Source organism: Scyliorhinus canicula, chromosome 15 (genome assembly GCF_902713615.1).
Source record: "Scyliorhinus canicula chromosome 15, sScyCan1.1, whole genome shotgun sequence".
NCBI classification, from domain to species: domain Eukaryota; kingdom Metazoa; phylum Chordata; class Chondrichthyes; order Carcharhiniformes; family Scyliorhinidae; genus Scyliorhinus; species Scyliorhinus canicula.
The window spans coordinates 85,835,479-85,907,095 of record NC_052160.1 but is presented as its reverse complement, the minus strand read 5'-3'; the positions used below and the strand labels follow the sequence as shown (position 1 = coordinate 85,907,095).

Sequence of the window (71,617 nt, the reverse complement as noted above, 5' to 3'; positions counted from 1 at the left end):
TATGTAACACTGTTGTGATCGGAAATTTAAACTCGATGAAGCCTATAAAAAACAGTGATCATTGCAGAATCCAATGGAAGGGATGTAGGAATGCACTGTAGGATAGGAATGAACAAAGGTTTCTGACGGTATATGCAAAATCACAAAGCTACAACTCCTTTCCCCAAAGAGCCACTCTCCCTAACCTCCACCCATATCAGGGTTTTTATACTGAGCGGTTCCTCCTTGTGGGGAAACACCGCCCCCAATTACCACAGGAGTTCCAATGAAGTGAAAGTGGGGAATTAGAGCACAGTCCTTGGCCTTCCTGGGGGTCGCAACACCCATCATTGAGAAGTTCAGGCTCCCTCCCACTTCTTTCTGAGTAAGCAACCATGTATTTAGTGAACGTAATATACTATCTCAAAGCTCGGGGCTAAATTAAGAGTTTAATACCAAGCCAGGTTTGGCACTGCATCACATAAAGAAACATTGGGCAGGTTGGATTTAAGGACCATTTGAAAAGAAGCCAGAGGGTTTTGCAGAGAGAGTTCCCAGAGCGTAGGTAGCTAAAGGTACAGCCACCAGTGTTGGAGCAATTAAAATTGGGGCTGTCCAAAAGGCCAGAATTGGAGAAACACAGAGATGTCAGAGGTCATGCCAACTTAAGACCCCTCTTACCTGCCACCCTTTTCTCTTAAAACTTCCATGCCAACTGACCCAGGTACCATGATACAGGACATCAGACTTGTTGGGGAGGGGTGGTGTTAATAGGAAAGGGGTGTTAACAGGCAGTCAGTGACAGTATAGTCAGGGGGATAGGCACAGTATGCTTCAGCCAAGGAATATGGTCCAGAAGGCTGTGTTACCTGCCTGGTGCCAGGGTTTGGGATATTTGCTCTGGGCTGGAGAGGAGCTTGCAATGGGAGCGGTATATCATGTTCTTATGCTGCACAGAGGTATGAACGACACAGTTACAATGAGGAAATAGCTTCTGCTTGCAGAGTATAAGCAGCAGGGGCTAAATTAAGAAGTAGAACTCCATGGGTAATAACCTTTGTGTATTACCTGAGCCAGAAGCAAATTTGTGTCGACTAAGTATGATTAGAGCGTTCAATGCTTGGCTCGGAGGATGGGATAGGAGAGATAGGTTTGCAGTAGCATAGTCGGGGTGCGGAAATTGAATAGTCGGGGTGGGGAAATTGAATAGTCGGGGTGGGGAAATTGAATAGTCGGGGTGGGGAAATTGAATCATCGGGGTGGGGAAATTGAATAGTCGGGGTGGGGAAATTGAATAGTCGGGGTGGGGAAATTGAATAGTCGGGGTGGGGAAATTGAATAGTCGGGGTGGGGGAACGTCTGAGGTAAAATGTGATTAATTGAAGAGAGTAGAGAGAGCAAAGCAGCAAATTAGCAATGAGGGAAATGATAATCAGAGTGCGGTGGGGCAGCAAAGTGGCGCAGTGGTTCGCACTGCTGCCTCACAGCGCCGAAGACCCAGGTACAATCACGGCCACGAGTCACTGTCCATGTGGAGTTTGCACATTCTCCCCGTATCCGCGTGGGTCTCACCCTCACAACCCAAAGGTGTGCAGGGTAGGTGGATTGGCCACGCTAAATTTCCCCTTAATTAGGAAAAAATGAGTTTGGTACTCTAAATTTACCAGGAACCACCAGGAACATCCTGCAGTTGTGGTCCAACAGAGTATACAAACCTAAGGGACAGAGTACACAAACCTAAGGGACAGAGTATACAGACCTAAGGGACAGAGTATACAGACCTATGGGACAGAGTATACAGATCTAAGGGACAGAGAATACAAACCTAAGGGACAGAGTATACAGACCTAAGGGACAGAGTATACAAACCTCAGGGACAGAGTATACAGACCTAAGGGACAGAGTATACAAACCTCAGGGACAGAGTATACAGACCTAAGGGACAGAGTACACAAACCTCAGGGACAGAGTATACAGACCTAAGGGGCAGAGTACACAAACCTAAGGGACAGAGTATACAGACCTAAGGGACAGAGTATGCAAATCTAAGGGACAGAGTATACAAGCCTCAGGGACAGAGTATACAGACCTAAGGGACAGAGTATACAGACCAAAGGGACAGAGTATACAAACCTAAGGGACAGAGTATACAGACCTAAGGGACAGAGTATACAGAACTAAGGGACAGAGTACACAAACCTAAGGGACAGAGTGTACAGACCTAAGGGACAGAGTATACAATCCTCAGGGACAGAGTATACAAACCTCAGGGACAGAGTATACAAACCTCAGGGACAGAGTATACAGACCTAAGGGACAGAGTACACAAATCTCAGGGACAGAGTATACAAACCTAAGGGACAGAGTATACAGACCTAAGGGACAGAGTATACAGACCTAAGGGACAGAGTACACAAACCTAAGGGACAGAGTGTACAGTCCTAAGGGACAGAGTATACAGACCTATGGGACAGAGTATACAATCCTCAGGGACAGAGTATACAAACCTCAGGGACAGAGTATACAGACCTCAGGGACAGAGTACACAGACCTCAGGGACAGAGTACACAAACCTAAGGGACAGAGTGTACAGACCTAAGGGACAGAGTATACAATCCTCAGGGACAGAGTATACAAACCTCAGGGACAGAGTATACAGACCTCAGGGACAGAGCATACAGACCTCAGGGACAGAGTACACAGACCTCAGGGACAGAGTATACAGACCTCAGGGACAGAGTACACAGACCTCAGGGACAGAGTACACAAACCTAAGGGACAGAGTATACAGACCTCAGGGACAGAGTATACAGACCTCAGGGACAGAGTACACAGACCTCAGGAACAGAGTATACAGACCTCAGGGACAGAGTACACAGACCTCAGGGACAGAGTACACAAACCTAAGAGTACACCGACTGATAAGGCGAGAGATTTTGAAATCAATAAACAAGTAAAAGCGAAAGAGAAAATGTCAAAGAGTCATCGGCCTCGAAACGTTAGCTCTATTTAACAATTTACTTTTAAACAAGTAAAAGCACTCGATCTGAGTGCATGTAACATTTACAATGAGGAAGATGAATTGATGGCCCTTATGGAAGTCAACAAAGCTGCTCTAATTGCTGTTACGGAGACTTGGCTGCAGGGTGACAAAGGCTGGGGACTGAATATTTTAGCTTGTTCAACATTTAGAAATCATAGGCAAACCAAAAGTAGGTGGGGTAGCGCTGTTAATGAAGGATGGATCAGTCCATTACCGAGCTTCGATCGGGTGATGAAGATGTAGAATCATTTAGGTGGAACACAAGGTGCAGCATACACTGGCAATATAGGATATGGAAACAGCAGGAAATTAGAGGTACATGCAACACGGGTAATATAATAGTTGGGGGAGACTTCCAGTGACGGGGATGTGCTGAGTCGTCGCATATCAGATGGCTCTCCTCCTACAAACCCGAAAATTGCTCCTTTACTTGAAATTGCCCATCAAACATGAAAAAGTATCCCTGCACCTCAACCAACACCAATGAGAAACGAGATGCCGAGTAGCAGCCACTCCAGAGGCCATGTGGAGAAAAGAAGTGAAAAAACCCAGAAGAAGCAAAAGGTTGACCCAGCAGACGCACAAAGCGATGAAGCTCGGGTCTCGCCAGAGTGAGGAGGACCAATCCGCCACACAAGGAGCACCCACCCCGCTTCCTCACCAGGGTGTGATTGGAGGATGTTCCTCTCAAGGAAACTGAGAGACCATAGAGAATAGACGAAGACCGATATCCAGGCTGTGATCAGGGTGGTGGTCGCAGAAGCTCTGGCGACCATGTAGGTGGCCCTTGACAACGCAGAGAGGCGATTGGAAGCCCAGGAAAGCACCATAAAGGAGCTAGAAAAGGCCAAATGACCAAAGCAACCGAACCGCCGCCCTGGAAAAGGCAATAACAAGGCTGGTAGCGACGCTGGGGAGTTTGCCAGGAATGACAGAGGATCAGGAAAACAGATCAAGGTGCCAAAACCTACAGATTGTGGGTCTGTTGGAGAGGATTTAAGGCAGGGACCCCACAGACAATGTGAGCCAAATGCTGGGAAGTCTGGTGGGAAGAGATAGCTTCCCCAACCCACCAGAAATTGACAGAGCTCACCGGTCACTCCATCCAAAACGGAAGGCTGGGGAACAACCAAGGGTGATAATCGCTAAAATGCACCGGTACAAGATCGGGAAAGAATCCTGTGCTGGGCAAGACAATCGAAAACTGTAACTGGAAAAGTCACCAGATCTGGGTCTACCAGGACATTGGGGCTCATCTCAACAAGCGCCGGGATGAGTTCAACAGGGAGAAACCAGCCTGTACAAGGACGGCGTAAAATTTGGGATGCTGTACCGGCCAAACTCTAGGTCACATTGCAAGGCAGGGAGCAAGTCTTCACAGCCCCTGTGAACGCAAACAAACTTGTTATGGAGAACGAGCTGGAGAAATGGCAGCAGGGACAGTGGTGGAAAGACCATCCAAAGATTTACTGAATGAAACAGCCAACTTGATGAACATGTGGGCAGCACGGTAGCATGGTGGTTAGCATAAATGCTTCACAGCTCCAGGGTCCCAGTTTCGATTCCCGGCTGGGTCACTGTCTGTGCGGAGTCTGCACGTCCTCCCCGTGTGTGCGTGGGTTTCCTCCGGGTGCTCCGGTTTTCTCCCACAGCCCAAAGATGTGCGGGTTAGGTGGATTGGCCATGCTAAATTGCCCGTAGTGTCCTAAAAGGTAAGGTTAAGGGGGGGGGGGTGTTGGGTTACGGGTATAGGGTGGATAGGTGGGTTTGAGTAGGGTGATCATGGGTCGGCACAACATTGATAGCTTCTGTGCTGTACTGTTCTATGTTCTATTAAACATTTTGCGAAGGACTGCACTGCCTCGTTGTGAGGATGTAAGGTGCAACAGAGGAAGGTAAGAGCGAGGGCAGCAGAACACAGGAAAGAGTGAGGGGAGTGGTAGGTAGGGAGAACAGATAGCGAGCAACGGGTGGATATGTAACCAACCCCGGGAGGAGGAACCACCTCACTGGCGGGGAAGCTAGCAGCAGGAAGCCTGGGAGAAAGCGGGGCCGAGGGTCCTCGCCAAGGGGGAAGGTACACATCAGTAACAGGGGCAATAGTAGAGGCCATTTTGGACGGCTCCACAACAAAGGGAAACTCCGGAGTGCAGGAGCACATCCACAGGGTAAGTACGGTTGGAGGAGGGGTGGGCAAACCTCCTCCCATCAGAATTGTCACCTGGAAGGTCAGGGGACATAACGGCCCAGTGAAAAGATCTAGAGTCTTCACCCATCTGAAAAGTATGAAAGTCGGCATGGTATTCCTCCAAGAGACGTAACTGAGGGAAGAGGACTATGCGGGTAATGAAGGGCTGGGTAGGACAGACCTAGCATTTCTGCTATGGGACGAGAGCCAGGAGGGTAACCATGCTGTTAAAAAGGAGGATGATGTTTTCTGCGGACTCAGGGATGTTATGTCAAGGTCAATAGTGTCCTGGACGGGTCACCAGTGGTCCTTGTTAATGTGTACGCTCCCAACTGGGACGACACCGAATTTATAAAGACGACCATGGCGGAAATCCCCGACGTCGACACACACCAACTCATCATGGCAGGGGGGGAGTTCTATTGGTCCCACGGACAGACAGAGTTCTCCCTCTCACCAGGTACACAATGTACATACATGGATCTACTTCTTTGTGGAGAAATAAGTGCTTCCAGGGCTTGTAAGTGGATTATTCCACAATTGTAATCTCTGAACGCGTTCCACATTAGAGGGATGTGATGTTGGAAACGGGCCATGGCCAACACCGCCCCCCCCCCCCCCCCCCCCCCCGGCCACATGGAGGTTAGACATGGCCCTCCTGGCCGATAAGGCTTTCTGCAAGAAAATATCACAGGCCACAGATCAGTATTTCCTAATAACCAGAATGGGGAGATCTCAGCCTCCAAGTTCTGCAAAGCGCTGAAGGCTGTAATCAGCGGTGAAAGTATTGCCCCCAGGGCATGTAGAGAAAGGGAAGCGATGGTGGCCTTTCCATTGCCTCTTCCTTGATGGACTGAACATGCACCTTTAGGGGGAAGATAGGGTACAGAGGCTGGAAGCACTTTTTGAACTGGGAGAAGTCCTGCAGAGCATTAACTCCATGCAGGCGGGGAAGGCGCCGGGACCAGACGGATTCCCTGCAGACTTCTGCTCTTGTGGGAGATGTTCACAACTCGCTGGAGACGGGCACCCTGCTGTCTATGCTTGCACAAGCCTCAATCTCGCTGATACCCAACAGAATGTGGCTCCGAAAGACATTTCACTGCTAAATGTGGACGTGAAAATAATGGCCAAGATCCTAGCCAGGAGACTAGAGGAATGTGTCCCAGAGGTGGTAGCAGAAGACCAGACAGGCTTTGTTAAGGGCAGACAGCTGACATCAAACTTCAGGCGCCTGCTGAACATGATCATGACCCTATCTGGAGAGAGAACACCTGAGGTGATCATCTCCCTGGATGCAGAAAAGGCCTCCAACAGAGCTGAATGGCTGTACCTCACAGAGGTACTGGAACGGTTCAAGCTTGGAGCAGGATTCGCTGCCTGGGTGAAACTCCTGTATAGCGCTCCCACAGGGAGCATACGGACAAATACCACCAGCTCTCAGCACTTACACCTGCACAGAGGCACCAGGCAGGGATGACCGTTGTCCCCGCTGCATTAGCCTGAGCGATCAAACCACAAGTAATTGTGCTCAGGGCGGCAAAGAGTTGGAAGGGGTTCTGGAGAGGAGACAGGGTGCACAGTCTCACTCCATGACCCACCTCTCTAAGTCTCGGACCCGCAAAACAGCATTGAAGGAATCGTGGCGCTCCTGAAAGAGTTTGGAGCCTTCTTGGGTTACAAACTCAACCTGGGCAAAAGTGAGATCTTCCGGTAAACCTACAAGGGGGGGGGACAGTCATTTACACAGGCCCGGCTCAAATTCCAGTACCCGAGTGCAGAAGGGACTTTAGTTGGCGGATTAATTGCCTTAATACCCTATCTTCATTTTTTTTGTTTTTTTTAAATAAATTTAGAGAAAATTATTTTTTCCAATTAAGGGGCAATTTAGCGTGGCCAATCCACCTAACCTGCACATCTTTGGGTTGTGGGGGTGAAACCCACTCAAATACTGGGAGAACGTGCAAACTCCACACAGACAGCGACCCAGGGCCGGGATTCAAACCCTGGTCCTCAGCGCCGTAGGCAGTAATGCTAACCATGCTGCCCTACCCTGTCTTCATTTTAACCAGCTACTTGACTATATTTCATGGAAATAAGCACTTGGCAAAGCATGATGGATATTTCGCCTTATTTCAGTCAAGAAGTTCTGTATGAAATAGTCGGAAGGTCATACAATGTAAACAAGTGTACATCTGCACATTGTTTTACTGACAGCATGAAATTATTATTTTTCTTATGCAAGGAAGTTAAGGCCTGTTATTAAAATCTAACTCCGGCCTGCTCATTTTTCTGTTGCTTGCTAATCTAAAGAATGCTTTCTGTCCTAGATAATGCTTACTATATCATATAAATTGCCTGCCTTTACCTATGTAAAACAGTGACATTTGGAATGACTGTGGTCTCTCCAACCCCGCCCCCCCCCCCCCCCCCCCCACCCCGCCCCCCCACGAACTTTGTGTTTAATAAAAGAACCTTTGGCGAAAACTAAAAATGCTGACTTATAATTTCTTCGGCCCCGGAGATACAAATCACCCATGGCTGGACATAGATCCACAAATGGAACCTGACCAGTCTGGTGGAGGATGTAAAAAAGGACCTGCAGAGGTAATAAACACTTCCACTCTCCCTGGTAAGGAGTGCAGACGATCAAAATGAACGTACTGCCCATGTTCCTCTTCTGGTTCAGATCCATCCCGATCTGCATCCCAAAGCCTTTTTCAACTCATTAGAAAAAGTGAACATGGCGTTTATGTGTGTGGGGATGGGGGGAGCGGAACCCTAGAATCTCCAAAAAGATGCTGGAATGAACGAGGGCCATCCAAACCTGCAATATTACTATTATTACCACTGGGCTGCAACTGTGGAGAGTGTAATGGGATGGATAAAAGAGGTAGAAGCCGAATGGGTGCGAATGGTGGATGTCTCCTGCATGGGGACCTCCCTCTGGGCCCTAACCATGGCTGCACTCCCATCCCCACCGAACAAATATCGACAAGCCCAATGGTGATAGCAACACTCTGGGCGTGGAACCAACTGCGACAATACTTCAGGTGAAAGAAAATGTCCGTTAAGGCCCCCATCTGCAACAACCACAGGTTTGTGCCAGGCAGAATGGATGCCACCTTCAAAAGGTGGAGACAGGACAGGGGGACGCTGACAGTTAGGGATTTCTACACACAAATAGACTGACAACACTTGAGGAACTAACAGAGAAGATTTGGCTGACAGGGAGAAACAAGCTATCACGGAGGGGGTTGCAGGCAGGGGTTGGTCGGTGTTGGGGGGCGGTTGGAATGGGGGTGGGATGTGTCATAATATCCACTCATGTATATAATGAGGTGCAGACAGGCAGTGATTGACACACAGGATGACCAGTAAGCACACAACACAGTACAGCCAATCACCAGACAGGACACTACCACGATAAAGCCAGAGGGCACTAGGTTTCCCGCTCTCTCTGGACCCAGCCACTGAGGCAGTCAGAGTCCACGAGCTAGCCAGTGCAAACACCATACGGTAGCCAGTAAGTCTGGTCAGGCTGGTACTAGGTCTCCAGTCAGTTCAGTATAGTGGCACCCACAGCTGAATATGTTTATCAGTTCTTTTATTGAATAAACCAGTGTTGGATCTTCTCAGTGTTAGACGTCTGTTTCTAGCTTCCCTGCATCGATTGCATTCCACATCGAACCAACTTGCCTAACACATCAGGATGCATTGTTCGTACCCCTGGCCAGTTCCCCCATCAACCACTGCCCCACTAGTTGGTGAACCAGGAGGCAATCAGAACATCCCGTACGTCTTGGCCCTGGCACGCACGTCATTCAGCGTCCCTGCCTGGGCCCCATATCCTGCCCATACTTGCTCTTCTCTGCATCCTCCTCATGGGACGATGCCTGGCATTCCTCCTCCTGCTCCAGCACATCTGAAGAACAAAGGGCCAAAGTGGGTGGACAGTTATTGCGCGGCAAGGTGGCCGTGGTAATGGCAGTCCATGCCTGGGCACCGCCCCAGTCCCGTGGGGGGGTCACCCTGGTTGTTCGGTCTGTTCCCCCTGTCATCAACTCCCCCCCCCCTCCGCCATCGGCCCTGGCAGAGACCCCCACGCAACCAGAGTCCAGCCTGGCAACCCGCAGTCCCTTCTCTTTGTGTCCTACCTCCTCTCTCTCTCCTTCATCAGACATGGTGCCGGTTTCATGATTAAAAAATGCACAAATCAACCGCGCCATTGGGATCTCTGTCCATCGGAAGAGAGGAATCCTGGAGGACCCAGAGAATACTGGGTCAGATCCGCTAATGATATGCAAACGGTGCTTGCTGTATGTGCCTTCCAGTCAGCACGAATGTCGGAGGTGATGAAGAATCACGATTTGGCATCAAATCAGTGCCCGTTGCGATTTTGGCAGCGGAACCTGTTCTCCAACCAAACGTGTTTCGCGTTTTCGGAATCAGCAAACGGAGAATTCTGCCCATGATTTGGATAACTGTCCAACAAAATAATTTGGAATGTCAGTCCTTTGATAATAGTATGGCTGAGGGTGGGTTGCGAGGGTGGTGGGATGGAGGGTGGGGGCTGTTGTGCAAGGGTTATGGGTTGGGGGCATCCATACGGCCGGTGGTACTCTGCAGAACCGGGGGCCAAGGAGGGTGGTCAGCACAGGGCACGCAGCTAGGTGGCTGCCTTGCAGGCCATGGCAATGTCTGCCCATGCCATGTGTGGGGGGTCACCCCACCACCATGCCCACCCCCCCCGGTGACCCGTCCCAACCGACCCTTGTCAGGTGCCTCCGCACCCCAGCCAGCCCGGCCAGTGTCAGGACCGGCAGCCCAAGGTCGGGCCTCTGCTTTCACATCTCTTCTGTCTCCATCATCAGCCACGGCGCCTCTTTCGCAGTTTTTAGAAACACAAGTGAAACTCGCTGCCAGGAATATGCCCCAGTGGAGGCGGAGAATTGCGGAGACCTGAAGAATACCAGGTCAGGCTTCTAATGATATGCCGACATCGTTTAGTGTATGTGTAGAATGGAACGCATTGAGAATGTGATTTAGCGTGAACCCGGTGCCCGCCACGTTTTGGCATCAAAACTGTTTCTCCGCCCAATCGCCTTTCCCGATGTTGCTGCGGCCGACAGAATCCCGCCCCATTTCTAGCAGAATGGGTTTTACTCCCCATGCCCTGCTAATGGGACGGCCCATTAGAGGAATAGAACCCTTGTTGGGATCAGAATTGTCAGAGGCAGAATTGATAGCTGTCAGCCACGAAAAGGTGGACAACAAATGATGGATAATATCCAAGCCGCCCATGGCCGATACAGTTAAAATGGGACAGAAAAAGAAGGGGAGTGAAGCAAATTTTGTTGAGAAGATCAAACCTGTAAAAATATTAGAAGGACATGCAAAAACAATTAACCAGATACTAAAAGAGAAGACTATTGATTCCGACCAGAATCAGAATCAAATTCTTTGCAGTATTCATGGAAATTCAATGTTGGAGCTGAAAATTTGGAAGAAGTGAATAAAGAATTAGTTAGAAGGGGAATGAAAATGTGTTTAATTTGAACTGCTGTGAGTCTCTGTTTAAATGAAATTTGAGCCGAACTAGAATTCAAACCGTCTGTCTATTCTAAAACAAAGTTAAGACGAGTTTGGCAGCAATCCAATTTGAGACTTTCAAAACACTTGAGTTGGAAACAACAATTCTTACTCTGCTCACACCAGTCCAACGCCGGTATCTCCACATCATAACAATTTGAGAGTCAGGTAACAACCCATTTCACCAAATATCTCTTAACTTTAATTAATTACCAAAAATTGGAAATTGAAATAGGTTAGAAAAAGGATAAAGTGATGAAATTTGAGCAACATTGAAGGATCAGAGTGAAATAAGTTTTTTAATTACATAAAGGACTCGATGGCACACCAAGTTTCTCCACCCACTCTCCGCCCCTTTAGGTTCTGTAGGAAAATTAGTCATTTCAGCAGACAGCTGATTTGTTCTAAATTGCACTCTATCGACTGGCTACATCTACGATTATGTGTTGTTCTATGTTAATTTATATGAGGTTTAACTGTGAATTTGTGGGAATTCAATAGGACCATTAATTATGAAATTTGTAAGCATATTTTAGAGGAATTTTGAATATGTGAGAATTACATTGGGCTGGATTCTCCGTTTCAGCGGTTAATTGCCAGCTCGGACAATTCACGGGTGTTTTACGACCAAAACATTAGCAGCGGCCCCTCATCGATTCTGGGACCAGTGAGGGGTTTGCAGTGGCGCTGGCTGAGACTCCTTGCTCCCGCGCCAAAACCAGCTGGAGAATAGCCTGGTCCCTGGCTGCACATGCGCACAGCTTCAGCGGTCGCACCATGCAATGTGGCGCCGGCCGTGCAAGGACACGACCTGCCATCTGTGACCCCACAGGCCACCTCCTTGCCACCTCCCACCAGTCCTCCCAACACCCACGGAAGCCTCCCTGGCATGGACCCCGGCCAAGTCCCGCGTCGCTGGACATTGACACTGTTCCCAATTGAGTGAGGGGGGGGGGGGGGTTCAGCGATGATACCTCTTAACACTAAATAGTTAGCATGCCACTAGATTAGTTTTACATAAGTTGCTTTATTAAGGATTGGGATGAATTATAGGAAGAGCACCGAGTAATCATTATTAACCATTAAACATGTATTTTTAGGACTTCGCAGTAATAAGTAATCAATGGTGAATCAATCCAGGGTGTTGGTTCTGTTGTTCTGTTTCTCACAGACAAACAGCACAGGATGTTGTGATTGTACATAGCTGTCAGGATGAGGATCCTGGCATCAATCATGCTTGCGATTCTATTGGGTGAAGGTTAAACATTTGTTGCAATTCTATTGAGCGAGTTTGAACATAGCAGCCTCAGGGATTGGATCTCACCCAACTGGGGAGGGATATTGATTTTTGAATGCTGTATATGTGCTGAGTTTGTGTCTTTGTTCTGGAGAAGGACCTTGGCAGCTTTCCAGGTTTTATCTCTCATGTATATAAATGCAAGCTTGTAGGATATTAAACCCTCTTCAGATTGTTAATGTTTCTGCTGCTCTTTGTACTGAGATGAGCCACAGGAGAAAAGCCCACACGTAAGCTGACTCAATACACAGGCCTTGGGCGGGATTCTCCCCTACCCGGCGTGACGGAGGGTCCCAGAGTAGGGGAGTGGCGCCAAGCACTCCGGTGTCGGGCCTCCCCAAAGGTGGGGAATTCTCCGCACCTTTGGGGGCTAGCCCCGCGCTGGAGTGGTTGGCACCAGAAGACTGGCGCAAACAACCGGCGCCCCCGGCAGCAGGGCTGGCCGAAAGGCTTTCGCCGGTCGGCGCATGCGCCAGCGGTGACGCCGCTGACCTCACCACCGGCACATGCGCGATGTGGGTTTCTCTTCCGCTTCCGCCATGGCGGAGGCTGTGGCGGCCACGGAAGGAGAAAGAGTGCACCCAGGGCACTGGCCCGGAGTCTGAGCAGGGGGCCCCGATCGCGGGCCTGGCCACTGTGAGGGCACCCCCCAGGGTCCGATCACCCCCCGGCCCCCCAGGACACCGGGGGTCCGCTCGCGCCACCGATCCCGCCGCCACCAGAGGTGATTCAAACCTCGGCGGCGGGAGAGGCCTCCCAGCGGCGGGACTTCAGCCCATCGCGGGCCGGAGAATCACCGCAGGGGCCTCGCCGATCGGAGTGCCGTGATTCCCACCGCTGCGACTTCCTGGGTGGCGGAGAATCTCTGCCACGGCGAGGGCCGGATTTTCGGCGGCCCCAGGCAATTCTCCAACCCTGCTGGGGGTCGGAGAATTTCGCCCCTTGAAACCGCTCTAACATTATTTGGCGCTGCAAGCAATATTGTCCACAGGATTCTGACCATAATGATATGCCTCCCCAGATGAGTACATTTTGATTTACCAGCCAGTAGATAGAGGTTGCATATCACATGGTCGGATCCATAAGTTGTGTGATTCGGACAAGGGGAGCAAGTTGCGAATAGGTAGGGGCAGACACAAGCAACACTGAGAACGCGCTAATATTGGGTGGACAAAGACGGACTTTTGTACCACGCCAAGGAGCAATGCAGGATAAAACGCCGCGCGTTTTTAAAAAAGAAGGCTGGAAGGGTTAGGGTCCCGCAATGATTCGATGGAGTCCAAAACAGGGAGCCCCCAGTGGGGACCTGATGACAGTATGATCCAAACCATTGTTATTGAGCATAGGAAGTTGATCAAAAAGATGGTTGAAAAAGGATATGATTCAGAAGCGCCCAAAGCTGAGCAAAAGGCTTGTTGGCTAGGGCAGACTGAAAATAAGGCAGAGATGGCAGCTGAAATACTTGCTGCTCTGATAAAAAATTGCCTCAACACTGAGGCAGAGAGAAACAAGCAGCCTCGATCAGAAAAGCGCAGGAGGAGGGACTGAACAAACCACAGGGAAGGATGGTGGCTGAGCCATTATATCCCTCCCTACCTGAGGAGGAAGGAGAACAGGGGAGAATAGACAGGGGCAGTTTAGCTGACGAAGCAGACCAGTATAATGACTATCCAACCCAGTATAATTCAAAAATCCCGTCCGCTCCCATGGCACCAATTCGAATTACATTCAAAACCGCCATGGGTAGGCGAGGGGCCATAACAGCCACTCAAGGAATGCCACTGACTGCAACGGAGAAACAAATGTTCATGGACAAACTCAGCCCATTGCGCCTAAACCGTACTAATTCAGCCTTTTGGGAAACCATGGATGAATTCAGAGAAACCCACGATCTAACCGTGGATGGTGTGAGACTGTTAACAAAGCGGAAATTACCTGGTTCAGCCTGGCAGATGTTACCCTCCAAATGTACAAAGCAGGGGCTGGATAACGGCTGCCGGCAGAACAGACCAGCAGAAATATGATAATTTTAAACGGGACCTGGGGCGAGCCTAAGGACACAGTAGTGCTAATTGGACAAAGGTGACACTCGTTAAACAAACAGCACAGGATGTTGCGATCATACATAGCTGTCAGAATAAGGATCCTGGCATCAATCATGGTTTGCTTGCGATTGTATTTCGTGAGTTTAAACATAGCAGCTTCAGGGATTGGATCACACCCAACTGGGGAGGGTTATTGATTTTTGCATGCTGTATATGTGCTGAGTTTGTTTCTTTGTTCTGTAGAAGGACCTTGGCAGCTTTTCAAGTCTTACCTCTCATGTCCATAAAAGCAAGCTTGTAGAATATTAAACCCTCTTCGGATTGTTCATGATTCGGTTACTCTTTGTAATGAGTTGAACCACAGGAGAAAAGCCCACGTGGAAGCCGACTCAATACAAAGGCCTTGGAACCTCTCCTACACTGAGACCACACGTGTCCCGCAACAATGGTAACTCAGCCGAATGGGGGTGGAGCATCGCAGAAGGGCCTGCTGATGACGCACCACTGATGTTGCAATAGCGCGTGGCACGATGATGCCTTTTCCAAGGGGCAGAGCATGGCTGATGGGCATCAAACCGGCGCAGGCCCTGATTTAGGCGTCGGAGCCAATTATCCGCCCCATCGCCAATTACAATATCGGCATCGGGCCACGGAGATTCCTGCACATTATGTTTATCACATCCCCCTCGAACGGAATAAAACTTGAGTGGGAACTATGCTGGACAAATGTCAGCCATCCAGCAAAATTATAGTCTGTCCATATCCAATATACCCCTCTTATTCAGCCAAGTATAGATATAAGACAAATGAGAATATAACTTGTCCCCAAGATGTTAGAACCCTAAAGCCTGAGATCACAAGGGTAAAGGCGAATGTGAATAAAGAAGAATATTGTGTTACCACCTGACTGGAACGATATCGGTATGGGACCAGAATATCCCCATGTTGAGAAACCTACATTGTGCATAAAAACCCAGGTTTCAGCTTGAATTGGTAAAATTTAGTTTGTTGATATTCATAAATGAAGACAAGAGCAAATTGATGTCAGGGAGGAAATTAAAGCTGAACTTGAGGATTATTGGGAGAAATATGTGACAAATATACAACTGCTCCCAGAAATGTTAAGAAATATTAAAAAGTGCCTTAAGTATGACATATCACATAATGTTACAAGAAATAAGTGTAATCAAAACCCAAGTAAATTAAATTACAGAAATTAGTTGGTGGGATGATATTGGAGCTGGAGAATAAATGTACAGCATTACCCATGGGAACAAATTATAGCCATGCTTATTGTTTAATTGTATCAAACTTATATTGTGATAATGTTAATGTGCTGGAATGTTAAGATGGAAAATGCATTAGAGATGGAGTTGTTTTTGCAAAATTGGGGAAGATTGATGGGAAAATGATGTGCCAATGAATAATTATATATATATATAATGAACGCTGTTTCTTTACGTAGTTATGATTAGTTGTAACATGGTTTGGACCTGAATATCTGCCCAATGGGAAGAACTGGCTACGTTTATTGTGATTCACTTTGCCTCGTTCAGCATTCAAAAGGGAGAATGATGGGAAAGATGGCCAACATTGTGCCTTGAGGAATGATGGTAAAAGAGGCCAACAGATTTGTTTGTGTGAAAAACTGCCTTTCTGCAGAAAGAACATCATGGGAACAGAGAGACTACTTGCAAATTGAAATTTCACTGGTAACACTTTATTTCAGACCATCGAGAACAAGGCGCTCTCAAGGTTGAATGATGCCTGGAAACTAAAGAACTGTTGAACTGAAACCTTGCAAAATAGCAGGGACTACCAGTATTCAACAGCAATAACCCCAAGGATCACCCTTCACAAGAGCAGACCTGACTTTGAAACCTCACAGCCATGCATCTTCCAGAGAAAGCCTGGCCAAGCTCTCTCTATCTGGGTAGTATGTTTTTCTTCAAGTCGTGAGTATTGAAACTTATGTAACTATTTCAATGAACACATAGCCTAAGTCTGAGTTAAATAACAAAACTGTATTAATTCAACTGGCAATAAGTATTCAATTTTGTCTGTGTCCTTGGTTGGTGCCAGAAGAGGGCAGCAAAACTACACCTCGGGTTATTCCATTTGACATTTAGTATTGTGTCCTTTGTCCCGAATTCTGTCTCTTACACTCAGTCTTTTCCTCATCAATTTCCTCATATTGTTTCACACACGCAATAGTGACCATCATATCTCGTTAATGAACCTTGGAGAATCTTTACAGTCCAACAAAATGTTTTCATAATATCTATCAATCAGAAATTAAGGGCTGGATTCTCCGATTGCCGATGATGAAATCACATTCACCAATTGGCCGGAGAACCCGTTTGGGGCCAAAGTCGGGGCTGGGAGGTTTTTCAGATGCTCTGCCCCCCCCCCCCCAAAACGGCATGATTGATGAACACGTCGGGCGCCGTTGAGACGGCCTCAGGGCATCACCTTAAGGCACTGCCCGATGCTCAATCCCCGATGGGCCGACTTCCCGACCACATGTGCTCTGAGGTTTTGTCAACCTCGTGTGGCGGCTGCGGACTGTGTCCAGTGCCGCACAGTCGGTGGCGGAGCCGTTCTGCTTGCTGGGGGGCTTTGGCGGGGGCTGGGAGGACAGGAGTGGTGAGGGGGCTTCCAGGGGGGCACTATCTGGCATGCCGCCGCAATTCTCTGCTGTGTGCATGCTCGGCCACGGAGCCAGTCATTCTCTGTCCATATCATTTGACAACATCCTGCCCACAGGCTTAAGTTCCACCGTCCACCTGGGTCAATCCTGCATGCAAGCTGGCCATTCCATCAAATGGCCCAATTGAATCGCTGGGGTAACGGTGGTGGGAATGGTCGGGGGGTTATGGTGGGGAGCCCAGGTGAGCCCACCCCTCTCATCTGACAGAGCAGGTGTTTAATGTGACAATGTATACACAGATTTAATATGACAATGTATAAGTATAACTAAACTGTGCACTGCACCCGTGCCAAGTTAAGTATGTCTAACTTACTGGTCTTACGGGCCCTAATGCTACGTCAAGGTGGATCCCCAGACGGTACAGCAGGAGTGGAAATGGATTGTTGTGACTCCCACCCTGCAACCTGTGACCAGGCATGGAAGGGCTGCTCGGGCATCCCAGGTCGTATGGTGCCACCCTGTTCTGCCTGCTGCTCACTAAATGCATCAGGGACAGGAGGGTGGGGGAGGGAGGAGCACCCAAGGTGCATCTCCCCTGCAGGAGTCACCGTTATGGGCACCATCACCTCCTTCTTCCCTCGGGGTTCCCAATGGAGCCCGGGCTATTCATGGGACGGGGATGAAAGCAGAGGCTCCCCTTACACCAAGCGCTGTCAGTCCTGGAGGCCCACTCTGGTCTCAAACATGTTCTGCACGCTCGCGGCCATAGAGCACAGGGAATGTGGGGGATGATGACATCCTCCTGGGACTATGCCATATCACCCATTGACTGTGCCACCGCCTTCTGGGCCTGTGTCACTTTTGCCAGTGACTGCGCCATCTCCCTCTGGGACTGGGCCATCTCCCTCTGTGTCTGCGTCACGTCGGCCAGTGCCTGGCAATGGCGCCAATGTTCCAAGCATGGCCTGCTGCGAGTGGACCACCCTCGGCCAGTCACTACCCAGAATGCCCCAGGCCTTGGCCATGCTGATCCATATTTGAAATAATTGGCCCCAAAGCCTCCACCGTGGAGGTGTTGGCCTGGGTGGCACGCATGGTTAGAACCACCTCCTACTCCTGCACAAGGTTGGATTCCTCCAACTGCACCCGATTTGGCAGATATGTCGCACTGTCTCTCTGCTCAGCCGGAGTCTTCGATGGCATGGGTCTTGGTGGCTGTGTGGGCAGAGGGTGGGGTGCGGGTGTGGGGTGGTTGGGTGGACGCCCATATGGCCGGTGTCACTTTGCAGAACCAGGGGCCAAGGTAGGTGGTCAGTGGGGTGCATAGCAACATGGCCACGGTAATGGCGGCCCATGCCTAGGCACCGCCCTAGTCCACTGAGGGGTCAATCTGGCCACTCGGCATGTTCTCCCCATCACCCCCTTCCCCCAGCCTGGCAGGGTCCTCCAACCAAATCAGCCAGTGTCCAGCCTGGAAGCCCACAGTCACTTCTCTCTGTGTCCTACCTCCTCTCTCTCTCCCTCATCAGCCATGACGGTGTCACGATTTTTAACAGCGCAAATGAACCGCGCCACCCAGAACTCAGCCCACCAGAGGCGGAAAACCGCGGAGGCCCTGGAGAATACCGGGTCGGGCCCCTAATGATATACACACTGTGTTTACTATACATGTGTTCCGGTACACATTGACAACACTGTCGAAGTGACAGAATTGCAATTTGGCTTCAAATCGACGCCTGTCACGATTTTGGCTGCGGAACTGATCTTCTGCCCAATCGTGTTTGGCGATTTCAGCGTTGGCCAACAGAGAATCTCACCCAAGGTCTCTTCGTACACAGACAATCTCCTGCTGTACATTTCTGATCCGGCGGCGAGTTTTGATAGGATCATGGGGTCCTGCGGGCGTTTGGCGTTTCTCAGGGTATAAATTAATTATGGGGAAAAGTGAGGTATTCCCAGTAAATTCCAGGGGGCAGGGGAGGAGACTGGGAGAGGTTCCATTCCGGGTGGTGAGAGTGAGTTTCCGCTATCACAGGATACAGGTGGTGCAGAGTCGCGGATAGCTGTACAACTTGAACCTAACGCGATAGGTGGAGGGTACGAAGGCAGATTTCAAGAGGTGGGATGTATTGCCCTTGTCTTTGGCAAGGTGTGCACAGAAGGTGAAAATGACAGTGTGTTCGCTGTGTTGCGAATACTCAGGATGGATTCTGGATGTAGTGTACACAAAGACCACAAAAAGCTAAGTCAAATAAACAAAACTATATTTATTGCACGACTCATTTTGATCACTATTCCAAAAACAAACAATATTGTAACTAAACTACACTCTCCACTATACTAACACCTGTCTAATGTACACTATCTTAAATTGTTCTCTGCTCTGCTCACTGTAAAGGCAGAGGGCACCCGGTTCCCGCTCATTCTGGGTGCTGCCTCTGAGTGTAACAAGAACTCATCCAGCCCAGCACAGACTCACAACACGTGCTGAGAGAATTAACTGGTTCAGACAAGACGTAGGTCTCAAGTTTAAGTTAGCATCATTTAGACCCACAGTCATTGTGTGTTAGCTAGTTAAAAGTTAGTTAATAAAATTGAGTTGAACCTTCATGAGTGTTGGAAGTGTCTGTTCATCTCTCAAGTCCACACTAGCCAACACTTCATGTTACCAGGAGTTGAGGGATGCTAGCACTTCTGAGACCTACCTTTCAGTGATCTGCCTGCCACCATTCTCGCGCCATCCATACAGAATGGACTCCGTTCACCCGCCGCCGCCTCTCCGCATTGCAGGGAATCTGGGCTCGAACTGGAAACTTTTCAAACAGCGCTGTACCTCGAGGCCAGGGACCTGGAAGCTGTCTCGGATGCATGGAAGATTGCTCTCTTCCTCTTCACAGCCGGTGACCATGCTCTGCACATTTACATAAATCGAAGTTCAAGACCGTCATTCTAAAGTTCGACAGCCACTGCGAGGTTGAGGTCTGCGAGAGCTTCGAGACATGTTTCAGCAGCGAATTCAGGGTAAGGACGAGCCCTTCCAGTCCTTTATCACCCACCTCCGCGCCTTGCCCAGTCCTGCAACTATGAGTCCACCTCTGACTCCATGCTCCGTGACTAGATTGTTTTTGGTGTTCAATCTGAGCCCCTGCGCCAGCAGCTACTAAAAGTAAAGCAGCTCACTCTCTCTATGGCCATTGAGACCTGTGTACTTCATGAACATGCCTCCATGTGCTTCTCCTGCATGCAAGCCGCTGAAACGGCATGGCAAGCCCCTTACGAGGCAGAATGGGTTCAAATGATGAAATCTTTTCAGGCTCTGGATTTGAACGATGTCGGCCATTTTGTGCTCTTTTCGCGGAGTCCTGCACTTACACGCAGCGAGCGTGCTGACGTCACGGACCGCTTCGTGCAGGTGCGCACCTTGCTGGATCGCCCCGCGCATGCGCGGATGTGCGACGGACGTCCCAACGCTCCGGCGTGCGGCAACTGCGGCTCTGCCCACTTATAGTGGCAATTTCCGGTGAAGTCCTGATGCTGCCTGCAGTGTGGCTAACGAGGCCACTACGCTACAATTTGCAGATCTTCCCTGCCTGCTGTTTTTGGGAGGTCCACCCAGCCCCACAGAGACATCAAGGCTATCCAGCCTGCCATCAATGAACCTAATCCAGACCTTGCATCCGACTGTGCCTGCGATGATGAACAGCTCCCATTCAAAATTGGCGTCGTTACCACCAACAGGATGTCCCCCAAGTGTGGCACCAAACCCGCCACGTCCACAGCGTCGACCAGGATGATGAGTGGTGTGCCACCTTACAGTCAACCGGTCCCCTGTCAGGTTCCGCCTGGACACTGGCGCTTCTGCCAATCTCATTGCGTCGTCTGATTTTCGCAAGCTCTGCGTACAGCCTGCTGTCCTGCCACCAGCGTGTAAATTGCTGAACTACAATGCAATGCCATCGCCGCCAGCGGCTCCTGCCACCTTGAGATGACACATCGTGCTCACAGAGCCATTCTCCCTTTTGAGATTGTTGCTGCCTCAGAAACCTCCACTGGGTCCCTTTATGTAAATTAAAACTTAATTTTGCTCTAATTTCCCTGACCCGAAAGAAAGGAATCTGGTTACAGCATAAGCTATTGCAGGCGTTATCTCAAAGCACTGCCACTGCAGTCTAAAACATTTGACTGCGGTGAATCCTTTTAGGAACTTCGGCTTTGACTGCCATTTGGCATGTAATTCTGTGGATACGTTCTTGTATCCCAATTGAAAACTTTCAGGATAAACAATTAATCGTCTGCAATTTGGAATAGGGCCGTTCCATTTACTACTTAATGTATTTTTTGGGCAACTTTATACTGTCTTCCTGCATTTTGATTATTTGCCATTTTTACTGGTTTGAAAGCGCTTTCTATTTCTTGATCACACCGTTTTCTCTAATAGTTCTAATATTAGAAAATATATATGGTTCTAATATTTTTATGAGGATAAACCTTGAGCCCCACATTGGGCACCAACTGTAAGCAGTTTAGGTATTCCAGATCCAAAGGGACTATCTTACAAACCTATATCAGGTTAAGCCACCAAAGCAGAGAAAATTGTTTCTCTGTTAAGACTCCAATAGCTCTCACGAGGGGAGGTTACTTTTCTGTGTCTCAATCAGTTAAACAGGATTTCAGATACCTTTTAATAGATGAAGTTCGAATGCGTCACTCATGACAAATTTTCAGGGGAAACAATTCATGGGATCTTGTTATTGAATTGGAACAGTTAAGGGGGAATGCATTAAGAGTTATATATAGATTACTACAGCTGTATAGAATCTTTATGTTTGTAGTTGATAATAATTCTTACTGTGTGTGATTATACAAATGTTAACAAAATTCTTATAATAAAACTTTTTAAAATATTAAATGTGCTGAACAAGTCTGTTGAATAACACCTGAAAGGCAGGCTCTTGTGGTCAGCGTAACCAAAATCAATAAACAGTGATAGGTCAGGTGAACTCCACAATATACTTCGGAGTTTTCTAAACCCTGGCCCATAACAATTTGGGGGCTCATCCAGAATAAATGTCTCTCTTTGATTGGGTTGGTTTAGTGAATTCAAAGACATTGAGGGTTGAGCATATTTGTGTTTGCTTTTCAAGTGTTGTATTCAAGTTTGAATAGGGAGTATGTTTTGGGCAATGGCTCTTTCAGAGGCTCAGACATTTTTGGGGGTGGAGAAGGTCGCTCGCAGTACCTTACAAACGGAAACTAAAATAAGGCGATTTGGATTTGACAAAAACATTGCAGTTAACATTGCCTGACAAAATACGAAAAGAGGAGGTAATTGCGGCGGTAGTTAAGTATTTAAAAATGCCTGAGGCACTGTCAGACTCATTGAAACTGTCAAGAATTTAATTACAGATCAAACAGTTTGAACATGAAAAAGAATTAAATCAGCTTCAATACGAAATGAGGGAAAAAGAAAGATAAAGGGAGATACAGATCAGGGAAAATGAAAAGGAGAGAAGAAATGGAAAAAGAATGAATAGCCCTCGCAGAACAAGACACAAGGGAAAGGAAGGTACAGATCAGGGAAAAAGAAAAAGGGAGAGAGGAAAAAGAAAAAGGGAGAGACATTGAACTTCAGAAACGGGCCATGAAACGTGAAAGCCAGTTAAAATTGGCAGAGATAAAGAAAAAAATACAGTCTGAGGACAGTAAGAAAGAGCATCATATTCAAAGACTTGGTAGGGATCTATTTAAATATGTCCAAGCATTGCCAAGGTTTTATGAGAAGGATTGGAGAAGACTTTTTCATTTCATTTGAGAAGGTAGCGAAACAAATACAATGCCACAGGACATGTGGGTATCACTGATGTGAACAAAGTTGGTAGGTGGAGCTAGTAAAGTGTTTGCATCACTATCAGAGGAGGTATCTGGGATATATGAGGAGGTTAAAAATCCATCTTAGATGTATATGAAAACGTGCCTGAAGCCTACAGGAAAAGGTTTAGAAATTTAAGGAAAGAAGCTGGTCAAACATACATAGAGTTTGAAAGGATCAGAGTAATTTTGATAGGCGGGCAAGGGCTTTGAAAATAGACCAAATGTATGAAATTCGTAGAGAAATTATAATTTTGGAGGAGTTTAAAAATTCAATTCCTGATCCAATGAGAACTCATGTGGAAGAGCAGAGGGTTGAAACTGTGAGATTAGCAGTAGAAATGGCAGATAATTATGAATTAGTTCCTAAATCAAAGCTTTCTTTTCCCAACAGCAGTTTCAGCCTGTGAGGGATAGAACCTGGGTGAAAGAGAAATACTCAGGCTGTAAAGGTAAAGAGGATCTGATGGGAGATAATAAGGATAGTGTGCCTCAGATTTAATAAAATCCAGGAGAGTGGAAGAGAAATGAAAAGTTTCAGATGGTTTTACTGTAATAAACTAGGCCATGTAAAGTCACAGTGCTGGTGGTTGAAGCAAAGCACTGGGAAGGCTGATGTGATAAAACAGGATTAGCCAGTGGGGTTTGTTAAAGCGTTAAAGGATGCCCAATTGAAGCGAATGAGGTGCATAAGAATGTACAGCCTGATCAAGAGGTGATTGATAAGGAGGTGCCATATCTCTTTAAAGAATTTAATTGTGTGGGAAAGGGAATGGGACAGTTCAGCGCCGACGTTTCAGCGCCGACGTTTCAGCGCCAGGACGTTTCAGCGCTCATTCATTCAGAAATCATTCTTGAGTATGGTCACAGGTATGACACAGGTATACCAGCTTTTACACTTAGTTATTTGGTCGTTTCATCGTTCTAACTGTCTTTAGATTTTTTGGAGTTTTATTATGATTACTGTTTAGATAATGTTAGAGTTTTGTTAACAAGTTTTTATACTTACTTAGTTATTTGGTAAATTTCTTTTGGTAAATTTGGTAAGTTCCATATATTTAAACCCATGGCTGAATCAGTGAAAAGCAAGCGAGGCAGAGAGAAGTTCTGTAATGAAGGTTATATATATCGTTTCGACAAAGAAAGCAAGAAACAAAAGCAAGTTAAGTTTTGGCGATGCCATGAGGATGGTAGGTGCAAGGCCTGCATTCACACGTTAGAAAGAGAGGTGATTGAAAAGATCAACGAACATACTCATCCCCCATCTGCAGTTGCTATCGAAGTGGAAAAGGTCATAACTGATGCGAGAGACCGGGCTGAAAAGACTTGTGAGCCTCCAAGTACGATTATCAACAAGTGCATTGAAAAAATGCCCATGGCAGGTATGGCACAGTTACCAAACAGGCAGGCAATGCGAAAAATTATTCGTAGAAAACGAGACGAAGTTAATCAGGTCCCCGTTAATCCAAGATCGATTCAAGAGCTTCAGTTACCTCATGAATACACGATGTATAAACCCACCCCAGGAACCGAGGATAATTTCTGTTTAAAGGATAGTGGTACGAACAACGAACGGATTATTATATTTGGGAGAGAGAGTTGGTTAGAACACATGGCAACTTCCACGACTTGGTATGCTGACGGAACATTTGCGGTAGCACCACACCTATTTTATCAAGTTTATATCATCATGGTTAGGAAAAATAACGGAGTTCACCCTGTATTGTACGCGCTTTTACAAAACAAACAGTATGCAACCTATATGATGTTGTTTGCGACGGTAAAAGAGATGATTACAAACGCAGGACCTGCCATTATCAATTGTGATTTTGAACGCGCTGCTTTTACCGCCATGAAAGACTCCTTCCCCAATATAGAAGTAAGAGGATGCCTTTTTGTCTGTCTCAAAATATACTTAGGCAGATAAGTGGTTTTGGTCTCATGTGTTTATAGAAGAGCAATCCCGATTTTGCATTACATTCGAAAATGATAACTGCCCTATGTTTTGTGCCAGTTGACGACCTTGACAGTCACGTGGATTCTTTAGCAGGTAATTTACCGGAGGAGTTAATTCCGGTTTTAAACTATTTCGAAGACAATTATATCGGCCGTCCTAATCGCCGAGGAGCAGGCAGACGAAGTGGATCTTTTACAATAAAAACATTTTGTTAACACTTGAGTTTTATTTCATTTTATGAACTTACAGATTTGTAAATTGCTTAGTGCCATAACTATATGACAACATTGGAGAATTTTTTTTTCTGGCGCTGAAATGTCCTGGCGCTGAAACAGCTGTGCTGAAACGGCGGCGCTGGAAGAAGTCAGAATTTTAAGCGATATGGGAGCTAGTCAATCTTTGATGGTAAGAGATGAGGAGTTATGTAGTTAGGGAGGAATATTGACAGAAAAGGTGGTAATATGTGGAATTCAGGGTGAGAAGAGTAGTGTTCCATTATGTAAGGTGAGGTTGGAAAGTGCAGTGAAGAGTGGTGAATTGTTAGTAGGAATAAAAGAGAAACTATCTTGTCCAGGAATACAGCTTATCAATCATATAGCTGGATTGCAGGTGGGAGTGATGCCTACTGTGGTTGACAAGCCAGTGGAAAATCAAACAACTGAATTGTTAAACGATGAATATCCTTGGATTTTTCATGAGTGTGTAGTAACAAGGTCGCAAAGTCACAGGTTAAGGCAAGAGAAAATTTAAATATAAGGTTGAAGTTCAATTATCAGAAAAAATTTGTCTTCAGATGGTTGGAAAGGAACAACAACAGCTGGAGGATGAGGCAAATATTTTTAGTTCAGGAAAGCTGGTGGAGTTACAACAGAAAGATACAGAAATAAAACGGATGTATCAGAAAGCATACAAGGAAGAGCAATCTGAGTGTATACCAGAATGTTATTACCTGAAAAATGTGTCTTAATGAGAGAATGGAGACCTTTACATATGCAGGTGGATGAAAAGTGGGCAGAAATTCATCAAGTAGTATTGCCGGTCTGGTATAGAAAGGAGGGGTTGCGAGTGCCACATGAGGTACCAGTAGGACATCATTTGGGAGTAAGGAAAACTCAAGCTAAAAAACAAAAACTTTTTTATTGGCCTGGACTACGTAAAGATGAAGTTAAAGTTTGTCGATATATCACACATAGCAAGTGACAGGGAAACCTCAACAAGTGATAAAACCCATTCAGCATTTTAGGAACCTTTTACAAGGGTCCCAATTGTGTAGGACCGCTTCCTAAAACAAAAATTGGGAATCAATATCTTTAGACTATAATGGATGTGTCTACTAGTTTTCCAGTACACAATATTACAGTTGGAAAAATTGTGGTGGAGATACTTAAATTTCTTACTCAATATGGACTACCCACAGAAATACAATTGGATCAAGGATCAAATTTTACCTTGAGGTTATTTAAGGAGGATATGGACAGCTTTGAAGTGAAACAATTCGTGTTAACTGCGGACCATCCAGAATCGCAGGGAGCATTAGAGAGGTGGCATCAGATGTTAAAGACAATGTTGAAAGCTTATTGTCAAGATTATCCACAGGATTGAGATAAAGGAATTTAATTTGTACTGTGGGAAATTAGGGATGCACCTAATGAGTCAACCAAATTCAGTCCTTTTGAACTAATTTTTTGTCATGAAGTAAGAGGACCACTTAAATTGATTCAGGAGAGATTGGTGAGTGAGCAGTCTGAAATTGCATTATTGGATTACGTGTCAAAGTTTAGGGAATGATTAAATAGAGCAGGTTAATTGGCTGGACAACATTTAAAAGTTGCACAGCACGTTATGAAACAGGTGGAGGACAAGAAAGCAAATGTTCATAGTTTCGCCAGTGGAGTTAAAGTTTTAGGATTGTTACCAGTGGTAGGTGAACCTTTAAAAGCAAAGTTTTGTGGATCTTCTCAGATTGATAGGAAATTGAGTGAATTATTTGGGAAGAACACCAGATAGAAGGAAAACACTGAGTGTGTCATGTGAATAAGCTTGAAAGGCATTTTGAAAGGGAAGGAGACCAAAAGGAGATTTTAGAAATTCTAACTCAAAGTGAAGAACCAAATCCAGATGACTGTGAATTTGACATTCCTCAAATTAAATTGGATAATGAGGATGCTCTTAAAAATTGGGATAAATTATTTAGTCACCTTCCAGAGGAGAAACAATCTGACCTGAAATAGTTATTAATATCACATGGGCAAGTTTGCGGAAATTAGTTGGGAAATACTGAAATGGTTATACATGATGTAGATGTGTGAAATGCTGTTCCAATTAAACAATATCCACATAGACTTAACCCTTTAAAATTGGCACAGATTCAAAAAGAAATTGAAAGTGTGCTTAAAAATGGCATTATTGAAGTGGGTTATAGCCAATGGAGCACACCCATAGTGATTGGGCGGTACCCAATGATTGTGTGTGGACTTTAGAAACGTTAATGCAGGTACAAGAACAGACTCTTATCATATCCCACGTTTGGAGGATTACATTGAGAAGGTGGGGCAATCAGCATTTATCTCCAAACTGGATTTACTTAACCGTTACTGGCAGGTACCTTTATCCAAAAGGGTGAAGGAGATTTCAGCTTTTGTGACTCCAGATGGTATATACCAAATCAAAGTTATGCCATTTGGCATGAAAAACATCCCAGCCACATCTCAATGGTTAACCAACAAAGTCATTTAAGGATTATCCAATTGTGCGGTATACATTGACGATCTGGTGATTTTTAGTCAGACGTGGAAAGAACTTTTGAAGCATCTGATGGAGTTAATTGATCAACTTCAGGAGGCGGATTTGGTGGTAAACCTAGCTAAAAGTGAATTTGGAAAAGTCCATGTAATTTTCCTTGGCTAGACAATTGGACAGGGACAAATGGTTCCACGGGATGTGAAATCAAAAGTTATTGGGGAGTTTCCAATGCCATCGATGCAAAGGGTAATAATGCAATTTCTTGGCATTAGTGGTATTTACCCTAAATTTGTGGCAAATTCGAGCAGCGTTGTTGCTCCACTGACGGACTTGCTGAAGAAGCGCAGCAAATTTCAGTGGACGGCGGAGTGTCAACAGGCATTTGAAGGCCTGAAGGCTGTGTTTTTTTTTCTTTTTGTCAGAATTTTGTTCAAATTAAGGGGCAATTTAGCTTGGCCAATCCACCTCACCTATACATCTTTGGGCTGTGGGGACGAAACCCATGTAAATACGTGGAGAATGTGCAAACTCCATTTGGACAGTGAAAAGGAGCCGGGATCGAACCTGGGACCTCGGCACCATGAGGCTGCAGTGCTAACCCACTGCGCCACCGTGCTGCCCCTTGAAGGCTGTGTTAACCACTGGAGAATTACAAGTGGCTTTTTGATCGGATTGAACAAAAGTACCTGACCTTAAAGAAAGATGCCGAGGCATAGAGAAATGGATGCATTGTGCAGAGACCTTCTTCTCCAGAGACTGTCAATCAAGAGGGATTCCAGTTGCAAGAAGGCAAATAACTAAAATGAACTGTATTATTATCAATATTTGCCTGTTTTGTTTTTGTTTAACAAATATATGTTTATTGTCAATTGCTATTTCTGGGCAAGTGAAAACGTGAAATCTTTGAAGTTGATGGTTTATTTTTTTTTCTTGGTGGGAGGTGTCATGAGGGTGCCCTTTAAGGAATGTTTTTGTCTTATTACATGGCTTCTGTGCTGTCATTGTGCGGGTGAAGCTGGGTTGTGGCTCTGTGAGTTTTTACTTTTGATTTGATTTATTATTGTCATATGTATTAGTATACAGTGAAAAGTATTGTTTCTTGTATGCTGTACAAACAATGCATACCGTACATAGGGAAGGAAGGAGAGACTGCAGAATATAATGTTACAGTAATAGCAAGGTGTAGAGAAAAGATCAACTTAATACGAGGCAGGTCCATTCAAAAGTCTGATAGCAGTAGTGAATAAGCTGTTCTTGAGTCAGTTGCTACGTGACCTCAAACTTTGGTATTTTTTCCCTGACAGAAGAAAGTGGAATAGAGTATGTCCGGGGTGCATGGGGTCCTTAAATATGCTGGCTGCCTTTCTGAGGCAGTGGGAATTATAGATAGAGTCAATGGATGGGAGGCTGGTTTGCGTGATGGACTGGGCTACATTCACAACATTTTGTAGTTTCCTGCGGTCTTGGGCAGAGCAGGCTCCATACAAAGCTGTGATTTAACCAGAAAGAATGCTTTCTATGGTGCATCTATGGAAGTTGGTGAGGGTCGTAGCTGACATGCCAAATTTCCTCAGTCTTCTGAGAAAGTAGAGTCGTTGGTGGGCTTTCTTAACTATAGTGTCGGCATGGGGGGACCAGGACAGGCTGTTGGTTATCTGTACACCTAAAAACTTGAAGCTCTCGATTCTTTCTACTTTGTTCCCATTGATGTAGACAGGGCATTTTCTCCACTACGCTTCCTGAACTCGATAACAATCTCCTTTGTTTTGTTGACATTGAGGGAGACATTATTGTTTTGGCACCAGTTCACCAGATTCTCTACCTCATTCCTATACTCTGTCTCATCATTCTTTAAAATCCGACACACCACGGTGGTGTCATCAGCAAATTTGAAAATCGAGTTGGTGGGGAATTTGGCCACACAGTTATAGGTGTATAAGGAGTATAGTAGGGGGCTGAGGACACAGCCTTGTGGGGCACCGATGTTGAGGATGATCATTGAGGAGGTGTTTTTGCCTATCTTTCCTGATTGTGGCCTGTTGGTTAGAAAGTTCAGGATCCAATCGCAGAGGGAGGAGCCGAGGCCAAGGCTACAGAGTTTGGAGATGAGTTTTGTAGGAATGATGTTGTTGAAGGCTGAGCTGCAATCAATAAATAGGAGTCTGACATAGGTGTCTTTGTTATCTAGGTGTTCCAGGGTAGAGTAAAAGGCCATGGAGATGGCATCTGCTGTGGACCTGTTGCAGCGGTAGGCGAACTGTAGTGGATCAAGGCAATCCGGGAGGCTGGAGTTGATTTGTGTCATGACTAACCTTTCGAAGCACTTCATGATGATGGATATCAGAGCCACTGGACGTTAGTCATTAAGGGACGCTGCTTGAATTTTTGTTGGTACAGGGATGATGGTTGTCTTCTTGAAGCAGATAGGGACATCAGATTGTTGCAAAGAGAGGTTGAAGATGTCTGCGAATACCCCCGCCAGCTAATCCACGCAAGAACGGAGTGCTCGTCCGGTAACCCCATCCGGGCCAGTAGCTTTCCGTGGGTTGACCTTCGGGAAGGCTGCTGTGACGTCTGCAGTGGTGATCGCAGATACAGGTTCACCCTTGGCTTCTGGGGTGGAGGGCTCGCTCTCACTGACCTCTTGCTCAAAGCGGGCATAGAAGGCTATGAGCTCATCAGGGCGCTCATTGTTTTGAGATTTGGAGCTGGTTTGTGGCTCTGTGAGTTTTTACTTTTGTTTTCACATTTGGCTGCTGTCGACTCAGACAGCGAAGTATTTTGGGCCTGTCTCTCTATTTTCAATTTTAAAGAGTTATTCAAAGGAAGAAACCCAATGATTGTAGTTACCTGCTGTTTTTGGTAAAAAGGGGTGTTTGGTTTATGGGATCTTGCAATTGAATTGGAGCAGTTAAGGGGGAATTCATTAAGAGTTATACATAAATTACTCATGGTAATGACTCATGGTAACCAAAATCAATTAAAACAGTTATAGATCAAAGGAACGCCACAATATACTTGAGAGTTTTTAAAATTCTCGCCCATAACAATACTTACAAAAACCACAATGGTCTTTGTTTGATGAAGCAGGCAAAGGGACAGAATTGTGACTGCACTCCAGCAGGAGAGAGAGAGTGAGTGCTGATTCTGCCAATCTGCTCCTCTTTTATACATAACTCTTTCTATTCTGTTTATGGCCTTTTCTGTGTCTTTCCCCTACTGGGCAATTTCCTATAGCCAAATGGCCAGGATTGTGGCTTATCAACAAGATGGGATTTAATGATCTCAGTGTCTGCTTGAATGTCAGGTGTCTGAGATATATGGTCTGACAAGGGGTTGTTAGAAGCACACCTCTACTTCTGTCTATTTTCAATGTGTCAAAATTCTTAGATATGTAGATGCTCAGGTAGCCACTATTCTAAATAGCATTATCTTAAGTGTCAAAAGTTATGCAGCTGGGAAGGAAGTTTTCTTAATTGATTGGACTTGCTATCTTCAATATACCTTCCCATGTTCTCGCTTGTGGTTCTAACTGCAGGAAGATTTTTCGGGCTGTCAATTCAAGGATCGTTCTTATCCTGCATTTGTCTGGGTTGGCTTAATGATCCTGGGGATCAGCTAAAGGTTTTGAATCTGGTCGTGACTTTTGAAAGATCTTTCTGCTGAAGTGGTTTTATTCCACTTTGAATTAAAATACTTGATGTATTAATTTCTGTTGCTTAAACCTGTCTTTATTCTAAACCAAATTCTGCGGACAGTGTGATCTCCATCACAAAGGCTTTCGTTGTAAACTTCTTAAACTAATGGAAATTGTTATAAATTGTTGCTTGACATGTTTTTAGGTTTTCATGCTAACAAGCTTTTTAAAGAGAGCAGCTTAGTAGGTTAAATAGAAGGCGTGCCTCAATTATTTTTGTGGTATGAAGGTGTGCCTTAACGTATAAAGGGTTGGGAACTACTGCTCCAGGTGAATCAGCAGCGTTTTTCAAACTTTTTTTGTCTGGATCCACATTTGCCAACCGGCTGAACGTCAGGACCCGCGCCACATTCTCTTACCTTTAACGTGACAGGTAAGCCTGCTGAGACTTTCCAGCATTTTGTCTTTGGTTTCACCTGCCAACTCACCTTGAACTTTATTTGTGTCTTGTATTTATTCCGCGATGGCGATTAATTGCGATTTTTGATTGTAAACATAATGTTTTGGAACACATTTTGCAGCTTGGCCAGAGAGAGAGAAGGTGCAGTGAGCAGAAAGCATTTGGAACTTGGAAAGCAATAAAAGAAAATGATTGTTCCATCCGGCACTGCTCACGTTTCTAAGAAGGTATTGCTCTGAGATCAGGAATGTCAGGGTTTGCTCTGCAGCTTCATGTAATACTTTAATTCTTCGTTCTGTCGGATTTTATACAGGTTGTAACACGAAGTAACAACAGCAGTAGGTGTGGAAACATTGACAATCTGTTGGGATTTCCCCTTGCTGGCTGGACTGTCCACCATGTTTACATCTCTCAATTATTTGTAAGATTAAACCAGGCTTTGTTTTGTGGGGGCTAGGGGGTGTAATCACTAAATTTTTAAAAGTACATTTCAACAGTATGAAACATTTTTGTGATACATCATCGCAGCAAACATTCCTGTGTGGGATCAATCTGTCAACAATGACCAATTCTCAAAACAAAACCCACAACAGACGTCACACTGGTCGGCTTTTTATTTCCCCATGGCCAGGTCTCAGAAATGGCCAGTGTGTTGGGAGCAGAACCATGTGCAGGCAGGGGCTGCCTGCTATTGAATCAAGTGTCAACTTGTCGTGAATGGTTGCTCAGATACGGTGGGTAGACCTTCATGGTTTTGTTCATACATGAATTTCACAATGGAGTCTTTAGTTGCTTCCATTTTGGAGTCTGTCAACGAGCTGTCTGTGGAGGCTTGCATCGCTCTCTGTGTGGAGTCTTTCAGCGCTCTCTCTGTGGAATCATGCAGTGTTTTCTCTGTGGAGCCGATCTGTGCTCTCTCAACGGAGTCTCTCGCTGTGTGGCATTGTATTCTTCTTTGGTATTTGACAGGTTGCTGTCATCCAATGTATCGATGATCTGCCATTGCATCATGGTATTGGATTCATCTACCATGAGTAGAGTCGTGTTGAGCTTTTCAACCATGTTGCTGATGTTTTTATGATCATAGCCAAATAACTCAGCCATGTCTGAGTAGTATTGTTCGATAAACAAATCATCTTTATTTGTTTCAGATTTTTCCTCTTCATGTTCATGAACAAATCATCTTCTTTGGTTTCAGATTTGTCATTGTGTTCTTCACGTTGGGTGGTGTAAATTTCTTGTTCCAGGGTGCTGCAAAAGTTACTTTCAACTGCTGGTCGAAGTTCAGGCAATGTTGTGCCTTTTGAGGTTGAATATTTTGGTTTTGTGCCTTTAAGAGTCTTGCTTGTGATTTTTGGGCATTTCCCCTTTAAGTGGGTGTGGTCTGAGTCTTCTGATGTCATGACGCTCGTGACGCAAAGCGTAGGATTTGTTTGCGCATCCGTAAATTGGTTTCCTTTACTGTGTGCTTTTTCGTAAACTGCGCATGCGCGCCTTGCGCATACGTAGATCCATCTTCAAACTGTGCTTTCTTTTTGTTGAACTGCATATGCGTGGCTTGCGTATGCGCAGATCCATCTTCGAACAGTGTTTGATCTTCTTCCGATTGCGCATGCATGGCTTGCGCAGAATGACCTGTGCCCAAAATGTCTTTTTTCAATTGCGCATGCGCGGCTGCAGTTTCCTGCGTATGCGCAGAAGCAGATTTGCGTCTTTTGTTCCCTGGGACTTTAAAATGTGCTCAGATGCCATTTTAACGTGGATTTCGGTGTTTTTTCTTGGTAACAAGTTAATGTTTTTTTTTCTTTCGATCTGCACTTTTCAATCGTGATTTTCAGCGTTGAACCTTTCTGTTCTGACCAGTTAGCTGTTCACGCTTCATTGACATTTCTTTCCATGCCCCAAAGCTCTTCTCAAGACTCATAAAACTGCAGACTGTGTTTTCTGCGTTGTTCCGTTTCCATTTTACCCGCCCCAAAAAGGCAATATTTTACAAAACACTGTGCGCTCTTCCGCCTTACCTTATGTCCAGGGATGTGGGAATTTAGTTAAGCGGAGAGCATACGGCCAGGATTGTTCCCTTTACATTTTCCCTATGTTCCCCATGGAGGAATAGTCAATTAAACCTGCAGTTACTTGTTGAAAAGTCAGTGACTTTGAACAGATTTCTTGCCCATTCCCCTAAATTTAGCCACCGCTTAACATTGAAAGTTGCTTAAAAATTAGAATGTGCTTAGTATGAGAATTATTATAAACAGCAGATTAGCTGTGAGGGCTGCAGCATCCGTTGTTGGAGCAGCCTTGCATTGTAATAATCTAGAATCGTGCTTTCAGGAGAAAAGTGCAGATCCAACATTATGTTTGGAAATGGTGTCAACACCAGAATCCCATGTTATCTGGCAGGCAGATGTTGGCAGAAGTAATGCTTGCTCTATCAGAAATGAAGGGCAGGAGGGTACGAGATCCCTATACTAAGAATAAAAATTCCATCCATTGCAAAGTTAATCCAGACAGTGGCGGGAACATCGCGACCCATAGCTCCACGACCATTCTTACACCCTCCAGCGACCCACCCGCCGGGTCGCGACCTACACTTTGAAATCCCTGGGTGGGATTCTGTCAACCCAGGCCAGGTCGGAGAATCACCGGGACGGGCGTGACTCGTGTGAAGCCGCCCTGATGCCGGTCCGCTGATTCTCCGGAGAGCAGAGAATTGGCGCTGGCGCCGTCAGCGCCGCGCCGGTCGTCACCCCCTCCCAGCGATTCTTCACCTGGGATGGGCTGGGCTGCCACGCAAAAAAGTCCGAGTCTTGCCGGCTCCATTCTCATCTGGTCTTACCCGGCGGGACCTCGGCATGCATGCATCCGGGGGGTGGCCTGGTGGGGGGAGGGGGTTCCGACCCTGGGAGGGACCTCCGGTATGGCCTGGCCCGCGATCGGAGCCTACCAATCAGCGGGCCGGCCTCTCAGGCTGGGGCCCTCTTTTGTTCATCGCGTTGGGGCCGGTGGGGAGATGGAAGACGCTGCTCATGTGCACAGTGCTGCTGGTCCCATTGCGCATGCGCGCATTTGCAGCTGGCCCCACTGTGCATGAGCAGACCCACGGCACCCATCTGATGCTGGCATCGGCAGCTGGTGCGGCGTGGGTCGCTCCAGTGCCGTGCTGGCCCCCTGTAGAAGTCAGATTCGCTGCTCCTGGGGCCATGTTGATGCCGTCAAGAAACGCAACGGCGTTTAGGATGGTGTCAACATTTAGCCTCAAGATCAGAGAATCACGCTCCCTGTATTCATCAATATCACTGTAGATGGCATAGCAGTTTCACTGGTGTGGTCAGATCTCAATTAATGATCAGTCAGAACGCCATCGTATGCCTTGTGTCTTCCTTTTCTCACTGGGAGTTGAATGTATGGACATTGAGGGAGTTCACACTGAGGGTCCATGAGTGTAGGCAGCAGGTGGGGACTGCCACAGCAATGTGAATATTCTCTTTCGCGCAGTCAAGTTAACATTAATATCAGATCTCAAGGTAATGTTCTGATTCCAAATGCATTCTGAATCAACGCTGAAACATTTTGCACAGGCGGGATGCTCCCGACTCATTCCAATTCTTTCCATTGAGAATGACAGGAATTTTGATGGGGTGTTTGATTCCAACCCTCAATTTACTGCCTCGTATTCTTTGTTCCACAGATGGAAAATCCTGGAATTGACGTGGCTGCAGCCACCAAGAACCTAGTCACTTTATACGGCAAAAGGGAAGTGGAAGAACCAGTGATCTTTTATGACTCTTGGGCTCAGGATTATGAACAGGTAGGACATTCCCGCTCTCATTTTACCATCAGTAGCTGACTACTGGGGAAAGAATTGCTCCTCACAACTGTTGTGGCTGTTGTTACCATGGGTTACTCTGTTTGGTTCCTCCTGTTATAGACCAGGGTTCAGAGTGGATCATGGAGTTCACCTGACCCACAAATTTTGATAGATTGTGGAGTGGGGAGCACACAGCCCACTCTACAGGGATGGTAAAGCAGAAATGGAAAAGTATTTTTTGTAACAAACAATGTTTATACTATGAACTCCAGTTAACCTTTTTAATACATACAGCGAACATCTTAGCAACCATCAATTCAAATATAACCCCCAAAAAAATACAACACCAAGTAATCCTTTACGATTTCCTTTTAACATCCATAAGACTTAAAACGCCTTTTACCAGAAGCACATCAGGTTAAAGTCACGATTGTTATTTGTTTTAAATCACCAGGATCAATTTAAAGTGTTTAGATTACAGAGCGAGACTCTAATACACCTTCTGGCTATGACTGCAGCTATCCAGCTCTGAAAATGAAACTAAACCACACCCTGCAGCAAACAGCCTAAAACAAAAGTAAAAAGCTGACATACAGCCCAGCTCCACTTCCTCTTTGACATCACAGCAGTAATAAAGACCCATTTCTTAAAGGTACTCTAACTATCGATATTTATGTATGCACCCATTCATAAACACCCATTTCTTAAAGGTACTCTTACATGATACTCCACCACATCTATTCTAACTGTATTAATCATTTTACATCAGATGGACACTAGAAAAAAAATTCTTGTTGTATTTGGGGAAGCATCACCCAGAGGAACGAGAAGAGTTTTTTCTCCATCAAATGCTGTTTACTTTCATTCATGGGACGTGGGCTTCCTCAGCTAGGCCACAGATTCTTGCCCATCCCTAATTGTCCTTGAGAAGGTGTTACTAAACTTTCTTCTTTTACTGCCACAGTCTATGTGGTGTCGGTACAACCACAACCCTGTTAGAGAGGGAGTTCAAGGAGTTTGACCCAGTGACACCAAAGGAACTACAATATATTATAGACTCCTCACAGTGTTGGAGGCCATTGATCCCATCAAGTCTGCACTGAACCTCTAAAAGAGCACCCTACCTAGGGCCATATCCCCACCATATCCCAGTAACACCACCTAACATTCAGGCACTAGAGGGCAGTTTAGCATGGCCAATCCACCTAACCTGCACATCATTCGACTGTGGGAGGAAACCAGAGCACCCGAGGAAACCCACGCAGAAACAGGGAGAATGTACAAACGCCACACAGTCACCCGAGGCAGGAATCAAACCCGGGTCCCTGCCACTGTGAGGCAGCAGTGCTGACCACTGTCGCACCGTTCTGCCCTAAATGTATTTCCAAATCAGGATGGTGAGTGGCTTGGAGAGCAGTTTCCAGGTTGTGGTGTTTCCATGTTTCTGTTGTCCTTGTCCTTCTAGGTTTTAGAGGTCACAGGTTTGGTAAGTACTTTCAAAAGAACTTTCACAAGTTGCTGCAGTGCATCTTGTAGATTGTACAGACTGTTGTCTCTGTTTGTCAGTGGTGGAGGGAGTAAATGTTTGTGGAAGGGGTGCCAATCAGGTGGGCTGCTTTGTCCTAGATGGTGTTGAGCTTATTGTATGTGGTTCGAGCTGCACTTATCCAGGAAAGTGGAGAATATTCCATCACACGCCTGATTTGGGCCGTGCTGGTGGACAGGCTTTGGGGAAATCAGGATCTGAGATGCTCTCTGCAGAATTTCCTGCCACTGACCTGCTCTTCTAGCCACTGTAGAGTATTGAAAGGGGTAGCTATGGAAATTCTGACTGCATTGGTGATCATTCCATAGATTCTGCAATAGTTCCTGAACATTGAAAGATAGCAAGTCACCCCACAATTTAACAAGGGAGGAAGAGAGAAAACAGGGAACCACAGGCTGGGGGGGGGGGGGGGGGGGGGGTTATTGTAGCCCGAGAGATCGGGGACATAGCAGGGCAGTGCCCTTGAACTGCACCATGGCGTTTCCAACCTCACACTATCAGGGTGGTACAGCTAGGGGAGGAGCCTGAAGGGGGCAGGTCCAGTAAGGGTGTGGTCTGCAGGGGGTTGGACCTATAGGGCAAGGCCTATAGAGCGATCCATTGGGAGGTCCCTGATATTCTAATGCAGGCGATCTATGTTCAGGGGTAGTGTGGAGGGGAGATTCATGCCAGTGATTTATGTTCGAGGGTGGGAGGGGGGTGCCCTCAATCAGATTGGGGCTATCCTAATGTCCACGGCAGTTTGGACACTTTGAGTTCTTGGTGCCCTTTAAAAATGGCGTCTGATTTCGGTGAAGCCCGGCTTGGTGCTGTGTTTAGGCCCTGCCCCTCCCAATGACGGCGCAAAACAAGCTCCCATTCAATAATATGGAAAATTGTGGCAAGATCTTGTCGGGAAAACTGCCTCCACTGGACTTCTGAGTGAAGCTGATACTGCTATTATTCTGACAAATTCCACCCACAGACTCTCTGCTTCCACTGCCTTTTGAGGAAGAGAGTTTCAGAGCCTCGCAGCACTCTGGCAGAAAACATTTCTCCTTGTCTCTGGCTGAAATAGACAACCCATTATCTTTAAACAGTGACCTCTGGTTCTAAATTCTCCCACATCCACCCTGTCAATACCTCTCAGAATCATTTATGTTTTAATTGAGTCAGCTCTTACCGTTCTAAACATCAGCAGATATAAACCAAACCTGTCCAATCTTTCCTCATAAGACAACCCACCCGTTGAGGTAATATTCTCGTCAACCTTCTCTGAACAATTTCTAAAGTGTTTACACCTTTCCTTAAATGAGGAGACCGATACTGCAGACAGTACTCCAGATGTGACTCCTCAATGCCCTGTACAACTGAAGCTAAACCTCCCTACTTTTATATTCTTTGAATAAACAATTTAAAAGCATTCTTAATTACTTGCTGCCCTTACTTTTTGTGAGGCATGCATTAGGACACCCTGATCCCATGGCACCTCAGAGCTCCTCATTCTCTCACCATTTAAATAATGAGGTTCTCTTGCATTCTTTTCCCTACGTTATATTCCATTTGTCAGATTTTTGTCTACTCACTTAACCTATCTGTGTCCCTTTGTAGCCTCCTTACGTCTCCGTCAGATCTTTCTTTCCTACCTGCCTTTGTGTCATCAGCAAATTTAGCAACCATGGGAGGGATTCTCCAAAACGGCGGCAAAGTGTTAACCCTGGCGTAAACACTGGAGCGTTTCACACTGGCGCCAACAGGCCGCTTGCCCAGCGATTCACTTACCTGAAGGGGTCCAGCAGGGCGCCGGAATGCTCCACGCAGCTCCAGCTGCTGATAGGGGACCCTGCACTTCCGACCGGGGGTCCGTGCAACATGGCAGACCTACACAGCGGACCAGCCCCCACAAGAGAGCCCACCCCCTGAGATCACATGTGCCCGTCGATCGATGGCCCCTAATTGCGCCGCCCCCCACCAGGGTGGCCGTGGACTCAGCCCGCAGCTGCCACTCCGAGTACCCGCCGGGTGGAACCATGTTCGAACCATGCCAGCGAGAACTCAGCCAGCTGCCGACAGAGAATCACCGCGGGGGCCTCTTTCAATGACCCCCGACCGGCGCCTCGTCGACCGCGCACGTGCGATTGGTGCGATTGTCTAGTGACCGGAGAATCGCAGGAGCGACGTCGTGCTGAATTTCGGCATGAATGCTCATTCTCCACCCCTGCGCCGAGTGCGATTGTGGCACGGAGACTCGGACAATCCCGCACCATATCTTTAAACCATGTCATTTAGATAAATTGTGCGGGTTGGATGGCATCCCGGGTCACTGTCCGTCTGGAGTTTGCACAGTCTCCCCTTGTCTGTGTGGGTCTCACCCCCACAACCCAAACAGAGGTGCAGGGTAGGTGAATTGGCCATGTTAAATTGCCCCTTAACTGGAAAAAAAAGAATTACATTTATTTTTTTAAATTTATATAAATTGTAAAAGGTTGTCGCCCTGCACTGATCCCTGCTGCACACCATTTGTCACATTTTGCCAGCAACCAGAGTATGACACATTGATGCCTATTCTTTGTTTCTTGTTAGCTCTACAATCTTCAATCCTTGCCAACATATTAACTCCTACACCATGAGCTTTTACTTTCCGTAATAACCTTACATGTGGCTCCTTATCAAATGGCTTCTGGAAATCTAATGACAGTACATCCACTAGTTCCCCTTTACCCAGAACACATGTTATTTCTTCAAAGAACTTCAGTAAATTGGTGAAACATTGGGTGGAATTCTCTGAAAATGGGACTATGTCCCCACGCCCGCGGGAAAATAGACTCGAATCACTCTGGACTTTCCAGGAGAAACTCCACAGTGATTCTCCATTTTGAAGGGGGTTAGAAGGGCCCTGGAGTGCTCCACAAAGCTCCGGCTGCCGATACAGGGCCCTGCAGTCTCGGCCGTGGGTCCTCGCATGCTCACGTCGGCCGCCTATGGCAGCGGCCCGAGCTACATGGCGGACCCCCACATTATAGACCCCCAACAAATTGCGCTTGCCTGCCAATCGGTGGCCCCCGATCAGAACCCTGGCCGTCCTGGAGGCCCCCACCCCCCCGGCAATGGATCCCCCACCACCACCAGGGTGGCCGTGGACTGGGTCCACAGCCGCTAATCCGAGTTCCCGCCGGTGGAACCATGTTAGAGCCACGCCAGCGGGAACGTCTATGGGAATGCGGGCAGCTGCCGGTGGTGAATCGCCACGGGGGCCTCTTTCAATGGCCCCAACCGGCGCCGCGTCGACCGTGCACGTGCGATTGGTGGCGATTCTCCAGTCCACGGAGAATCGCGGGAAGGCGTTGGACCTGATCGCGGGTCTGATGCTCTATTCTCCGCCCCCACGCTGAACGCAATTTCGGTGTGGAGGCTCGGAGAATCCCGTCAATTATTTCTCTTTCATAAAACCATGTTGATTTTGCCTGATTACCATCTAAGTGCCCTGCTATAATGCCTTTAATAATAGCTGCTGACATTTTCCCAATGACAGGTGTTAAGCTAACTGCCCTGTAGTTTCTTGCCTTCTGTATCTCTCCCTTTTTGTATAAAGGAACTACATTTGCTATTTTCCAATCAACAGGAACCTTTCCCGAATCTAGAGGGGCGGGATTCTCCATTGGCTAATGCTGAAATAGGGAATTACTTTTGGGCTGAATATAGGGTCCAACACCAAAATCGCGGCTAGAACATAGAACATAGAACATTACAGCGCAGTACAGGCCCTTCGGCCCATGATGTTGCACCGTCCTGTGAAACCCTTCTAAAGTCCCTCTACACTATTCCCTTATCGTCCATCTGCCTATCCAATGACCATTTGAATGCGTTTAGTGTTGGCCAGTCCACTACTGTTGCAGGCAGTGCATTCCACGCCCTTACTACTCTCTGAGTAAAGAACCTACCTCTGACATCTGTCCTATATGAACGCCAAATCGCAATTCTCCGTCACCTCGACAGCGGTGTCAATGCGGTCCACAACACTCGGACAATAAACACCATTGGCATATCATTAGCCGGCCCAACCTAGTATTCTCTGGAGCCTCCACGATGCTCCGCCTCTGATGGGCCAGATTCCCGACGGCGGGGTTGACTTGTGCTTTTAAAAATAGTGAAGCTGGCGTCGTGGCTGCTGAGGGAGAGGGAAGGAGTACGGAAAGTGTCCAACATCACCATGGTTTGCTTACAGTTGTGCTGCTGGCCGGGGGGCTTCTGCCAGGGCTGGGGAGAGTAGTGGGCAGTGGCTAGACATTTGGCTGTGGAATCGAGGTGGACGGACACGTAACACCATTGCCGCAGCTGGAAAGGCAGCCCTGCAGCTGCACACGACGCTAACAGCCCGCTGTGAACTTAGGACCATGGGTGGTATAGGTGCCTCCCCAGGCCATCAGCTAGGTACCCTCTGGCACCAGCCGACCCATCGGCTGTATGGGTTAGCCCCAGTATAACCAGTGCCATCTTATTGGAAGGGATGGTGTGTGTGGGGAGTGAAGTATATATATGTGGCTGCAGCTTGTCAGCCTCCCGAGTGTCAATCACGCACCCGGCTAATCCTGCAACGTTTTTCATTGGAACCAATTATGTTCCACGTAGCCCCTCCACAGTTGCTGAATCAACCCAGGGTCACCGTCAGTGTTGCTGTCGCGAAAGTCCATGACTCCTGCGTCAACACTTATTCTCAAAAACTGAAAATCTCGCCCAGCGAACTTTGTAAAATTAAAACAACCTTCAATGATCTCACTGCTCCAGAATCAGCACCTCTCACTTTGTGCTCTAAGATGCAAACTATACAGAGCAAAACTCTTCAGTGACCAGGTTGCATGAATGAAATCTCTTTCTACTCACAGCACATGAGTGTGATGGATTACCAGGCTCCCCGGTTCGGTGTGGAAACTGTGGACTCTGTATATCTGGGAGATCGAGAGAATGCGCTGGTCCTTGATGTGCCTTGTGGAACAGGACTAGTGGCTGATGGGGTAAGAGATGATTAAACTGCATTAAAATACACAAAGATATCAGTTTAAACCAGTGCAAACTGCTCTCACCATTCATTGTTCTGTTAATCAGTGAGAAGTTTCTAGAATGCCTACAGCTGGGTTTTTCCAGCCTCACCATAACAGGAGTTGCCGCGGGAGGTTTGGTGATCCAGCCAGAAGTCCCTTGGCATTCGGCAGGACTGGACAATCCGGCAGCGGCGGTGCTGGAATATCCCAGCCTCTGTTTCCTGTATATATCAATGTTATTGTTGGTGTGATGGAGGGAGAGAAACTATGAAGTGTGAAGTTTTGGTGTGGATCAGGTGAGCACAGTGACAGGTCTTCTTCAAATGGATCCTCAGCATCATCTTCGAGGTGACCTGGGGCTGAGGATTATGTTGGATGTGCTGGTGTATCTGGGCCTACTGCTGCCTATAAGAGAGAAGAGATGGAGTCAGTTCATGAACAGGCTGAATACAACAACTGCGAATATCAGGATGTGATCCACTCATGCAGGGCTGGTTTGCACAGGCTTCTGGGAGAGGCCTATCTCGCCTTCCCCACAGGAGCAATCTCTGCCCTTCCCTGTTAAATCGGCAGCGCACCCCTGGAATTTGGAGAGATCCTGGAACTCCACATTCCTTCTTCCAGTCTGGGATCTCTCTTCCCTGTTGTGAGCAAGCTTGGCCTCAATGAAGACAAGGGGATGGGATGTGACGAGATGTGAGGAGGAGAGGTTGGGAAGCTTGCACGCCTTTTGTGTGTACTGAGCTCTCCCCAGTCAGCAATGAGGGTGGAGTTTGTGCAGAATGTGATGCTGGTGAGTAGACTTTCAATGCTAATATTCCCACCCCCACTGCTGATAATTTGAGAGATCGCTGAGCTGAATGATGCTTTGAGTGCATGACGACATTTGGCGAGTGTGTGTTTGATGTGAGCTGAATGATGACATAGCCTAGCGGTGCAGATACGATCACTGTACTGGATGCTGTTTCTCAGTTGGTTGCACATAGAGCTGACCTCCCTCGCAACCACCTCCCAGGTTAGTGCGGTGAAGTTGGTGGACCTCCTGGACCCATCCCTGGGATAGTGGGAATTCTGGTGTAGGTGCACACCACAAATAAGAGCCTCCAGAGAGTCATTGCTGAGTCTTGGCAATACCTTTCATTTACTTGGAGCCATCTCAGCCTTGGTTATCCATGTAGCTGGGCTGCTGAGAGATTTGTGTGCGTTCAGCTGGCATTTATAAATGGCGTCATGATCTCCGACCCCTTAGGTTACAGCAGGGTGGAAAAAACCTTCTGATTCGTAGGAAGCTGCTCACCAATGCATAATTAATGAGCTTCAAAATGTAAGATCGGGGGGCGATTTTCCGAGTCGCTGATCAGCAGGGGACCTGCACTAATCCCTAAGATCATAAACGAATAAGTTAAAGTTAAGTTTATTTTTCCTGAGACATGAAGGATTTTTATATTGTGGAAAAGGTAACTTCCAAAGATGGTTGAGAACAAAGGATATGGAGGTGAAAGAGAAAATAAACGTATTTAAGGAAAGATTGAAGGCTACATGTGAGGAATGGCTTTGTGAGATCATAAAATCCTTACAGTGCAGAAGGAGACCATTTGGCCCATTGAGTCTGCACCGACCCTCTGAAAGAGCACCCTAACTAGCACCACTCCCATGTAAACCCGTACCACCACCTAACCTTTGAACACTTTGGGGCAATTTAATATGGTCAATACTCTTAATCTGCACAATTGGACTATGGGAGGAAATGGGAGCACCCGGAGGAAAACCACATAGACACAGGGGAAAAAGTGCAAACTCCAAACAGACAATTTCCCGAGGCTGGAATTGGACCCAGACCCCAGGCGTTGTGAGGCAGTAATGCTAACCACTGTGTCGCCATGTTGCTGGGTTTTGAAGGAGGTAATTTGGCCTCGGGTTTGTGCTGGCATCTTGAAAAATATGCTATTCTGCGGCACACCTGTCAGGTAAGCAGTCTCCCCACCCCCAGCAAAGTGGCTGTTCGTTCCAGGAAGCAAGATCTTGTTACAAGATCTTGGATTTCCATCATTGAGTGAGATAGAAAGAGAATACCTGTGAAAAACCTTTCTTATAGCTACAGTGTACACCGTGTGGCCACAATCATTCTTATCTTTGGCCCAAATTGGATGTTCATAAAGCTGACCCTTCCTGAAGGTTCAAATTGAACATGTTACTTTTCCATTTTCAAAGTTTAAAGAAGAATTTAATTGGGCTAGAATATCCAGACCCAGAATGGCCTGGTCCACTGGGCCCAGCCAGACTGGAGAAATGAATTCATGTTATTTTGCTAATCAGTGTTCTGACCCCCTATCCCATCGGCTACAGTTTTTTTTGTGATCCAAAGGAAACAATTTTGCATATTCAAGAGGAGGGCATGTTAACTCTGCTCTTGTATCAAAAAGATACTTCTTTACCGCCCACCGTCAATAAAACATATAACCCATCCCTCCTGTTGTCAATCAAAGAGTGAAGAGAGGCAGGATTAGGGAGACTGAGGGCAGGCTCTTCTAACTTGTTGATAGCTGGCAGCTTGACGCTGCAGTGATAATTTCTTGAATGTACCCACTAGACCAGGCTCCTCTTCGGTCCTGTCTGCAGACTCTCTGTATGGTGATGGTGGATGGGGGAGAGGAGTAGTGATGGGAGAAGGGATGGGAGGAGATGGAGGCATATACATTTCACCATAGGGCTCTCTGTAATACATTTCTCTGGGGGGTGACAGTGGGCCGGACCTGTACGTTGCCCTTGTGAAGACACTGGGCGGGATCGGTTTGCTTCTCTACACTGTTCTCCGTGCATAACGTCATGTCCGACACCCCTGTGGTTCCACCTGGCATGACCTGGTCCAATGCCCTTCCTTTCCGTAATTGTGACAGTTTCCATGTACTGGTTTCGGCTTCTGTGGGGCATTTGAATTAGGTAAAGCATTATTTGTTGACTGAAATGATAAATTCTTTGGCTGGAACCTGGTCTGGAAAGCAGGAATCTTAATCCATATCTTGGTCAATTTGAATACATCGATCTATTAATATCGCGTCTGTTGTTGATACTCGGTCCCACTCAGGAAACACCAATTTTAATGCATTAGGCAAATCCGTTCTCAAACCAGCAATAAAGGCAACCTTCAACTGCCCAAGAGTACTTGTCTTAAGTCTCCTGTCCCTTCAGCAATTCTATTCCTGAGTGCTCCGTCCATACTTTCCAGAACCTTTCTTCATATTCTGATACTTCCTCTGTCTTCTTTTGAATACAAGCGGTAACCTTTGTCCAGTCAGTTTTTGGCAGGTTATATTTGAACAGCCATTGCTTAACTACAGTCCATCCCTCTTCTAGCTGTTGTTCGTCATCCCCTCGTGCTTCTTTAACCTCTCGAAAAAGCTGTCCGTTATCATTAGGAATCATTACTGACAAAATTTTGACTTTGTCCAATGGGTGGAGATTGTAAATCTGTTGGAATCGCTCAAGCCCTTCCCATGTCCCCATACCCCCCTTCTTGGGATGAGGTAATTCTTTAGACAATCTCTCAATCTTTCCCGGATCAACTGGTTTGTGGACCAACTGTTGAACATGTTTGGATCGAGTAATTCTTTGGTCCCCGTCCCTCGAGATTATTCTTAGTGACCTGGCCATATTCCTCTTTGACTTTCAGAGGCTAACCATATGCCTTGAGTCCTTCGGGGCTTTGTTTTATCTTTTGGGGTATTTCCTCCTCCTGATGAATCTCTTCACCGGAGTCACGCTAGGATTCTGAGGATTCCAACTCAGTTACAACTCGGATTCTGTGGCCACGTTTGGTGATTTCTTTTTTTGAATGCTTATTATTTATTTGTTCTTACTTCGGAATGAAGTGAAGCTTCCGCGGAAGAGCTTTCGGTTACGGCTAACTTCTTTCTCATTGGGATGGTATGTCTTACTTTCGGAGCAGTCTGCATTACCTCACAAACTGGCAGAGGTGGAGGAAAAGGCTGGGCTTCTGTGATCAAATCTACTCTTTCGGGGATGGGCCTCAGTTGCCCATTGAGGGCCCATTGAACAGACGTCCCCCCAGGTCAGAAGTTCCTCCGGTATCCGACATTTCAGTTCCCTATTCTGAATCAGAAGTCCTGATACTTCCATTTTAAGCTTCGCATTTTACAACTCTAGCTCTCTTTTTCCTAATCATAACTCATGTTTCGATTATTCGACTCATAGACTTCACGTTTAAGTCTCGCAACTTCTTGCTCTAAATTTTCTGGCTTTTTGAGCTTGGGTTTTTCTCTCTTTCGCTCTTCACCAACTGCCTGTAATTGCTCCTTTGTGTTTTTTATTTCACAATTATAGTAGGTACCTGCTATGCTCTCATTCATCCTTCGGAACTGGCTCATTACAATCAGGGACCATTTGGTCTGGTCTTTATTTATTAAACGGGTAGCTTTTCCCCAAACATTCCGTAGATCATCAAGGGACCATTGTCCTTTGGAAGTCTCATACTTTAAACATTTCTGTTCAATCCTGATACAAAATGTTACAAACCTGAAAGTAAATTTAAGGTTTGTGTTCGCATTCAGATTCAACTTTGAAAACAAGAGGAACAGTTTTTAACCCATTCCTGGATTGTAGAAACGGGTCTATTTGCTTGACCTCGGTACAAGAATTAAATCACATACAGTTGGGCAGTCATTCTTGAAGTGTTGGATAGTGTAGGCTTGCACGAGGTGAACATATACCACCAACACTGAGGAAGGTTTAACTCTATTTTATTAACTAACTATTAACTAATTGACATACGAGAACTGAGGGTTTAAACGATGCTAGTTTAAACTAGAGACGTAAACCTGTCCAAACCAGTTGATTCTCTCAGCACGTGGTGTGAGTCTGTGCTGGGCTGGTGAGTTCTTGTTACACTCAGAGGCAGCACCCAGAATGAGCTGGAACCGTGGTGCCCTCTGCCTTTATCGTGTGTGTATTCTTACTGGTGCTTGGCTGCGGTGTTTGTGCATGTTGATTGGTCCCAGCGTATGTCCATCAGTATGTGTTTGCACCATGATATACTGGTGTATATTAAGGCCCCCCCCCCTTTAAAAAAAATATTGATGTGAATATGTGATAATAAATAGTGTGGGTGTGTGAAGAATGTACCTAACTAAGTGTGAGGTGCGAGGACACATGTACAAATCTATATATAGGAAACAAGGCTATGTACAAAGGAAGGTGCCTGATGCAGATGATTAATATGCAGGAACTTGAACAAAAAACGATGCTATTTACAAACCTATGGAGAACGAATTTAACAAGGAAGGAAAAAATAGCTCAGAAGGTCCACTTATTTGCAGAGTTCATAAGTTCAGTCTCTGAGGTGGACGACAAACTCTGGTTGACCGCCTCAAGGGTGGGTCAATAGCTGCATCCAGTTGAGCATGGGGACATGATCGAGGTTGGGGGTGAGAATCAATGGCACCATCGTCCTGAGGGTGCGGTTCATCAGTAATTGTGCAGGTGACAGCCCAGTGGAGAGTGGGGCAGAGCGATAGGCTAACAGAGCAAGATGGAAGTCAGAGCCAGCATCGGCAGCCTTGTAGAACAGCCTCTTGACTATATGAAACCCTTTTTCCGCCTTGCTATTGGACTGAGGGTACAGGGGACTGAAATGAAAATGAAAATGAAAATGAAAATCGCTTATTGTCACGAGTAGGCTTCAATGAAGTTACTGTGAAAAGCCCCTAGTCGCCACATTCTGGCGCCTGTCCGGGGAGGCTGATACGGGAATCGAACCGTGCTGCTGGCCTGCTTGGTCTGCTTTAAAAGCCAGCGATTTAGCCCAGTGAGCTGAATCCGGTCAGAAGGCCGAGACACTCTTTCAATTTGCGCATAGCACTGTTCTGTGTGGGTCGTTGCCCGTGGCGCATACGCAACCGGGTTCCATGACAAGGCCTCGTCTCATTGCAGGAGCACGGCTCCAATCCCAGACTGACTGGCATTAGTGGAGATTTTAGTCTCTTTGTTCGGGTCGAGAAAGGCTAACACTGGGGCGGTGGAAAGCTTGGCCTTCAGTTCCCTTCACTCGAGCTCGTGAGCGGGGAGCCACTGGAAGTCCGTAGTTTTGCGAACCAGGTCTCTGAGGGCTGTGGTGTGTGAGGCGAGATTAAAGATGAACTTCCCGAGGAAATTCACCATGCCTAGGAACCGGAGGACCGCTTTCTTGTCTTCAGGCGTTTTCATGGACACCGTCGATTCCCTCCATCATCTGCTCCATTATTCGATGGAAAATGTCGGACGTGGAGATGATGCCGAATGGCATTCGGTGGTAGCAGTATCTGCCAAAGGGCGTGTTGAATGTACACAGATTTCTGCTCGATTCATCCAGCTGGATTCGCTAGAAACCCTTTGAGGTGTCGAGTTTTGTGAAGAGTTTGGCGTGGGCCATCTCAGACGTGAGTTCCTCACGTTTCGGAATCGGGTAGTGCTCCCGCATGATGTTCTGATTAAGATCTTTAGGATTTATGCACATCCTCAGCTCGCCGGACGGTTTCTTAACACAGACCATGGAGCTTACCCAGTCGGTCGGTTCCCTGACTCTGGAAATAACCCCTTGGTCCTGGAGGTATTGGAGCTGTTGCTTGAGGTGGTCCTTAAGGGGCGCTGGGATTCTGCGAGGTGCGTGTACCACAGGCGTGGCGTTGGGCTTGAGTAGAATATTGTATGTACACGGGAGTGTGCCCATGCCCTTGAAGACATCGTAGTATCGCTGGATGATGGAGTCGAGTTGCGCCCTGAAGCCGGTGTCAGAAGATGCAGACACGTCGCTGGGAGAGAGAGAGTGAACCCTCTGCACTAAGTGGAGCAGCTTACATGCCTGCGCACCAAGCAAGGAGGCTTTTGAGGCGGCAACAATTTCAAACAGGAGAACAGCTGTGTGAGTACGATGTGTCACCTCAAGTTGGCAGGATCCACTGGCAGCGGTGGCATTGCCATTGTAGTCAAGCAGTTGACACGCAGATGGCAGGATGGCAGGCTGGACACGGAGGCTGCGAAGATCAGGCAACGCAATGAGATTGGCGGACGCGCCAGTGTCCAGGCGGAACCTGACAGGGGACCGGTTGACCGTAAGGTGGCACACCACTCATCATCCGGATCAATGCTGTGAATGTGGACGGGTTTGGTGCCACGCTTGGGAGACATCCTGTTCATGGTTATGATGCCAACTTTGAATGGGGCCTGTGGGTCATCGCAGGCAAAGTCGGAGATCTGGAGCAGGTTCGTTGATGGCAGGCTGAATAGCCCTGACGTCTCTGCGGGGCTGGGTGGACCTCCTAAAAGCAGCAGGCAGGGAGGACCTGCACAGAGTAGCAGGCAGGGAGGACCTGCACAGAGTAGCAGGCAGGGAGGACCTGCACAGAGTAGCAGGCAGGGAGGACCTGCACAGAGTAGCATAGTGGCCGAGTTTGCCACACTGCAGGCAGCGTTGGGTCTTCGCGGGACATTGCCACTTGAAGTGGGCGGAGCCATAGTTGCCGCAAGCCGGTGCGTTGGCACGTTCGTTACGCCACCACGCATGCGCGGGGTGGTCCAGTGCGTGCCTGCGCAAAACGGTCCACGGCATCACCTCGTTCGTTGCGTGTCAGCGCAGGAGTCCGCGAAAAGCGCACAAAATGGCCGCCATTGTCCAGATCCAGACCCTGGAAAGATTTTATTATTTGGACCCGTTCTGCTTCGTAGGGAGCTTGCCGCGCCGTTTCAGCGGCCTGGATGTGGGAGTAGCGTATGGAGGTGTGTTCATGGAGCACACAGGTCTCAATGGCCATGGACAGGGTGAGCTGCTTCACTTTTTGTAGCTGCTGGCGCAGGGGCTCAGATTGGACAACAAAAACTATCTGGTCACGGATCGTGGAGTCAGAGGTGGACCCGTAGTTGCAGGACTGCGCAAGGACGCGGAGGTGGGTGATAAAGGACTGGAAAGGCTCGTCCTTACCCTGAATTCGCTGTTGAAACATATATCTCTCGAAGCACTCATTCATATCGACCTCGCAGTGGCTGTCGAACTTTAAGATGAGTGTTTTGAACTTTGATTTGTCCTCCCCCTCAGCGAAGCTGAGCGAGTTGAAGATGTGGAGAGCATGGTCCCCGGCTGTGGAGAGGAAGAGGGTAATCTTCCGTGCGTCCAAGGCAGCTTCCAGGCCTGTGGCCTCGAGGTACAGCTGGAAGTGCTGTTTAGAAATTTTCCAATTTGAGCCCAGGTACCCGGCAAAGCGGCGGGACGGCCGCAGGCGAACGGATTCCATTCTGCAAGTTGGTCTGAGACTGGTGGAAGGCTGATCACTGGTAGGTAGGTCTCAGAAGTACTAACATCCCTCAACTACTGGTACCATGAAGTGTTGGATAGTGTAGGCTTGTGAGGAGAACATATACCACCAACACTGAGGAAGGTTCAACTCTATTTTATTAACTAACTATTAACTACTCGACATACGAGAACTGAGGGTTTAAACAATACTAATTTAAACTAGAGACCTAAGCCTGTCCGAACCAGTTGAATCTCTCAGCGGTGTGAGTCTGTGCTGGGCTGGTGAGTTCTTGTTACACTCAGAGGCAGCACCCAGAATGAGCGGGAACCGTGGTGCCCTCTGCCTTTATAGTATGTGTATTCTAACTGGGGATTGGCTGCGGTGTTTGTGCATGTTGATTGGTGTCTGTGTGTGTCCATCAGTGTGTGTCTGCACCATGATATACTGGTGTATATTATGACAATTCTTATAAGTGCCAGAGAGAAATTAAAACCGATTATTTTTTCCATCACTTGTAACGGGCTCCCTCTTTTTAACTCCACTCGCTGGCTTATTTTGGGTTTGGTTCTCTGTTACCCAAACTCCACCAATGCCCGAGTGATTCTCTCTCTTGTCGGTGGAACAACGGCCACCTTGCGCCTACTTCACTAGAGTAGCGCCCCCCAAGAGAGAGAAAAGGAAACTGCTGCCTATCCACTACCTGGCAGCCTTTCCTGAGTGGACGGGTTCGAATCGCCCAGAGTATCCTCGGTTCTCGACTCCGGAATTATGGTAAGGGATATTTAAATTGTGACCCGACCAGAGATAACTGATGAGAAAATGAAAGAGCAAGATGGACTCCAATCGAGTTCAAATCATATATCCTCAACTGCTATGTTACCCTCGGCATGCTTGCCTTCATTGGCCAGGGCATTGACGATAAAAATTGGAAGTTATGCTGCAGCTGTATAAAACCTTAGTTTGGCTACACTTGGAATATAGTGAAATAAAAGAGAAAATGCTGGAAAATCTCAGCAGGTCTGGCAGCTTTGACAAAGAGTCATCAGACTCGAAACATTAGCTCTTTTCTCTCCCTACAGATGCTGCGACACCTGCAGAGATTTTCCAGCATTTTCTCTTTCGTTTCAGATTCCAGCATCCGCAGTAATTTGCTTTTACTTGGAATATAGCGTTCAATTCTGGTTGCCACACGACCAAAAGGATATATGGAGGCTTTGGAGAGGGTACTGAAAAGGGTTACCAGGATGTTACCTGGGATTGTCCCTTTAAGAAATGTTTTGTCTCATTAAAAATGGCTTCAGTGATGTCATTAGAACAGAGAACATAGAACAGTACAGCACAGAACAGGCCCTTCGGCCCTCGATGTTGTGCCGAGCAATGATCACCCTACTCAAACCCACGTATCCACCCTATACCCGTAACCCAACAACCCCCCCTTAACCTTACTTTTTTTAGGACACTACGGGCAATTTAGCACGGCCAATCCACCTAACCCGCACATCTTTGGACTGTGGGAGGAAACCGGAGCACCCGGAGGAAACCCACGCACACATGGGGAGGACGTGCAGACTCCGCACAGACAGTGACCCAGCCGGGAACCGAACCTGGGACCCTGGAGCTGTGAAGCATTTATGCTAACCACCATGCTACCGTGCAGCCCAAAACAAAAGTGGAGAATAGTACAGAGCGGCGCTCGCCACAGGTCTCCGAGGTGAGGGAGATAGATCCCATGGCTCAAGGGCTGGATTCTCTGCTGGTGGGATGCTCCATTTTGCCGGCAGCCCGGGGGTTTCCCGATGGCATGGGGCTGCCCCACAATGGGAAACCCCATTGACTAACCGACGTAACGGAGCATCCCACCAGTGGGTAAAACAGAAATTTGGCGCATTGTGTTGGTGCAGCTGGGCTGTGGCTCTGTGTTTTTGGTTTGGTTTCACATTTAGTCTGTGGCTCTGCGTTTCACTTTCATTTTACAGTTGGAAGCTGGCTTCAGGCCAAGAAGGTTTCTCTTGTCTCTCTCTGCATGTTAAAAGGTCTCCAGATCACTTGATAATTTAAAAGTGATCATTGTTTTCTGAACAGAATTCAAACCTACTGTTTTGGTAAAAAGTTTTTTCTGGTTTATTGGATGTGTTATCAGTTGAATGGGAAGTTATTAAGGGTTATAGATATAGAGAAATGTAGCTGTGTGGGGTATTCATGTCTGTAGTTGATAAAAATGCTTACTGTGTGTGTTTATAGAAATGTGAACTGAATTTGTCGAATAAACTTTGTTTTTGATTCAAAGTGGTTAAGGCCTCTGTTGAATAACACCTGAAAGTTAGGCCATTATGCTCCTCATAACAAAAATCTATAAACAGTTTTCTAAACCCTGGCTCATAATAAATTGGCGGCTCATCCAGGATCAAAGTCTATCTTTCGTGATTGGGTTGGCTTAGTGAACTTAAATACAGTGAGGGGTGAGCACATTTGTGTTTGCTTCTCAAGTGCGGTATTCCAATTTAAGTAGGGAGTGTATTGTCGACAATGGCTCTTTCAGAGGCTCAGAAGTTTTTGAGGTGGAGAAGGTCACACGCAGTACCTTACAAACAGAGACTAAAAAAAGGCTTTTGGATTTGGCAAATACATTGCAATTCACATTACCTGACAACATACAAAAAGAAGAGGTAATTGCGGCGGTAGCTGAACATTTAAAATTGCCTGAGACAGTCAGAATCATTGGAAATGGCAAGAATTCATTTACAGATCAAGCAGCTTGAGCATGAAAAAGAATAAAAGCAGCTTGAATACGAAATGAGAGAAAAAGTAAGAATAGCCCTCATTATAAATAGAAAAGGAGAGAGAGGAAAGAGAAAAACGAAGAATAGGTCTAGCAGGACAAAAAGTACAGTTCAGGGAAAGAGAAAAGAAAAGAGACTTTTTGAAAATGGCCGTGAAACATGACAGTCAGTTAAAATTGGTGGATGGAAAGAGAAACGTACAGTCTGAGGGTAGTGATGAAGATATTGAGCATGTGTATCACATTCAAAGGCTTAGTGCTGATCTTTTTAAATATGTCCAAGCATTGCTAAGATTTGACGAGAAGGAGGTAGAAGCCTTTTTATTTCATTTGAAAAGGTAGCTAAACAAATGAAATGGCCACAGGACATGGGTATTAGTGATTTATGCAAAGTTGGTAGGAAGAGTGAGTGAAGTGTTTGCATCACTATCAGAGGAGGCATCTGGGATGTATGAGGAAATGGAAAAATCATCTTAGCTGCATATGAATGAGTGACTGAAGCCTACATCAAAGGTTTGAAATTTAAGGAAAGAACCTAGTCAAACATACATGGAGTTTGAAAGGATCAAACAGAGTAATTTTGATAGGTGGAAAAAAGCTTTGAACCCATGTGGAAGAGCAGAGGGCTAAAACTGCAAGGTTAGCATCAGAAATGGCAGATGATTATGGATTAGTTCATAAATCAAAGATTGGGTTCCGACATCAGTTTCAGCCTGTGAGGGATAGAAACTGGGGAAAAGAGAAATACTCAGGTTGAAAAGGTAAAGAGGATCTGATGGGCGATAAGAAGGATAGTGTCCCTCAGATTTAATAAAATCCAGGAGGGTGGAAGAGAAATGAGGGGGGCGATTCTCCGCACTCACGACGGTGCGGAGAATAGCGGGGGTCGTAAATTTTTACGGCCACGCTAGTCTGACGCCCTCCCGCTATTCTTCCCCCCCCCACGCCCGCCTCCCGACACGAATCGCTGCCCGCCGTTTTTTTACGACGAGCAGCGATTCTCAGCTGGCCGATGGGCCGAAGTCCAAGCCCTTTACGACCGTTTTTAGGAACGTCAAACACACCTGGTCTGACCGTTCGTAAAAACGGCCGTAAAGTTGCGATCTTGGGAACCATGGCACCGATTGGCACGGCAGTACCACGGCCGTGCCAAGAGTGCCATGGGCCCGCGATCGGTGCCCACCGATGTAGGCAGCGGACATCAGAGGTTGTGCCAGGATGCCTTTATTGCCTACTGGTGATTTTTGTCTCAGCGGCTATCAACTACTCTCGGTTTGGGACCCGTGCAGGTTGCTGATGGTTTTTGTTTTCCTTTTGTACTGTTATTGGCTTATGAAATGAAAATCGCTTATTGTCACGAGTAGTCTTCAATGAAGTTACTGTGAAAAGCCCCTAGTCGCCACATTCCGGCGCCTGTCCGGGGAGGTTGTTACGGGAATCGAACCGTGCTGCTGGCCTGCTTGGTCTGCTTTAAAAGCCAGCGATTTAGCTGAGTGAGCTAATGTTTAACTGGTGGGGAATTCTCTGCTCGATATTATGTTATTGTTGTTAATTGTTTTTCACCTTGCGGCTGTGTGCTCGCCAGTTGTAGCCCTCTTGCTTCTGTGGCCCAGGGTTTGTGAGTTTACCCATGCTGGTGAAGAGGTGGGGTTCTCTCTCTCCCTCTCTTGTCCTGTGGATGGTTTGGGGCTGGAGGGCCCCGTCTGACTTGACACCCTGCTCCTCATGCTGACCCCAAGACATGACATTGTCAGGGCAGGGTGGAATTGGGCGAGCTGGGGACCGCCATAGTCACTCTGTTGGGAGGCTCTGGTTCTGCCTCCAGCTCTCCTTCCACCCAATCAGTGCCCACAGAATCCTGGAGGTCACCTCGGTACGGAGGAACAGCTTGATTGAACTTGGAATGCCCCTACATCATCTGGCTCTGCCAGCCCTGGCAATGTCTGAACAATGGTGTTGATTCCCTCAGCGATGCCCCTCTGTGAGCGGGCCATGCTCTGCAGTGCCACGTCAATGTCCACCTGCATCCGGGACATGGCCCTCAGCAATTGGGACATCTTCTGGTTTGCCTCAGCAATGCCTACCTGAGACTGGGACATGCTACCTAGAACCTTGGGAGGTCCACCATCATGGACATGTCCCTCTGTGACTTGGACATGCTGTCTTGCGTGCTGTCATGGTCATCACTGACTGAACAACACCTTGGATACCACCAATTATGCTGCTGACATTGTGCTCCACTGCGGTCACCACCCCAGCAGTGTTACCCTCGGTGCCAAGCATTGCCAGTGCCTTATCCTGCAGCAATAGCCTTTGGAACTCCTCCAACTGGCTAGAGATCCATTGGAATGTTGCTGAAATTCCCCACTGAATTTCACAGCCGGCCCCAAACGGTTCCATCGGCCAGGTCGACATCGCCGAATCGTGGAACTGGTCTACTCGGTGATATTCCTGCATGCTGTCTATGGTTTGCTCTGCAAGATTGGTTTAAGTGCTGCTCCCCCTCTTTAGCAGGTAGCTCCAATGCGGGGACACGGTGAATCAGTCAGGGGAGAGTCATTTGCAGCTTGAAGCTAGGAGGGCATCATTAATTGCCCCAATTAGCTTTAAATACCGATGACAGCCTTGCCAGGTCGGCTGTTGGGAAACACCAGCCGATTTCCCCTGCTTGCCTCACTTCGAATGAATTTGGTTAGATCACGCCTTTTATTTTTCTCATCAATCTGCTTCCAATTAGTTGCAATTGGTTCAAGTGTTCAAGTCCTGACCTGCTGATCATATCGTGAAGCTGTGTAGATTCCGGCACTGCTACACGGTTGACCCTTCATGTGTAGCTTGATGAAATCCACCAGAGACAAATATAATGGACAATCAGTGGCTTGATGAATAAAACCTCATGTGAAAAAGTCTGTTTCCTTTAGTTGCAGAAACTGGGATTTAAGAACTTTCATGGAATCGATGGCAGTGAGCGAATGTTGAAGATAGCGGAATCCAAAGGCCTGTATCAGAGATTGACATGTTGGATTTTAACGTTAGATAATCCACTGCCGATAGAACCAGGTAACCAACAGAATCTACCTCAACTAATTTAAACCTGCAGTCCCCAGGGAACAGGCCCGTTTATTCTCAATTTGTGACATGAGGTAATAGTTTCCCTGCAGAGTCTAACAAACCTCTTTTTTGCTGTTTGAATTGTTGAAGGTTCCTATGATTTAGTGACTATTGTTGGTGGATTCGCTCAACAACACCTTCCCTGGGACATCCTTCCAGAAATGCTGAGAGTCACCAAACCAGGTGAGCTGAAAGGTCCATTCCTGTCAGACCACTCGGCCCATCAGTGCAGCACCCACAGGAAGTACCGACAAAACAAGATGGCTGCCACAGGGTAACATCAACAGGGGGCAGATAACATTCTGGGATGGTAACTCTTCAAACAGAAACAGAAATAGGAGGTGAAGGATGTGAGTTTCACAATCAAATTATAACATAGAACATACAGTGCAGAAGGAGGCCATCCGACCCATCGAGTCTGCACCACCCCACTTAAGCCCTCACTTCCACCCTATCCCCGTAACCCAATACCTCCTCCTAACCATTTTGGACGCTGAGGGCAATTGTTCATTTCCTTCAAAATGTGGGCAGATTTTCAACAGCTACCAGCTGTTGATATATCCTGAGACTGCAATTCTGCCAGGAGGCTTGCAGTCTTACTGTGTCCTTGAGGAAATGGTTGTCTTCCCAGTGTTTATTTCTCATCAAACTTGTAATGTTCTTGTCGGCTGGCCTGATTTATATTACAAGAACACTTGCAACTATAAGTATAAATGCTTTATTAACATTTACTGTGGGTCAACTATATACAAAACAAGAGATGAATAACAGTAAGAACATGCACAAACAACTGCGTCTCTCCCAGATCCATCGTCAGACTGAGGTCACCTGACTCTAACATTCATTTATATGCTAATGAGACTCCTAGTGGTCATTCAGTGAATTACAAATACAAACATGATATCACTACAGACCTGTCGGTGCATTCCTCTTACAGGTGGCTTTATCTGTTTCACGATGAAAGCTGAGGAGTCAGATCATAGAAGGAAACTGCATGCCTCAACCCAGGAGTTGGTGAACAAGGGGCTATTGGAGAAGGTTGTGGAGCGATATGTGGAGAATTGGCAGAAGGAGGTGCTGGAGACAGGGGTGTCAGAAGAGTACGCTGATGGGGTAGCGGTTGTCTACAAGAAGAAATAATGAGGCTGTCACCAATCCCTGAATAATAGGGGCTGGTTTAGCTCACAAGGCTAATCGCTGGCTTTTAAAGCAGACCAAGCAGGCCAGCAGCATGGTTCGATTCCCGTACCAGCCTCCCCGGACAGGCGCCGGAATGTGGCGACTAGGGGCTTTTCACAGTAACTTCATTGAAGCCTACTCGTGACAATAAGCGATTTTCATTTCATTTCATTTCAATAATCAGGGAGCTTCACATTTGAAAATTGTCAATTAAATGAGTTCAATATGAAAATAAATCAGTGAAATGTCACCTGGTGCAAATAAACCAGAGAATGATCTTTCCTTTCCTTGTCTCTTTGTTCTTCATTTGTATTGAATGTGTTGCTGATATTACACGGTTTGGGCAGAGAAATTGACGTATTCATAAAAATGAGGAGAGAAATGATTACAAATGTTCTAAAAATCCATAGCCTCAAAATGCCTCGTTTTCAGGTGTTGAATGGATGGATTAGTGTCTAAGGTGGTGGGCGATCTATATGTTCACATATTGCACTGATGGAATACCTGCCACCATTTTGCTCCAGGCAAGGATCCAGGATCCACACATGAAACTGGCATAACGCTGATTGTCCAAGGAAATAGGAGAATTTTCGTCAATTTAAGGCCCTGTATGTAACACTGTTGTGATCGGAAATGTAAGCCTATAAAAAACAGTGATCATTGCAGAATCCAATGGAAGGGATGTAGGAATGCACTGTAGGATAGGAATGAACAAAGGTTTCTGACGGTATATGCAAAATCACAAAGCTACAACTCCTTTGCCCAAAGAGCCACCCTCACTGAACTCCACCCATATCAGGGTTTTTATACTGAGCGGTTCCTCCTTGTGGGGAAACACCGCCCCCAATTACCACAGGAGTTCCAATGAGGTGAAAGTGGGGAATTAGAGCACAGTCCTTGGCCTTCCAGGGGGTCTCAACACCCACCATTGAGAAGTTCAGGCTCCCTCCCCCTTCTTTCTCAATTTTTCTCCCTCCCGTCGTTCATCTGTCTTCGATCATCACCCTTCCTCAGGATCACTTTCCACCTCTCCTGGGTCCTACCTACATCAGCAATGCTACAGCCCAGAGTAAAAATCCTCTCAGCCAATGAACACCCTGGAATAATCCAGATATCTGTTGTTCACTGGCGTTGAATCGACCCATCTGTGTTCCAGATTGTTCTCTGTGCACAGCTCTGGATGTATGGCAGCTATGGTAGGTGTGTATGTTGTTCATGGAATCTGTCGACAAGTGATGCAGCAGCACAAACAGCCTCCCTGCTCTCTCACTGGTTGGGTGTGGTTTGGCCTGATATATCTGACACGCTCATGGGTGTGTGCTTAGAGAACAGCAGTACATCATGGCTGACGGTTATAGTGGAACACTGTGATGTGCAGACCAAGACCTGGGAAGGGGTGTGGAAAAAGTTGGTGCGTATCAGTGAATTTGCAAGGCTATGCAACAACGATGATAACAACCATGTATTTAGTGAATGTAATATACAATCTCAAAGCTCGGGGCTAAATTAAGAGTTTAATACCAAGCCAGGTTTGCCACTGCATCACATAAAGAAACATTGGGCAGGTTGGATTTAAGGACCATTTGAAAAGAAGCCAGAGGGTTTTGCAGAGAGAGTTCCCAGAGCGTAGGTAGCTAAAGGTACAGCCACCAGTGTTGGAGCAATTAAAATTGGGGCTGTCCAAAAGGCCAGAATTGGAGAAACAAAGAGATGTCAGAGGTCATGCCAACTTAAGACCCCACTTACCTGCCACCCATTTCTCTTAAACCTTCCATGCCAACTCACCCAGGTACCATGATACAGAACATCAGACTTGTTGGGGAGGGGTGGTGTTAATAGGAAAGGGGTGTTAACAGGCAGTCAGGGACAGTATAGTCAGGGGTATAGGCACAGTATGCTGCAGGCAAGGAATATGGTCCAGAAGGCTGTGTTACCTGCCTGGTGCCAGGGTTTGGGATATTTGCTCTGGGCTGGAGAGGAGCTTGCAATGGGAGCGGTATATCATGTTCTTATGCTGCACAGGGGAATGAACGACACAGTTACAATGAGGAAAAAGCTTCTGCTTGCAGAGTATAAGCAGCAGGGGTTAAATTAAGAAGCAGAACCCCATGGGTAATAACCTTTGGGTATTACCTGAGCCAGAAGCAAATTTGTGTCGACTAAGTATGATTAGAGCGTTCAATGCTTGGCTCGGAGGTTGGGATAGGAGAAATAGGTTTGGAGTAGAATAGTCGGGGTGGGGAAATTGAATAGTCGGGGTGGGGAAATTGAATAGTCGAGGTGGGGAAATTGAATAGTCGGGGTGGGGGAACGTCTGAGGTAAAATGTGATTAATTGAAGCGAGTAGAGAGAGCAAAGCAGCAAATTAGCAATGAGGGAAATGATAATCAGAGTGCGGCGGGGCAGCAAAGTGGCGCAGTGGTTCGCACTGCTGCCTCACAGCGCCGAAGACCCAGCTACAATCCCAGCCCCGAGTCACTGTCCAAATGGAGTTTGCACATTCTCCCCGTGTCTGCGTGGGTCTCACACCCACAACCCAAAGATGTGCAGGGTAGGTGGACTGGCCACGCTAAATTTCCACTTAATTTGAAAAAAATGAGTTGGGTCCTCAAAATTTTCCAGGAACCACAAGGAACATCCTGCAGTTGTGGTCCAACAGAGTATACAGACCTAAGGGACAGAGTATACAAACCTAAGGGACAGAGTATACAAACCTAAGGGACAGAGTATACAAACCTAAGGGACAGAGTATACAAACCTAAGGGACAGAGAATACAGACCTAAGGGACAGAGTATGCAAACCTAAGGGACAGAGTATACAAACCTAAGGGACAGAGTACACAAACCTCAGGGACAGAGTATACAAACCTAAAGGACAGAGTATACAAACCTCAAGGACAGAGTATACAAACCTCAGGGACAGAATATACAAACCTAATGGACAGAGTATACAAACCTCAGGGACAGAGTACACAAACCTCAGGGACAGAGTATACAGACCTAAGGGACAGAGTATACAGACCTAAGGGACAGAGTATACAGACGTAAGGGACAGAGTACACAAACCTCAGGGACAGAGTATACAGACCTAAGGGACAGAGTATACAGACCTAAGGGACAGAGTATACAAACCTCAGGGACAGAGTATACAGACCTAAGGGACAGAGTACACAAATATCAGGGACAGAGTACACAAACCTAATGGACAGAGTATACAAACCTAAGGGACAGAGTACACAAACCTCAGGGACAGAGTATAAAGACCTAAGGGACCGAGTACACAGACCTAAGGGACAGAGTATACAGACCTAAGGGACAGAGTACACAGACCTAAGGGACAGAGTAGACAGACCTAAGGGACAGAAAACACAAATATCAGGGACAGAGTACACAAACCTAATGGACAGAGTATACAAACCTAAGGGGCAGAGTACACAAACCTCAGGGACAGAGTATACAGACCTAAGGGACAGAGTATACAGACCTAAGGGACAGAGTAGACAGACGTAAGGGACAGAGTACACACACCTCAGGGACAGAGTATACAGACCTAAGGGACAGAGTATACAGACCTAAGGGACAGAGTATACAGACGTAAGGGACAGAGTACACACACCTCAGGGACAGAGTATACAGACCGAAGGGACAGAGTATACAAACCTCAGGGACAGAGTATACAGACCTAAGGGACAGAGTACACAAATCTCAGGGACAGAGTACACAAACCTAATGGACAGAGTACACAAACCTCAGGGACAGAGTATACAGACCTCAGGGACAGAGTATACAGACCTAAGGGACAGAGTATACAGACCTAAGGGACAGAGTATACAAACCTAAGGGACAGAGTACACAAACCTCAGGGACAGAGTATACAGACCTAAGGGACAGAGTATACAAACCGCAGGGACAGAGTATACAAACCTAAGGGACAGAGTACACAAACCTCAGGGACATAGTATACAGACCTAAGGGACAGAGTATACAGACCTAAGGGACAGAGTATACAAACCTAAGGGACAGAGTACACAAACCTCAGGGACAGAGTATACAGACCTAAGGGACAGAGTATACAAACCGAAGGGACAGAGTATACAAACCAAAGGGACAGAGTACACAAACCTCAGGGACAGAGTATACAGACCTAAGGGACAGAGTACACGGACCTAAGGGACAGAGTATACAGACCTAAGGGACAGAGTACACAAACCTCAGGGACATAGTATACAGACCTAAGGGACAGAGTATACAGACCTAAGGGACAGAGTATACAAACCTAAGGGACAGAGTGTACAAACCTAAGGGACAGAGTATACAAACCTTAGGGACCGAGTATACAGACCTTAGGGACAGAGTATACAGACCGAAGGGACAGAGTATGCAAACCTAAGGGACAGAGTATACAAACCTAAGGACAGAGTATACAGACCTAAGGGACAGAGTACACAAACCTCAGGGACAGAGTATACAGACCTAAGGGACAGAGTATACAAAACCCTAAGGGACAGAGTATACAAACCTAAGGGACAGAGTATACAAACCTAAGGGACAGAGTATACAGACCTAAGGGACAGAGTAAACAGACCTAAGGGACAGAGTATACAAACCTCAGGGACAGAGTATACAGACCTATGGGACAGAGTACACAAATCTCAGGGACAGAGTACACAAACCTAATGGACAGAGTATACAAACCTAAGGGACAGAGTACACAAACCTCAGGGACAGAGTATACAGACCTAAGGGACAGAGTATACAGACCTAAGGACAGAGTACACAACTCAGGGACAGAGTAACAAACCTAAGGGAAAGTATACAGACCTAAGGGACAGAGTACACAAACCTCAGGGACAGAGTTACAGACCTAAGGGACAGAGTATACACAAATCTCAGAGGACAGAGTACAGACCTAAGGGACAGAGTACACAAACCTCAGGAACAGAGTATACAGACCTAAGGGACAGAGTATACAGACCTAAGGGACAGAGTACGCAAATCTCAGGGACAGAGTACACAAACCTAATGGACAAAGTATACAAACCTAAGCGACAGAGTACACAAACCTCAGGGACAGAGTATACAGACCTAAGGGACAGAGTATACAGACCTAAGGGACAGAGTATACAGACCTAAGGGACAGAGTATACAAACCGAAGGGACAGAGTATACAAACCTAAGGGACAGAGTACACAAACCTCAGGGACAGAGTATACAGACCTAAGGGACAGAGTATACAGACCTAAGGGACAGAGTATACAAACCTAAGGGACAGAGTACACAAACCTCAGGGACAGAGTATACAGACCTAAGGGACAGAGTATACAAACCGAAGGGACAGAGTATACAAACCTAAGGGACAGAGTACACAAACCTCAGGGACAGAGTATACAGACCTAAGGGACAGAGTACACAGACCTAAGGGACAGAGTATACAGACCTAAGGGAAAGAGTATACAGACCTTAGGGACCGAGTATGCAGACCTAAGGGACAGAGTATGCAAACCTAAGGGACAGAGTATACAAACCTAAGGGACAGAGTACACAAACCTCAGGGACAGAGTATACAAACCTAAGGGACAGAGTATACAAACCGAAGGAACAGAGTATACAAACCTAAGGGACAGAGTACACAAACCTATGGGACAGGAGTATACAGACCTAAGGGACAGAGTATACAAACCGAAGGGACAGAGTATACAGACCTAAGGGACAGATTACACAAATCTCAGGGACAGAGTACACAAACCTAATGGACAGAGTACACAAACCTCAGGAACAGAGTATACAGACCTAAGGGACAGAGTATACAGACCTAAGGGACAGAGTACACAAATCTCAGGGACAGAGTACACAAACCTAATGGACAAAGTATAAAAACCTAAGGGACAGAGTACACAAACCTCAGGGACAGAGTATACAGACCTAAGGGACAGAGTATACAGACCTAAGGGACAGAGTATACAGACCTAAGGGACAGAGTATACAGACCTAAGGGACAGAGTATACAAACCTAAGGGACAGAGTATACAAACCTCAGGGACAGAGTATACAGTCCTAAGGGACAGAGTACACAAATCTCAGGGACAGAGTACACAAACCTAAGGGACAGAGTGTACAAACCTAAGGGACAGAGTATACAAACCTTAGGGACCGAGTATACAGACCTTAGGGACAGAGTATACAGACCTAAGGGACAGAGTATGCAAACCTAAGGGACAGAGTATACAAACCTAAGGGACAGAGTATACAAACCTCAGGGACAGAGTACACAAACCTCAGGGACAGAGTATACAGACCTAAGGGACAGAGTATACAAACCGAAGGGACAGAGTATACAAACCTAAGGGACAGAGTACACAAACCTCAGGGACAGAGTACACAAACCTAATGGACAGAGTACACAAACCTCAGGAACAGAGTATACAGACCTAAGGGACAGAGTATACAGACCTAAGGGACAGAGTACACAAATCTCAGGGACAGAGTATACAGACCTAAGGGACAGAGTATACAAACCTAAGGGACAGAGTACACAAACCTCAGGGACAGAGTATACAGACCTAAGGGACAGAGTATACAGACCTAAGGGACAGAGTATACAGACCTAAGGGACAGAGTATACAAACCGAAGGGACAGAGTATACAAACCTAAGTGACAGAGTACACAACCTAAGGGAACAGAGTATACAGACCTAAGGGACAGAGTATACAAACCTAAGGGACAGAGTAATACAAACCTAAGGGACAGAGTACACAAACCTCAGGGACAGAGTATACAAACCTAAGGGACAGAGTACACAAAACTCAGGGACAGAGTATACAAACCTAAGGGACAGAGTACACAAACCTCAGGGACAGAGTATACAGACCTAAGGGACAGAGTACACAGACCTAAGGGACAGAGTATACAGACCCTAAGGGAAAGAGTATACAAACCTCAGGGACAGAGTATACAGTCCTAAGGGACAGAGTACACAAATCTCAGGGACAGAGTACACAAACCTAAGGGACAGAGTATACAAACCTAAGGGACAGAGTATACAAACCTTAGGGACCGAGTATACAGACCTTAGGGACCGAGTATACAGACCTAAGGGACAGAGTATGCAAACCTAAGGGACAGAGTATACAAACCTAAGGGACAGAGTACACAAACCTCAGGGACAGAGTATACAAACCTAAGGGACAGAGTATACAAACCGAAGGAACAGAGTATACAAACCTAAGGGACAGAGTACACAAACCTCAGGGACAGAGTATACAGACCTAAGGGACAGAGTATACAAACCTAAGGGACAGAGTATACAGACCTAAGGGACAGAGTACACAAATCTCAGGGACAGAGTACACAAACCTAATGGACAGAGTATACAAACCTAAGGGACAGAGTACACAAACCTCAGGGACAGAGTATACAGACCTAAGGGACAGAGTATACAGACCTAAGGGACAGAGTATACAGACCTAAGGGACAGAGTATACAGACCTAAGGGACAGAGTATACAAACCTAAGGGACAGAGTATACAAACCTCAGGGACAGAGTATACAGTCCTAAGGGACAGAGTACACAAATCTCAGGGACAGAGTACACAAACCTAAGGGACAGAGTGTACAAACCTAAGGGACAGAGTATACAAACCTTAGGGACCGAGTATACAGACCTTAGGGACAGAGTATACAGACCTAAGGGACAGAGTATGCAAACCTAAGGGACAGAGTATACAAACCTAAGGGACAGAGTATACAGACCTCAGGGACAGAGTACACAAACCTCAGGGACAGAGTATACAGACCTAAGGGACAGAGTATACAAACCGAAGGGACAGAGTATACAAACCTAAGGGACAGAGTACACAAACCTCAGGGACAGAGTATACAGACATAAGGGACAGAGTATACAGACCTAAGGGACAGAGTATACAAACCTCAGGGACAGAGTATACAGACCTAAGGGACAGAGTACACAAATCTCAGGGACAGAGTACACAAACCTAATGGACCGAGTATACAAACCTAAGGGACAGAGTACACAAACCTCAGGGACAGAGTATACAGACCTAAGGGACAAAGTACAAAAATCTCAGGGACAGAGTACACAAACCTAAGGGACAGAGAATACAAACCTAAGGGACAGAGTATACAAACCTGAGGGGCAGAGTATACAGACCTTAGGGACCGAGTATACAGACCTAAGGGACAGAATATGCAAACCTAAGGGACAGAGTACACAAACCTCAGGGACAGAGTATACAAACCTAAGGGACAGAGTATACAAACCGAAGGGACAGAGTATACAAACCTAAGGGACAGAGTACACAAACCTCAGGGACAGAGTACACAGACCTAAGGGACAGAGTATACAGACCTAAGGGACAGAGTATACAAACCTCAGGGACAGAGTATACAGACCTAAGGGACAGAGTATACAAACCTCAGGGACAGAGTATACAGTCCTAATGGACAGAGTATACAAACCTAAGGGACAGAGTACACAAACCGCAGGGACAGAGTATACAGAACTAAGGGACAGAGTATACAGACCTAAGGGACAGAGTATACAGACGTAAGGGACAGAGTACACACACCTCAGGGACAGAGTATACAGACCGAAGGGACAGAGTATACAAACCTCAGGGACAGAGTATACAGACCTAAGGGACAGATTACACAAATCTCAGGGACAGAGTACACAAACCTAATGGACAGAGTACACAAACCTCAGGAACAGAGTATACAGACCTAAGGGACAGAGTATACAGACCTAAGGGACAGAGTACACAAATCTCAGGGACAGAGTACACAAACCTAATGGACAAAGTATACAAACCTAAGGGACAGAGTACACAAACCTCAGGGACAGAGTATACAGACCTAAGGGACAGAGTATACAGACCTAAGGGACAGAGTATACAGACCTAAGGGACAGAGTATACAAACCGAAGGGACAGAGTATACAAACCTAAGGGACAGAGTACACAAACCTCAGGGACAGAGTATACAGACCTAAGGGACAGAGTATACAGACCTAAGGGACAGAGTATACAAACCTAAGGGACAGAGTACACAAACCTCAGGGACAGAGTATACAGACCTAAGGGACAGAGTATACAAACCGAAGGGACAGAGTATACAAACCTAAGGGACAGAGTACACAAACCTCAGGGACAGAGTATACAGACCTAAGGGACAGAGTACACAGACCTAAGGGACAGAGTATACAGACCTAAGGGACAGAGTATACAAACCTCAGGGACAGAGTATACAGTCCTAAGGGACAGAGTACACAAATCTCAGGGACAGAGTACACAAACCTAAGGGACAGAGTATACAAACCTAAGGGACAGAGTATACAAACCTTAGGGACCGAGTATACAGACCTTAGGGACCGAGTATACAGACCTAAGGGACAGAGTATGCAAACCTAAGGGACAGAGTATACAAACCTCAGGGACAGAGTACACAAACCTCAGGGACAGAGTATACAAACCTAAGGGACAGAGTATACAAACCTCAGGGACAGAGTATACAAACCTAAGGGACAGAGTATACAAACCTCAGGGACAGAGTATACAAACCACAGGGACATAGTATACAAACCTAAGGGACAGAGTACACAAACCTCATGGACAGAGTATACAAACCTAAGGGACAGAGTATACAAACCTAAGGGACAGAGTAAACAAACCTAAGGGACAGAGTATACAAACCTAAGGGACAGAGTATACAGACCTAAGGGACAGAGTATACAGACCTAAGGGACAGAGTATACAGACCTAAGGGACAGAGTATACAGACCTAAGGGACAGAGTACACAAACCTCAGGGACAGAGTATACAAACCTAAGGGACAGAGTATACAAACCTAAGGGACAGAGTACACAAACCTCAGGGACAGAGTATACAAACCTAAGGGACAGAGTATACAGACCTAAGGGACAGAGTAGACAGACGTAAGGGACAGAGTACACACACCTCAGGGACAGAGTATACAGACCTAAGGGACAGAGTATACAGACCTAAGGGACAGAGTATACAGACCTAAGGGACAGAGTAACACACACTCAGGGACAGAGTATACAGACCGAAGGGACAGAGTATACAAACCTCAGGGACAGAGTATACAGACCTAAGGGACAGAGTACACAAATCTCAGGGACAGAGTACACAACCTAAGGGACAGAGTACACAAACCTCAGGGACAGAGTATACAGACCTCAGGGACAGAGTATACAGACCTAAGGGACAGAGTATACAGACCTAAGGGACAGAGTATACAAACCTAAGGGACAGAGTACACAAACCTCAGGGACAGAGTATACAGACCTAAGGGACAGAGTATACAAACCTCAGGGACAGAGTATACAAACCTAAGGGACAGAGTACACAAACCTCAGGGACAGAGTATACAGACCTAAGGGACAGAGTATACAGACCTAAGGGACAGAGTATACAAACCTAAGGGACAGAGTACACAAACCTCAGGGACAGAGTATACAGACCTAAGGGACAGAGTATACAAACCGAAGGGACAGAGTATACAAACCTAAGGGACAGAGTACACAAACCTCAGGGACAGAGTATACAGACCTAAGGGACAGAGTACACGGACCTAAGGGACAGAGTATACAGACCTAAGGGACAGAGTACACAAACCTCAGGGACATAGTATACAGACCTAAGGGACAGAGTATACAGACCTAAGGGACAGAGTATACAGACCTAAGGGACAGAGTGTACAAACCTAAGGGACAGAGTATACAAACCTTAGGGACCGAGTATACAGACCTTAGGGACAGAGTATACAGACCGAAGGGACAGAGTATGCAAACCTAAGGGACAGAGTATACAAACCTAAGGGACAGAGTATACAGACCTCAGGGACAGAGTACACAAACCTCAGGGACAGAGTATACAGACCTAAGGGACAGAGTATACAAACCGAAGGGACAGAGTATACAAACCTAAGGGACAGAGTACACAAACCTCAGGGACAGAGTATACAGACCTAAGGGACAGAGTATACAGACCTAAGGGACAGAGTATACAAACCTCAGGGACAGAGTATACAGACCTAAGGGACAGAGTACACAAATCTCAGGGACAGAGTACACAAACCTAATCGACAGAGTATACAAACCTAAGGGACAGAGCACACAAACCTCAGGGACAGAGTATACAGACCTAAGGGACAGAGTATACAGACGTAAGGGACAGAGTACACACACCTCAGGGACAGAGTATACAGACCGAAGGGACAGAGTATACAAACCTCAGGGACAGAGTATACAGACCTAAGGGACAGATTACACAAATCTCAGGGACAGAGTACACAAACCTAATGGACAGAGTACACAAACCTCAGGAACAGAGTATACAGACCTAAGGGACAGAGTATACAGACCTAAGGGACAGAGTACGCAAATCTCAGGGACAGAGTACGAAACCTAATGGACAAAGTATACAAACCTAAGGGACAGAGTACACAAACCTCAGGGACAGAGTATACAGACCTAAGGGACAGAGTATACAGACCTAAGGGACAGAGTATACAGACCTAAGGGACAGAGTATACAAACCTAAGGGACAGAGTATACAAACCTAAGGGACAGAGTACACAAACCTCAGGGACAGAGTATACAGACCTAAGGGACAGAGTATACAGACCTAAGGGACAGAGTATACAGACCTAAGGGACAGAGTACACAAACCTCAGGGACAGAGTATACAGACCTAAGGGACAGAGTATACAAACCGAAGGGACAGAGTATACAAACCTAAGGGACAGAGTACACAAACCTCAGGGACAGAGTATACAGACCTAAGGGACAGAGTACACAGACCTAAGGGACAGAGTATACAGACCTAAGGGACAGAGTATACAGACCTAAGGGACAGAGTATGCAAACCTAAGGGACAGAGTATACAAACCTAAGGGACAGAGTATACAAACCTAAGGGACAGAGTACACAAACCTCAGGGACAGAGTATACAAACCTAAGGGACAGAGTATACAAACAGAAGGAACAGAGTATACAAACCTAAGGGACAGAGTACACAAACCTCAGGGACAGAGTATACAGACCTAAGGGACAGAGTATACAAACCGAAGGGACAGAGTATACAGACCTAAGGGACAGATTACACAAATCTCAGGGACAGAGTACACAAACCTAATGGACAGAGTACACAAACCTCAGGAACAGAGTATACAGACCTAAGGGACAGAGTATACAGACCTAAGGGACAGAGTACACAAATCTCAGGGACAGAGTACACAAACCTAATGGACAAAGTATACAAACCTAAGGGACAGAGTACACAAACCTCAGGGACAGAGTATACAGACCTAAGGGACAGAGTATACAGACCTAAGGGACAGAGTATACAGACCTAAGGGACAGAGTATACAGACCTAAGGGACAGAGTATACAAACCTAAGGGACAGAGTATACAAACCTCAGGGACAGAGTATACAGTCCTAAGGGACAGAGTACACAAATCTCAGGGACAGAGTACACAAACCTAAGGGACAGAGTGTACAAACCTAAGGGACAGAGTATACAAACCTTAGGGACCGAGTATACAGACCTTAGGGACAGAGTATACAGACCTAAGGGACAGAGTATGCAAACCTAAGGGACAGAGTATACAAACCTAAGGGACAGAGTATACAGACCTCAGGGACAGAGTACACAAACCTCAGGGACAGAGTATACAGACCTAAGGGACAGAGTATACAAACCGAAGGGACAGAGTATACAAACCTAAGGGACAGAGTACACAAACCTCAGGGACAGAGTACACAAACCTAATGGACAGAGTACACAAACCTCAGGAACAGAGTATACAGACCTAAGGGACAGAGTATACAGACCTAAGGGACAGAGTACGCAAATCTCAGGGACAGAGTACACAAACCTAATGGACAAAGTATACAAACCTAAGGGACAGAGTACACAAACCTCAGGGACAGAGTATACAGACCTAAGGGACAGAGTATACAGACCTAAGGGACAGAGTATACAGACCTAAGGGACAGAGTATACAAACCGAAGGGACAGAGTATACAAACCTAAGGGACAGAGTACACAAACCTCAGGGACAGAGTATACAGACCTAAGGGACAGAGTATACAGACCTAAGGGACAGAGAATACAAACCTAAGGGACAGAGTACACAAACCTCAGGGACAGAGTATACAGACCTAAGGGACAGAGTATACAAACCGAAGGGACAGAGTATACAAACCTAAGGGACAGAGTACACAAACCTCAGGGACAGAGTATACAGACCTAAGGGACAGAGTACACAGACCTAAGGGACAGAGTATACAGACCTAAGGGAAAGAGTATACAAACCTCAGGGTCAGAGTATACAGTCCTAAGGGACAGAGTACACAAATCTCAGGGACAGAGTACACAAACCTAAGGGACAGAGTATACAAACCTAAGGGACAGAGTATACAAACCTTAGGGACCGAGTATACAGACCTTAGGGACCGAGTATGCAGACCTAAGGGACAGAGTATGCAAACCTAAGGGACAGAGTATACAAACCTAAGGGACAGAGTACACAAACCTCAGCGACAGAGTATACAAACCTAAGGGACAGAGTATACAAACCGAAGGAACAGAGTATACAAACCTAAGGGACAGAGTACACAAACCTCAGGGACAGAGTATACAGACCTAAGGGACAGAGTATACAAACCGAAGGGACAGAGTATACAGACCTAAGGGACAGAGTACACAAATCTCAGGGACAGAGTACACAAACCTAATGGACAAAGTATACAAACCTAAGGGACAGAGTACACAAACCTCAGGGACAGAGTATACAGACCTAAGGGACAGAGTATACAGACCTAAGGGACAGAGTATACAGACCTAAGGGACAGAGTATACAGACCTAAGGGACAGAGTATACAAACCTAAGGGACAGAGTATACAAACCTCAGGGACAGAGTATACAGTCCTAAGGGACAGAGTACACAAATCTCAGGGACAGAGTACACAAACCTAAGGGACAGAGTGTACAAACCTAAGGGACAGAGTATACAAACCTTAGGGACCGAGTATACAGACCTTAGGGACAGAGTATACAGACCTAAGGGACAGAGTATGCAAACCTAAGGGACAGAGTATACAAACCTAAGGGACAGAGTATACAGACCTCAGGGACAGAGTACACAAACCTCAGGGACAGAGTATACAGACCTAAGGGACAGAGTATACAAACCGAAGGGACAGAGTATACAAACCTAAGGGACAGAGTACACAAACCTCAGGGACAGAGTATACAGACCTAAGGGACAGAGTATACAGACCTAAGGGACAGAGTATACAAACCTCAGGGACAGAGTATACAGACCTAAGGGACAGAGTACACAAATCTCAGGGACAGAGTACACAAACCTAATGGACCGAGTATACA

At 46.6% G+C, this 71,617-nt stretch overlaps 1 protein-coding gene across 2 annotated transcripts; it reads left to right on the top strand.

Annotated features, from left to right (window-relative positions):
* The first annotated feature begins 31,298 nt into the window (after positions 1–31,298).
* LOC119978959 (methyltransferase-like protein 27) lies at positions 31,299–57,470 on the top strand. 2 transcript variants are annotated; one of them, XM_038820908.1, is made up of 7 exons: positions 31,304–31,431; positions 31,580–31,685; positions 35,150–35,269; positions 41,678–41,806; positions 55,816–55,954; positions 56,096–56,188; positions 56,943–57,470. In XM_038820908.1, the coding sequence occupies exons 2-7, from the start codon at positions 31,647–31,649 to the stop codon at positions 57,143–57,145; spliced, it is 723 nt and encodes a 240-aa protein (XP_038676836.1). In that variant the 5' UTR covers positions 31,304–31,431; positions 31,580–31,646; the 3' UTR covers positions 57,146–57,470. The 2 variants fall into 2 exon arrangements, with proteins under 2 accessions (XP_038676837.1, XP_038676836.1); XM_038820909.1 differs by lacking the exon at positions 31,580–31,685 and having other exon boundaries at positions 31,299–31,431.
* Positions 57,471–71,617: the final 14,147 nt, after the last annotated feature.

Excerpts from the sequence above, each read along its gene's own strand:
- LOC119978959 (XM_038820908.1), top strand. The coding sequence starts at position 31,647 with ATGATTGTTCCATCCGGCACTGCTCACGTTTCTAAGAAG. Across the intron at positions 31,686-35,149 it reads CTGCTCACGTTTCTAAGAAG|ATGGAAAATCCTGGAATTGA; the intron begins GTATTGCTCTGA and ends TTTGTTCCACAG. Across the intron at positions 35,270-41,677 it reads GGGCTCAGGATTATGAACAG|CACATGAGTGTGATGGATTA; the intron begins GTAGGACATTCC and ends TTCTACTCACAG.